The following is a 71,643-nucleotide window of genomic DNA, read 5'->3' as shown; positions in this document are numbered from 1 at the left end:
GCCCGCCGCCTTCGGGGCGCCCCGGGGCAGCTCCACCTCGGGTGTTCAAGGGGAGCTCCTCAGGAGCACGGACCACCCCGTGAGGTGTCCTGCCTTTGCGATGGCATTAATTCCTTCAGGAACACGAATAATGTGTTTTTAAAGAGCCTTCTCATGAGTGCCTCAGGGAAAAAAAAAAATGAAATTACGGGACTAACATCCTAATCTTCATTTCTTGTATCAGAGGTGAATTCTGAAGGCCCAGAGTCTACAATTCACCAAGTGTTTGGGAGGTCCTGGACAGAGAAGTCCATTTTGGGCTACCAAAAGCACTGGGTACTACATACCTTGTAGAGAGCGTCCACCTTGAGAGTAAATCCATCAACTCCGGGCATGCTGCTCACCGAGTGGAACTCGGACAGCTGGGAAGCAAAGTGGGCGTCAAAAGGCACATCGGGGAAATACTTATCCCTCACTTCTGGCTGGTTTTGGTCCTGGAAAGTCAGAGAAGTGGCGTGAGGGATGCTGTCTGCTTTCCCAAGGGAGGCTGGAAGCCAGAGCCCCACCAAACACCTGTGTCAGGGATCTAGTCCGAATGCCCCATCTCCACACCTACACGTGGGCACCGATTCAGGAACACACTCCAAGGGTGGGGAAAAACTGATCTGGTGTTCACAGCTTGCAGCAGCAGCAGCAGCAGCAGCACAAAACATCCCCCACGGGCTCCCTTATCCCTTTGCAGCCACCACCTGCGGGTTGCCAGAGCAAATCCCAAACGGGAAGAAGCAGGAGCAGAGCACTCACCAGGAGGAGGAATCGGTGTTTCAGGTACTTGTTGGGCTGGATGCAGCCGTACCGGGGCCCCTCGTTGTAGACGGTACCCGTGGGGTCGAGGAAGGGCACGTAGCCATCCCTGCCTGTGCACAGGTTGACCTTCTCCAGCTGCAGCTTGTAAGCAGCGTTGAGGTTTTGTTCCGGGTGCCAGAGCACGTGCCCGTACAGGATCTGCCCTGGGGAGGTCGGGACAAAGAGGGGCAGGTGAAATTTCCCAAGCAGGAAAACGCTGCTAGAGCCAAGTGTCCGTGTTCAGAAGGGTTTGGGTTGTTTGGGAAGGGCTCGGTGGGTGGGAGTGACAAAACGCGGTGCCAGAGCACGCTGCTCTTTCACAGGGCTGTAAGATGTCAATGATTGCTGTAGAAGAGGCAAAGCTACCTGTGGGTTTTGCCCTTTCCTCTCCAGGGAATGGAAGCTGTGAAAGCAGAAACGCTGGGCACAAGCAGAAGAGGAGAGGTAAATCCTACCCTTGGAAAAAGCCCCCCTTGTAATCCATTTCTGCCAGAGACCTTTCCGATTTGGTGGGGTCCATTAGAAAAACCTTCTCGTCGTTACAGATCTGAAACTCTTGCATTCTGGGAGTAAACAACTGGAACTGGGCGGCTTGTCTGCTGGAAGGTGATCAGGATCAAAAACCTGCAATTGGGACAAGGAAGGAAACAAAGGGGAGATGAGGTCTGGACAGGTGTGCACCCCAAAGGGGCCGAGCCTGCCCTCCTGCCCTCTTACCGCTCGGGAGCGTGAGCCGTGCAGGGCAGGGGCTTGGCTCCAGGCTCTGCCCACGGCTGCGTGGGCTGCACCGTGCAGGGGATCAGGAACATGGTGTATTCTCCAGAGTAATCCTTCCTGGGAACAGACAGGAGACCCTGCAGCCACCAAGCAGAGCTCAAAGCTCTTCACCCAGGGCAGCACCTCTCCCTTGCCCCAGCAATGTCATCCGGCAGTCCCCGAGGGCCAAGTGTGACTCTGGGATCAGTCTATCCACAGGCTTCACCGCTGGAAAAATTCCTTTCCAAGAGGCTGAGCTGATTTTTCTCTCAGTACAGCAGTGCTCCAGCTCTAACCAAGCTCCTGAGCATTCCGTGCTATTGCTGGCGTGGCTGCTGGAGGGGTGCCAGGGAGAACGTGGTGCTGTGGGGGAAGCTGCTGGAGGGGACTGCACCCCCAGCCCTCACCTGTTGTAGGAGCTGGTTGCTCTCCAGAGCTGGTAGGGAGAATCAAAAGTCTGAGCACTCCACAGCAGCTGCAGGTCAAATTCGATGCCTCCCAGGTGCTCTGGAGTTCTCAAAGAGGACCTGACATCTGGCAGGCTGTGGTGCTCCGTGACAAACAGCGCTGGGGGAGGACAAGGAGGTGACGGGAGGCAGAGTGCGGAGAGGCCCCACCTCGCAGGGCCAGAGGGGCTCCCGGCAGGGACAGGGACTCGTTCCGCTGCCTGTGCCGTCAGAGCAGAGCTCTGTGTGACCCTGCTCTGTGTCCCTGCCAGGATCACTGCCCTCACCTCTGAACTTGGCCTGCGTCCTGAACTCGCTGACCAGCCGTCCGTCCTCGCGGGTGTAGATGGGGATTATCTGCAGGCGGGCCGAGAGCACGCTGTCCGTCTGGATCCCTGCAAGGACAGCGCCACTGGGAGCCCACACAGCACCTTCGCTCTCCTCTGCTGGGCTCTGCCAGCCCCAGAAGCGTTTGGGACACCTCCACAAGGCAGGGTTCAGTTGGGATCACCCTCCAGTGAGCCAGCTGCACGCTCCCTCTGCCAGCCATCGGCTGCCTAAGCCCCCCGCAAGCACAGAGGAAGGCAATATTCCGAGTTCCCCGCTCCCTCAGGACTCTGGGGGCAGTGCAGGAACTAAGGGGAAAACATGAAGGAAGCACTTCTTCCATAGCCCTTGGAGTGCCTCAGGCTCACCTGTCCTCCAGAGAACGGTGTCGTAGAAGAAGGAGAACTCCATCTCGGTGCGGTGCTCCAGGGAAGCCCAGCCCCTCGGTGCCGTCACACAGATGTAGGACACGGAGAGAGGGACGTGGACTGTCAGGAAGGACTGGGCAGAGTCCCTTACCTGGCAATAAAACCCCAAAAAGGGGGTTATGCACCTTCCAGTGAAGTCAGAGGTGACTCTGGACGTTCTTTACGTGCAGGCACCTCAGACAAACCTGCATTGTAATCCAGGGGCAGCGCTAAGGCTCCCTGGGACCACCGGACAAAGGAACTCTGGGCACAATTTCACCTCAAAACCCCCCTGATTTCCAAGGCTGTGAATTAAAAATGAGCAATTCTGCTTGCTCAGGCCTCCCAGAGCTCTCCATTCATTATCTGCAGAGTGCAGCTGTACTTTGTACGCCCTGGAGAATTCGGGGAGATGTTCCAGCCTGGCTGGGGCCAGGCTCCACATGCTCCACTGGGCACTTTCTCCGGCCAAGCGGCTCCTCTGGGTTTGTGCAAACAATTGGAGCTATAAAAGGAAACTTCATGAACAAGTTCCAGGCTGGCAGGAATTAAGAGAGATGATGCTGGTCCAAGCAATGTGGGCTGGGAATTTAATGGAAGAGCCTGGGGGAGACGGAGTGGTCTGCAGATGGATAATGCAGCCAGGAGAGGACAGTGAGATACCCCAAACAGGGAAAGCCATTCGTTTCTAGAGGAACATTTTTGGCTTTTGGTCTCTTAATTACGGAATGAGCTAAAATATCCCATGTTGTGGAGCATGGACTGAGCTGCCTCTGCTCTGTCCTCTGCTCATTTCTATTGGCCGAGAACACAGCCAAAATTATAAAAGAGAGCCCAGCTGAGAACGTTTTGTATTTCCAGTATGGCCCTACATTAAAAAAACCCGGTATTTTCCTGGCACTCTGAAGATTTAGAGAATAAAATAAATGGAAAACGAATGAAATGGAAAATAAATGAAATAAATGCACACAGCGCTGTTTTCTTCCAGGTTAGAGGGGGGGAAAAGCCACGCTCCACCTGTGCAGGGCAGAGCAGCAGCTCCACGCAACGCAGAGCTGTGCCTGAGAACTGAGAGAGATCTGGGATACCTGGAGAGCTCTGGATGGGCCTCTCACCTGGAAGTCAGCGGTGACAGAGCCCCCACAGACATCAATTAACTCGGTCATGTCGTAATAAGCGTCGAAGGTCCAGATGCAGCTCTTGAGGCTGAGGTGCTGGTACAGCTGGATGCTCTTGGGCTCCCTCACCGCGGGCTCCAGCTGCTAGGGGCGGTCGTAGCCCGGGCCCAGCACGAAGCTGTCCTGGGTCACCTCGTCCAGGAACCCTGCCTCTGAGAGAGAGAAGTCAGGACACTGATCCCTCCCCATTTGAAACAGCCCCAGGCCAAGAATGGGGGCCTTGCTTCACTCTTGAATCAACGGGAGCTCCTCTCCCTTCATTATCCTGGAGGTCAAACTGGACATACTCAGGTCTTCACAGGGGAAAATCTAACAGGAATGGCATCCTAAAAAACCAAACCTAGGGACCTGCTGATTCAAGGCTGAAGTGAACCTTTAAGAAATGAGGAACAGGTTGAGTATGGAATTATCAGAGCGCAGCACAACTTGCTGCCTGTTGGGGAGGGTGAAACAGGGAAACCTTATGAATGTGATGGTTTGGCAGAAGATTCTGAAAAAAGAAGGCTAGAATCGAAGTAGAAACGAAAGCCTGCTTTGAGTCATAAGATACAGAGTACTGGTTACTATATGACCAAAGAACAATAGCCTAGCCAGCTAAAGGAGAATCCTGCTGATAAAACAATGTCCTTCTGCTGACAGAAAGCCCAAAGGTCAAGAAGCAAGGGAAGAACTCGTAAAGCTTGTAGAACCTCAAATGCAACACTGTATGTAAAATCTTTAGTGGGTGTATCTCGTGGTGATTGGTTACTGGGAATTAGAATATTCACTATAGAAAAAGATAGATTGGATTGTAACAAGAACTTCGCTCTCTTAGCTTTTCTATCTTAAACCTCTCTTAACCTCTCTCTTAGCTTTTCTCTCTTACCTCTTAACCTCTCTCGTACCTCTCGGCTCTTCTCTCGTACCCCTTTACTCCTCTCTCAGCTCCCCTCTCCCCCTCTCTTACCTCTTCCACTCTTTCCCTCTCTTACTCTTTCCTTCTTGGGTTTTCCCCTCTTACCCCTCTCTTGTCTCCCCCCTCTTATCCCTCCCTGGTTTCCCCCGCTCTCCCTCTGTTGCTCTTACTCCCTCCTTCCCCTTTTCCATCCTCTCCTCTCCTGCTCTCCCCGTTCTCTCCCTCCTCCCCCGGACCACGTGGACGCCGAGGCTGGTGGCGGACACAGCTCTCCCCTCTCTTTACCCATATAATAAACTGCACATACCTGAACAGCTTGACCCTGGAGAATTCTCCCACCGTGAGCGAGCGTTTTACACAGCAATATCTAAGCAATGATTTCTAAACATTTATCCAAGCTTGAACAGCTTATTCCTAATTATCACCACCTTTATAACCAGCACTCGACTGCCCCTGCAATACACAGGCACAGGGAGGACACTGCAGTTATTTACACAACAGAACAAGTAACACACCAAATGAAACACCCAGCGCTACACCTCACTTCTGGAAACAAAACCTGGGCGCACACTTTAGTGTGCAAAACCCCTGTAAGAATAAAACCTGCTTTAAATATCTTAGGCATCGAGCCACACACATGCCTATGAAATTCAGCGCAGCAGTGACAAAAAAGGGAATTATTTCCTTAACCTGCGAATAATCACCTCTAAGATTCTGTGATGCAGTTGCCACTGCACACAGCCACAAGCGGCCTTTTTATTAACAGGCAAAAGAACAAAGGCAATCCCAATTTCTCCCTTCTTGTCTGCAAAGAAACAGAGAAGGGAGAGATGCTTCTCAGAGGAGCATGGTAAAAAGACACGTGGTGTAGAATATGGAACAGCTGATGGTTCAGCATCTCTTCCACTGCAAGATCTAGGGGATATCTGATGATACCCTGGAGGCAGGAGTAGGAATATAAAGGAGCTCAAGGCTATCTGCTCTTAGGTTTTAGCACTGTGACCTTTACCTTAACTTACATTTAAGTGTTTCTTACAGTGTAAATCCCTTGTGTTTTGATTTTAACAGAGTACAAGAATTCAGTGAAGTAACAGTGGCATACAGCCTTTAATTTCCCCTGGTCTTCTCACCCAGCAATGAGGTCTCACAACATCAATACAACAATAAATAGTTATAGAAGGTAACTCACTGTGCTGAAGAGTTCTTCAGAAGGATGGGAGCCACAATTGAGGCAGATCCTTGGACAGACAAGCCAGAGGTGTTTAGGCCTTGTGTTTCCTTGTTACCCCAGAACCAGCCCCTAAAAGGGAACACAAAGTTCACACGCTTGTATTTGAAATGAACACCATATAAAGAACAAAACATCCTAAAAAAGCTACATATCATACAAATAATCCAGCTAGCTTCTTTATGCTGCTTTTCTGTGGAGCAACAACTTTACAGAAGTAGATCTTGCTCTATCAATACAATGTTTTATTATTGATGGGCTTGTTAAAATCAGAGTGAACTCCAAGCACCCAGATATTCACAGCAGGCAAACATCTCTCTGAATACAACTGAAAAGGCCAGAAGGGCTGCTCCATGTTACCTGTAATAGCCATGTTTGTCTCTGGAGTACATCAGGTGATCAATGCATGGCCTTTCATCTATTTTTTTTTCCCCCCCTGTGTTCCTCCTTTCCATCCTTCTGCGTAGCCTTGTAGCAGATAAATCTGTTCAATAAAGGGCCCACCTGACTCTGAGCAGAAGGCAAAGCAGAGGATTTGTCAGCATGAAAACCCACACTGCAAAGATGAACGGGCATCAGTGGCAGTTAAAAATCTGCTAGAAATGCTAATATACTAATATACACTACCCTCTTCCCTGATTTCCATATAAAAAAGGAAAGGAAGTTGTGTGTGAGCCAGAAAAGCTAAAAGGCTCGGGCAATGTGCTCACCTGCCATCCCACACAGCTGGGTGTGACTTAATGCACCAAACACCAGGGAATCGTTGCCAGCTGGGCGATGGACACCACGAAGCACACAGGTTTTCAGTGCTGGCAGCAGCTGCAACGGGAGGATTGCCTCTGAGAAACTTACCAAAACAATGAAAATAATAATAAAAAAAAAAATTAACATCTATTTCCACAACATGTGTTTAAATTTATATACTATATTCATTTATATATAACACACAATATATAAAGTATCAAAATATATTATTTTAACATGTATACATATATTATTATATATTAAATATATTATATACATTTTAATTATATATATATTTATTATATATATAATACATCTATTAAATAAATATAATGTAGATATATAGATTAAACATAAACCTGTTTGTATATATTTGCATTACTTCTATTTCTTTACTTTTCTGGTTGCACATATCTCTATATCTTGATATATTTAATATACATTTCTATGTTTTTATTTTTGTAGTATTTATTTAAAAGCCCCGAAGCAAACCTAATAAAAACCAAACAGTCCCTTTATCTTAAACGGTATTTAAAAATCTTTTAATATATATTTTTTATCATATTTATATACCTTGTTGATATACATAACACATAACATATCCTAAAATATATCATATTACCATCTATACGTACAGAAATCATATTATAGATTATAAATCAATATATATGCATATATTTCTATTACTTATTTTTACTTATTTTTATGCCTACATATATATATATATATTTCTCTATACCTTTACATATTCATTCTTGAAATATTTTATTTATTTTTTTCTTATTTATTTAAAAACCCTGCCTCTAACTAAATAAAAACCAAGCAGCCCGTTTATCTTCAATATTTTTTAATATCTATTTTGATCATCATTATACTTCCAGGTATATACTCGGTGGATAAAGTCCCCCCGACCCGCCCGCACCTCTCACCGTTCCGGCACACAGAGCATCCCCTCCTCGGGCCGCTCTGGACCCAGCGCCGGGGAGCGACCGTTGGGAGCCGAAGCCATCGGGGGGTTCCTCCATTTCCCCGGGCCGGGGGGAGAGCACGGAGCGAGAGGAGCGGCGGGAAGGTACGGGTCGCCGCGAGGGCCAAACCCAAAAACGCGGCCGCGGCAAGGACCCCGTCAGAGAGAGGCGTCCTCACCGCTGCCTGTCGGCGCCCGGCTGGCTCGCGTCCGGCCCCGGCGCCGCTGAGCGTACAGCCCGTGTCGGCACGGCCGGAAAAGCCGCGGAAAATTGCGCCGGAGCGGCGTCGGCGTCGGGGTGTTTGTCAGGCAGTCGAGTAAAACACCCACCGCCCGGGGTCCTTGCATTTTCCCGCCTTTTCGGCCGCCATGCTTGGAAGGTCAAAGCCAGCCGCGACTCGGCAGCCATCTTGTGAGGGGCGTGACGTCACTTCCGCCCTTCCTCGCCGCCATCTTTGTTGTGGCTGAAGCCACTTCCGGCCGAGCGGCCATCTTTGTTGTGGCACGATCGAGGCCCCCGCTGCTCTCAGCGCGTCTGTCTACCTTACTTGCCTGAACGAAAAACCCGACGAAGCCGGCCGACTCCGAGCACTCCGGCTGATTTTCCGCCGACTTTCCCGGGGCGAGGACGGTGGCGGCGGGGCTCAGCGGCTCCGGAGCTGGGCGGCGGCTGCGCCTGCGGCGGCAGGCATTGGAGTCGACGCCTCTGCCGGGGTCCTACCGGCCGGCCGCAAACTTCAGTGTGGCAATCAGCCCGACCCGGCTCCTGCGGGGGGGGGTCCCGGCTCGACACGGCACGCCTCGGTTCGGTTCGGCTCGGCTCGGCTCGGCTCGGCTCGGCTCGGCTCGGCTCGGCTCGGTTCGGCTCCGCTCGGCTCGGCTCGGTTCGGCTCCGCTCGGCTCGGCCCCGCCCGCGCCGGGGCACAGCTGCAGTACCGCTCTGTGGCCACAAGGTGGCAGCACTGCCGCAGAGCTCAGCCCGGGGCTGGGCGGGGATCGCCCCCCCACGTGCAAAGAAGCCCGGCAAGAAAGAACGTGTGCAACCCCCTTCCAAAAACCCTTCTCCAAGGAACGCCCCAAAAAACCCCCCATCGGAACTTAGCAAGCCCTGCCTCGAACCAAATAAAAAGCAAAAAGGCCCTTCATTTAAATATTTTTAATATCTATTTCTGTCATATTGAACTTCTTTATTTATACAAATAGATATAATACATAACAGATATTAAAATATATTCTATTAGCATAATAGATAATAGATATTAAAATTTATTATATAAACATCTATCCATATAGTTTTCATACTGAATATTAATCTACTTGTCTAGATTAAATTACTTGTATTTATTTCTTTTTTATGGCTATATATATTAATATATATATATGTACCACCCTATATTCATTTTTGGAGTATAGATGTGTATACTTTCCTTTCTATATTATTTATTCAAAAGCCCTGCTTGTAACAAAATAAAAAATAAAAAGTCCCTTGATTTAAATAGTTTTAATATCTATTTCTATCATATTGATCTTCTATATTTATACACGCAGATGTAATGCATAACAGATATAAAATATATTACCATTTATCCATATAGTTTTCATACTGAATATTAATCTACTTGTCTAGATATTGATTACATGTATTTATTTCTATTTTATGGCTATATATATTAATATATATATATATATATATATCTCCCTCTATTTATTTCTTTAGTATAGATGTGTATATTTTCATTTCTATATTATTCATTTAAATGCCATGCCTCTAACCAAATAATAAACAAGAAGTCCCTTCAGTTAAATATTTTTAATATCTATTTTTATCATACTGATTTCTTTATTTATACATATAGATACAATGCATAACATGTATTAAAATACATTACCATCTATCCGTATATTTTTCATATTGAATATTAACCTGCTTTTCTAGATTTAGATAACTTGTATTTATTTCTTTCTTATGGCTATGTATATATCTATATCTATCTATCTATCTATCTATCTATCTATCTATCTATCTATCTGTCTCCCTATATACATTTCTTTATTCTAGATGTGTATATTTTCATTTCTATATTATTCATTTAAATGCCATGCCTCTAACCAAATAATAAACAAAAAGTCCCTTCCTTAAAATATTTTTAATATTTACTTCTATCATACTGATCTTCTATATTTATAGACATAGATATGTTGCATAACAGATATTAAAATTTATTATATTAGCATCTATCCATATAGTTTTCATACTGAATATTAATCTACTTGTCTAGATATGGATTACATGTATTTATTTCTTTTTTATCTCTCTCTCTCTCTATATATATATCTACCTAGCTCCCCTATATTTATTTTTACAGGTATATATTTCTCTTTCTGATGTTCTGCTTTTTGAAATTTGCATTTCTTTCTCTTTGAAACTCTACCCATTCATTCAGCTGACAGGTCAGAATGACAAAAATATAAAGCCCTGGTGAACCCCGAGTGCAGAACGCGCTCGTCACTATGGAACTTAGGCACAGAAATTTGTCTCGGTGCATTTTAGTACCTCATGGATGCACAGATGTGTTTTATACACTCACTTTTTACAGGGAAGTAAGAGGTGGAAAAACAAAAGCCACTTTCTTAACCCTAAGCCGTTCCTGACATAACAAAACCCTAAAGACGGCGTGCACAGAGAGGGGGTTTCTTTCCAAGGGAATTTAGAGAGATCCATTCCTGTTCCTTGCCAATGCCTACCGTAAAAACCAGAACAGCTCCACAGGTTTTTGGATTCTGCATCCAGCCCTCGCAGGGAATTTCCTGGCAGCTCGGGGTCCCCTCTGGGCAAGGGTACCCGGCACGAGCCCTCCCCATTCCCCGCTCACCTTGCTCCTCCAGCGCAGCGCCTGCCTCCCTCTGCCGGGGACCTCGGCGTGCCCCAAGGGACAGGGGAGCCCCCCAGTGCCCACCCCGTCCCCCTCAGCCTTTGCTCCTCACCCCCAAAGAAGGCACAGAACAACTCCAACTGCCCTGGACAGCAGCACCCTGCTTTATTGGAAGCCCTTCTAGGACTAGACCCCCTCCCAAAAAGGAGCTGTGCTGCAACAAGAAAAGGGGGGCAGGTGCCAGAAATCCCTCCCCAAAAACCCCAGGCACAGGCCAGAGGCAGAAAGAGGGAGTGGTGGCAGAGAGGACACAGGAAGAAAAGAAAGAACAAAAGAATGGGCTGTAGGATGAAATAGAAAAACAAAACAAAACGGAAAAAAAACCAAACCAAACCAAATCACCAAAAAACCACCAAAAACAAAACCAAACCACCAAAAAACCAAAACTTCCACCCAAACCCAAAACCTGGCATGGGCAGCAAGACAGAGAGGGATTGAAAAAGAACAGAGCCAAGGAAGGGGACACAAGGAGCCACTGGGAAACAAGGGCACGGGGAAGAGCAGAGAGACAGACGGAATTAAAAAGGAACACGAGTGCGTTATGGAGAAAGACACAGAAGAAGACGGAGTGCAGAACACACAGCAAGGACAGAGGGGTACAAAGAGGGAAACAAGGAGCCAGATGGGAAAGGAGCATGGCCCGTGGACGGGCAGGAGAGGCGCAGCACAGCAATGGAGACGGAGAGGCACGGCCGGCAGGACACAGGCTGAGCAAGAGAAGGACACAGCGAGGAGCAGTGACAGCAGCTGGTGCACACAGGTACAGGCAAAAGGACAGCGAGAGGGACAAAGAAATACAGACACTGTGCAGGACAAAGGAAAAAAGGAGAGGAAGAAAGAAGGAAAGATAAAGACGCAGGCACACTGGAAGTCAGAGAGAGACAAAAAGTAGGACAGAAAGGGATTGAGTGATATTTATTAAATTGAGTATTTCATATTTCTTGAAAGAAAAACAAGAACAAGAGAGAGTGAAGTAGTGAAAGGGAATGGGAGGGGGAGTACACAGGAAAAAGGAACAAAAAAGATGGACTGAGAGAAGATAAGGGGATAGAAGTTGGATATGAGTGTGACAGAAATTCAGGAACAAACCCCAGGATTTATTAGAGAGTGCGGCTGATGAGCGTGTCAATAAACCACCAGCTCAAAGAGAACTGGCTACTGTCCCAGCTCGGCCATTAATTAACATCTGTCTCCTGGCAGGGCCATAAAACCCCTGATAAAACATGAGGTGAAAGCTGAATGGATGATGCGATCCAAGTTTTGTGCCGCCAGTGAACGCCCTGATCTCCTCAGGGCAATTTCACCTTTGCCTGTTCTCTTCCCCTCCCGGGATCCCCCTCTGTTTGGAATGAACGTGATGAGAGGCTGAGAAGTGCTTTGCACAGCACAATGAATAAAATGGTATCATTTTCAGAGGACAATTGAGAACATACAGCAAAACTGCCTTGAGGGTACAGAAGTTTCCTAAGAACTCTCCTGGAACAGGGAAAGAAGAGAAACCACACAGACTTTCAATGCAAGACTCTAAAACCAGCAAGAGATTTATTCTTGTGTATTAAATGTTAAAAATCACATGCATAATTATAGAATATTTTATAGTTAAAAAAATATTTCAAAAACCAACCCCGACAGTTTACCTGCAACTGCTATAAAATATCTATTTTTTTTATTTTTATATATATATATACATATACATACATATATATATATATATATATATATATATATAAACATGGTGATTTTCTGTAATCAAAAAAATTAGACAAGGATGCAACCATCCAGGTAATGCTGAGTGAAGTGATGCCCTGCATCGGACAGTCTTGTCAACCTCCTGCTGGCGGAACTGAGCTCATCCCGGCCAGTTCACAGACTCATCTTGCACATGGATTCAAATCCAAATGACAGCTGTGGAAACAACGAGTGGAAGAAAATTGTATTTTGCACACTACAGCCAAGACCTGTGAAGGCCCAGAGTAGAATATGCTGTAGAAGAGCCTGTGGTGTGAGAAATGCAGCCTCGTGGGCTGTCTCCCCAGACACGCTGGTGGAATATTCTGCTTAACTGGCCACACGCACCGTGTGCCTGCGTCCTGTAAGCAATGTCAGAAATGTCAGCACGTCTTTTACCAGGCACTTCAGGTTTAAGGCGTGTTTCAGCTCCTAAGGAAGGCAGCCAACAAAGATGTTTGTGACAATTACCAAGAAACAGACATAAAAATGACAAGTTGCTGATTTTAAGCAGCCGAGTCGTTGCTGTTCTGAAGGATGGCCCCATATGGGTCACTGTTGATGCGCTTGTAGACAAAGTGAAAGACCTGGGGCTGTGGACGGCTGTGCAACTCTGCCTTGATCTTCTGAGGATAGGTATCCTCTGTCAGTTGTTGCCAGGTGTCATCAACAAAAAGAAACAGCCTGTATTCTTCTGGGTTTGCCACTTTAAACTTCTCAGCACAAAGCTGACATACGTCTTCGGTAGTGATATACGGCCTCACTAGCAAAGTCTTTCCTGTACAGCCACTGGTAACTTCCTGGAATGCAACACGAAGGTAGTTCTGTGGAACAAGACAGCAGACATCAGGAACTCGAAAAACCCTCATCCTCTGAAAACCAACAGGTCAGCAACAAAAAGCAAGCCCCTCCCTGCTCCAGCTGTCAAACATACCCTGGTGATCCCTGGACATCACGGTCATTCCATGAGCTGCAGCCTGGTGCAGCCTAACCCAGCTTCACAGGACTGCATTTCATTTTTTTTACAGGGATTCAGAAAGAAAGTTTACTCTGCAGCACTTGAGTAAATGCACATGATCTTGAGGCAAAAGCTGAATCTTTTCTCCTGTAGAAACTGACACACACCCACAATTCTGCTAACAGGGATACATTCCAAATAGGCCCCACAGGGAAATGCAGTTACACCTGCTTCTTCTTTGTTTTTGTCTTGGAGTGATTTTATGAAAACACTGTATTCCCCTATTGTCTGCTTTATGCCCAGAAATGGGTCCTGAAGCTTTAAGCTGGCTCTAGGGCAGGGGTGGGAACCAGGGGAACTCTGGCACGGGTTGTGTTCAGTCAAGACGCTTTTGGCTACTTTGTTTTCTGTTAGCTGAGGCAAGAAGTTTTCCCAGGACTGCTGCAGCAATCCTCCACTGATTTCTGTGGCTTCCTGGGGAACTGCTCAGCTCAGCTTTGGTCTGAGAACCAGACCATTGGGACGCCGCATCCCAGCTCCAGAGCCCAGAGAAAGTCGGGCTGGCTAAAGAGAGAACTCTAAATCCAGCAGCTTTCTCTGCAGTGACAAGCTTCAATGCCTAACAGGTATTCATTTTTTCCTGTGCCCTGCTTGATAAATAAGCAGTTTTTGTCACCCTCACCCAAGAAATTCCTTTTGTATTGGTGGGAAGGGAGTGCTGAAACCCATTTTCTTCGGAGAGCTTTTTCTCCTAAAATTGTCTCTAAACTGGAGACAGTTTTAAAAGAAAAAATAGCTGGAATTGAAGACTAAAATGCAGTAAGATTGAAGGAAGTGTAAAAAATTACAGTGAAAAAGAGTTGCTTTTTGACTGAGCTGGCAGTCATGGTTCATATGCTGAATAAATTAAGCATGTGAAACCCCAATAGTAGAAGTTTACATTTCATAGAAACAAGCTGTTAAAAGCTAGGACTGAGAAGAGCCTTCCAATGACTCAAGTTCCAAAGAGCACTCTTGTCCAATCAATTATTTCTTGATACCATGTAGACTGAAACACTCAAGCTCTGCAGCAGCATTTTAAAAACTGGGACTGAACCTGACTGAATAGAACTAAGCCATTTTTGTTACCTGGTTTGGAGAACTTGTAGAAAAAACCCAGTCCTAGATATGGAAGAATACACAAGATTTAATTTTTAATGCAGCTGCCACACACAAGACCTGCTTTGAAACGAATGATGGACACGATTGCTGGAAGGAAAAGCTGACTTTTTTTTACAGATGCCTATAACTCATAGACTAAGTATCAAAATTATTTCCATAGAATCAGAAAGCTGTATTTTACTATCATCAAAGTACTGCAGTTTTTGCTCTTCCATCCATTTGGGGAAGGTGGAAAGACACCCTCCAAGGGCCCAAGAGCTGGCAAAGCTGTGAGACTGCAGCACAGAAATGCCATGACCACACGCTGCTTCCCTGGGAGAAAGATGACTGGAGCTGCAGGTGTGCTCCATGCTGGTTGTAGGGAAGGTGCTCCATTTCAGGACTGCAAGACTCAGATTGAGAAGAGAGAAAACTGCCATTCTGAGCAGAGAGCAAAATGCTTGCATTTGTGCCAAGCACGTGCTGGGAGTGGTGGGCTCCACTGATTCAAGGCTTTGTTTTGAAAGAGGAAACAGCCAGAGAAGCACTGGACGCCCTCGGTGACAGCTCTTCCCTGCCCCTGGCATCTTCCTGCATCCAAGTGAACACTGAGCCTGGACCGAGTTCATTTGCAGAGAAAGAGAAGATGAAACTTCCTACAAGATCCTGCAGAAAGAATCTTCTGTCCCCAGCAGAAATGCAACATGCTGGATGCTCCTATGGAAAGTGCAGAGTTTTGCCAGAAAGAACAAAGACTCCAGCTGCTGGAATCTGACACCTAAGCACAGGTCAGCAGAACAGAACGTGGATCCCAGGGAGATGGACGGGCTTTGGACACTGGAACTGCTTGTAATCGCTTCTCCTCTTCCTAACTGCAGACAGCTGAACTCCAAGGAGTAAATCCTCTCTTCCCAACTCCAACACCCTCTCTCTTTCACAAACTGCTGCACCTGAACAGTCAGTCCAAAGCAGATGGAAGAGATGCAGGCCTGGTTTCAGAAGATGAAGTAATAGCCACTACTTTGTTATTCTCCAGCTGAAGGTACTGGCCTACTCTGGAAGAGCAGTACAAAACACAGGACAAAAAAACCCACAAACAAACGTGAGGACATCCTGATTACAGAACTCTGCTGCCTGCTTAAACTTCAAAACTGTTGGGGAACATTTCTCCCGCCTCTCCCCTCTGCTACCTGTTTATGTCACCGCTGACTACTGGGCAGTTAGGCTGATTTATACCCCTGGAAATCTGGATTTGATCTTTTGAACAATAAAGTGTGCAAAAAAGCTGAATCTAAGATGCAACGGAATTTGTCCTCATTTTGCATGGCTTAAAGGGGAAAGTAAGAAAACTCTATTATTTGATGTTTTCTTCAGACCATCATAATGAAATTGCTTGATAAAAAGTGCAAAGACTTCAAAACCGAGGAAAATTTGCCAGCCGTAATCTCAGCACTCTTTCATTCTACTTGTGGTCCCAAGGGAATTTGCTACGAATTGTACCTCTTAAATGGGAATTTCCAACAACACAATCATCCCATTGTCTATATCTAAGCTCTACCTGAAAATCATCAACTGAAGGTACTGTCCTGTTTGTTGTCCTCCTCTTGTGCCACTGTCGGAGAGTATCTCTGGCCTCTGAACTGAGCAGCTGGGCAGCTTGTTCTTCCTGGAAGTTCTTGATCAGTGAAAGTGCTCCATAAGCACTTGTCAAGTAATAGCCTCCTGTGAAGGACAGAAAGGGAAGAACTCCTCAGAACAAGTACAGGCAGTTTTCTTTGAGATACATAAATTCGCACTGAGAGGCACCCAGCCACACATATAGATATGAAGGCTGCCAGAATATTTACACACAAAAGGAAAACCCTGCCTGGCCTGCACAGCACTGGAGGGTGTGGTCTCAGCTGCTTGGAGACAGGCAGGGGTTGCATGTGCTCCATATCGTACAGCGCTGTCCATGTCTGCGCCACTCCTGCTGAGGAAAGCTGATTCCTTAAATGATTCATGTTATTCCTTTATTCCTGAGCGTTCACTCCTCCAGCTGGAACAACAGCTTTATTCTAAACAATTTTCTATCAGTGTTTTGGTTTCCTCCCAAGCTTCAGAAATGGGTGAAATAAACATGGCTGTTGTTTGAAACAAAGTAAGAAACAATCTAACACTGTCCATCAACTTAAAAGCCACCAGCCTCAGTGGCAATAAAGCAGCAACAGCCTGTGAGACTCCTCCTCTGGAATCATCCCAAAGAGTTGCCTTTGTTTTTAAAGCACCAACTGATCTGTCAGCTTCTTAGCATTCCCCAGAATGTCCAACTAGCTCAGGAGATGGTGTGAAAAGTCCTCCATGCTCCACCTTTATTACATGAGTAGAGAACAAATTAAAGCCACAACAGAGTTGCCAATGTGCAAAAGAAGATGCAGGTCACAAAGTAAAAGAGTCTCAGCAGGAGGTTACAGTCCTCAGCAGTCAGGAGAAACAAACAGCATGCTGCATGTCTTTTCTTTTTAAAGTCAACTATTTGGGTGGGAGTGTCCAGCTAAGAGGCAGCACAGTCTATTCAGAGGCATTCAGAGATGCATTCTATGCCTATGGTACTAAGTTCTGTGTTACTGACAGAATCCCCTCTCAGCCCTTAGCTTTGCAACAAGATGAACACATAAAATTCATGCAAGACCCATTAGATAAATTAGACAATACACTGAACTTGAAATGCACAACCCCAAAGCACTACACATTTTTTTCTGCACAGCAGAGCTGAGCTAGTACCGATGACAGGCCCAGTCAATGGACTTCCTTCGCTGCATTCAAAGCACCACGACTTAATAGTCCTGTAAACCTTTCTGCTTAATAATCAGTTTCACATCTCAAGTATTTTCCATGCTAAGATTCCTCACAATGCACTCAAGGATGCCCTGTACACCAAGACAGGAATAGACCAGTGCCAAATTGGAGGACTCGTGGCATGAATTCTCCCAGGCATACTGAAATGCAAGAGGATACGGCAATTTCAGAAACTGGCAGGAACAGGAAACACATCTACCTAAACACACAGCTAAGCTTTGCTGCAGCAATCTACAAACTTCCTCATAAACCTTTTGGATTCTGGGGCCTAGAAGGGCTGTGCAGAAAACATCTTCATTAAAAATGCTACCATGGAAATAGCAAAGAGGCAGATTTCCTTGTCTCTAGTAGACTTTAGCCCTCATTCAAGAAATGCCTCAGGAAACATAGTGCTAGGGCTTGTAAAAACACTTTGTGAGAAGCAAAGATTGGGAAAAAAGCAAAGATCACTAAAAGGGGGCAATATTCTCGAAAGCACTTCTGCAAAGAAGTCCCCCAGAAGTCTTCAGAAAGCACCTAACTCAAGTCACAATTCGCTGAGTGCTGCTGCCCCATAAATCCTTTCAGGAAATTTTCAGGCACAACAGGCTAAGAACATCTGGCTCCTGCACAGTGCATGTGTTTGCCTGCCGAGTCAAAATGGGTTGGAGACAAGGTGTTTGCTCACAAAGCGATACACAGCAGCAGATTTTCAGGCCTTTGGGACTTGTGGTCTACAAGCTGCCCAGCAGTGGAAATGATGATGACATTCTCTTGTTACACTATCAACATCACTATCATTGGGTCTCCCCTTAAGAGGATTCCTTCTCAAACACAGGGAACAGCAACAGTGCTAAGAGGAAGAACACCCCATTGCTATTCCTTCAGGCAGCTCCAGTAAAAAGGAAGAGATTACCTTCTCCATGCAGCAGGGATGGATCCAGCAACTCCATCATGTATTCGATTTCAGTATCCAGCTCCAGCATATCACACTGGGCTAGCACATACGTCAGCACAGGCAAGAAGTCATCAGCTCCGTACAGCCTCCCTGGGTTGAAGGGAACACAGGCAGTGAGAGACAAACCACATTTTTTTACCAGTTTCCATCTTTGAAAGGAAAGCGCTCTTTTGTGCCTTGTCTACCCATCATGTCTGCATTACTCCAGACCCCCTTAAAGTTACCAATGTGCAGCAAAGAGAACATCACCTGACACTCACTGCACAGGAGACCAGTTCAAACCTGTTCTTCAAACAAGCACAAATCTTGTGATGCACATCTTGAGGCATGCAAGGGAAATTTAGAGACTGAGCTCACCCTGGCACCAGCTCAGCTGGTGAACTGGTAAAAAGCCTGCCATGCCAGTCTGGCCTGACCTTCACCTGCACTGCTACCATTGCCTAAGAGGTGAAGAATAGGCATTTTCTTTATACATCCGGAGATTGCCTCTACTTTCTGGAAGCATCTGGACACAAACACCAGCCTGAGTATGAATTCCACAGCAGAGAAGCCTGAATAGAAAAGCCTATTAGATTTTACAATAAAACTCATTTCCTTGACAGACAATTGACAAAAACACCAGTGAGCAAGGTCTCCTGTACCTGAAGAGAGCCTACAAGAAAGACAGGGAGAGACTGTAAGGGCCTGGTGTGACAGTGACCCATGAAGACTGCGCTATACCTAGGCCTGTCTGTGCTCCTGGCACTTCTCGTGCATTTTGACTTTCTGTTCAGAAATCCCCAGGTAGCCAAATCTTTGGGTCTGGCAAAATGGTGTTTAGTGCAGAACGGATGCGATGGTCACTCAGAATCGCCCAGAGCAGGAGCCACCTTGTAACTGGTGAAACTCAGTGACACCAGCTTAGGCACACGGTCCAGCTAACACACACACTTGCTGGGAGTACAGATGCTCAAACAGCTGCTGGCTCAATGCCACCTTTAACAAAATTTATATGACAAAACAAGACAGCAAAATGACCACTTGCCACATCTTAGCCCAAGCCTCCCAGTGTGGCACTTAATCAGCAGCAGCCTCTCAGAGTTTTCCTTCTGCATGTTGGAAATACCTTACTCAATGCAATAATGTCACAGTACGAAAGAGGAGTTTACAGAAATTCAGGCCAAGATCCCTATATCCATTTTTAAAATGCAGAATTTCCAAATGCAATAATAAGCTGGGCAGGAGCTCAAACCTAAATCTTATAAAAGTACCTGGGGAGCTTTAACAGCCATCAGCTTTCATTATTCATCTCAAATCTCCAAAGAAAGCAGGTGTCTTGATCTGCACCAGACCCAGCTGCACATGCAGTGCTTCCTTAGAAAGAAAACTGCCAAGACCCTGCAGCAGCTTATACTCCTTTAGGGGAAAAAAAAATCTCCCACTAGCACAGCTTTGCTACACTTCAGCTCATGACCTGTCATAGCAGTATGCAAGAGAGAATGTCATCATGTCATCCAGCACAGCATTCTGGACCACTGACTGCTCAGGAGGTAAAAACTACTGCTCTGCAGCGCCATTTCAGTATTTAGGTTCTAAGGTGCTTTTGGATTCTTTCTACAGGGCAGAAATAGATGTCATTTCTGTTCCAAAAGCATGACAGAAAATGTCCAAATGAGAATACTCAGTGTCACAGAAAGCAAAAAATACTGGATTAGAGGCTGCTTTTCTCCACCCATTAAGACAAAACTCTGGTAGTTGCCATACTGCATACATGCTATTGAATTACAGTAGCTGAATATATGGTGTTACCTCTATTAAAATTTGCAGAAAAATACTCATTTAGAACCAGTGTTAAATTCAAGGCTCACAGGACAGCCTTTCTGCTGGGAAACTTCGAAAGCCTCAAAAAAAAGTTAAGGAAAGCCGGTCTTTTCCAGCTGCTTCACATCTATAGGATGCTCTGCCTGGAATGATGTCAAACAATGTCCTGTTTTGCAAAGCTATCAGTGGTGAACTAGGAAGGGGAGTCATGCTGCTTTTGGTGTTGAATTATGCTAAATCCAGTCTGACTCATCAACCCTGAGGTTAAACATCCTGACAGAGATGTGCCAAATATAACTCATTTTTATACAACTATATCTGGTTTGCCATCCCTAATCCTGTAAGACCAAACTGTACAAAGGTTCAATCACACCTCTACAATTCCTTAGACTTATTAAACCACTGACAAAGTCTGGGCTAAAACTGAATCCAGCTGCACCCAGGCTCCTCTCTGAGAAAGAGTTTAAAAAGCAGGAGGGTCCTTCCTGCACCACGAAAGGGCTTCTCTAATTAACTTTGTCTGAAGCTCCCATTCCACCCGTGACAACAACTCTGCTTCAGACTGAGTTTTTAAGATGTGCGGCCAGATAGCTCAGAGACAGCAGGTCAGAAGCAGAGAGGAAGAATTCCCCTCAAAAGGGCAAGGAGAGGCTACAAGAGCTTCAGCAGGAGACCTGTCTACAGAATGAGATGGGCTGATTCCTCTAAAAGACAACATCAGCTATGAAGCATCAGTGAACCTGAGCTGCCAGAAGCGCCGTACCTGAGTTATTCTCCATAACAGTGTAAATCAGTTTGCAAACTCTCAGCAGCAGCATGACTTTCTTTTCAGGTGAATACATCTTCTGCATAGTCATGAACTTGACTTTAATCTTTTCAATGTCCACAAAGTCTGGTGTTGGAACAAACACGCCCAGTTCCTGAGGATTCCTCTGCCGCACCAGCTGCAGGTTTTCCTTCAGTTGTTTCCAGGAACCATCCGTGGTATGAAACTCTTTCAACATCGCTTCAATGTGACCCTTCAACGGCTTCAGAATGCACTTATGCATGGCCTTCTCCAGCACAACATCTGCAACAGGAAAACACAAATCCAGCTGACTTCCCCCTCTAAAGCAGAGCCAGCATTAACACAACCATTCCCTAAAGAGACTCTCTACAGCAAAACCTACTTTCTAAGGCCCATTTATTACACAAGCTGAGTTTCCAGATGTCTGTTAACACGAAAAGAGGCAGAGCAGAATCTGTATTCCATTGTCATTTTTGGCATTGTGGTAAATAAAACAACCTGCACCCACATAGACAATGACCCACACAGACAGACTATGGATAGCTAAAAAAAAAAAAAAAAAAGAGCTGTGGGTCTAGTAAAGTTTTTCTTTTGTTGGTCAGAAGTCTGCAAGTTTTATTTTACTTTAAGTTTAGACTTTAACTCCCAAACTTAATGTAAAACACAGTAAAAATCGTAATTTTTGTCTCTTTTGGCATTAAAACCTGTCCTTTTTGCATAGTTTCCATTGGAAACTATAACTCAACAAAGATTTCCTAAAACTTGGCTCGACTTTGTCAGGATCTTTATGAAGCTGGACAGATTACAGGCTTTAACCTATAAATGAAAACCAAGCTGTGTTTGTCCAGCTTCAGATTTCATCACACAAGCTTATATACAGCTTTGTCATCAAGTTTGAAGTTCTTTGGCAATAGTGTGCACATGGCACAGTAACCACTAACTTCAGGGCTTATTTTTAATTCTTGTTCTACTCCAGTTTTTCTTTAACCCTCATTCTCCATTTTCAAAGTATGGACTGCCTCAACAGAGAAAGCACTTTGCTAAGTATTTTCTCTGCAAACCCTTACTTTAAAACCTGATTGCATTTCCCAGCATCCTCATGGCAACACAGCTTACATCAGTTATTACATTACACTGATTATCTGTACCATGGTGGGGAATGTTCCTGTGCCATCCCTGCAGGAGAGTGGGGCAGGAGCAGAGCCTAGAGCAGGCAGATGGACCAGGGGAGCAAAAGGACTGAGAGCAGACAGAGGAGAGGCCGTGTCACTGCCAGGTCACATGTTTACACAAATTAGCAGTGGACATTCTTATTAGTAACGGTGACTCTTCGAAGTTTTATTAAATCTCATGCCCAGTTTCATTAAAACTTATGCCCGTCCCAGGTTCTTTGCCTGTACTTCTGCGTTCCTCTTACTCTACAGCCTCTTCCTTTTCTCCCTACTCTTTTTTTTTTTTTTTTTTTTTTAAATCACATATTATTTCTAAGGCTTGGGATTTACACCCATACCCACACACTCTCCAAACAAGCATTATTCCGTTTTCTTGCTTTTTTTCCTTCATTTATCTTATCCTTGTGTCCAGCCCTTTTTCCTCTTGAGTCTCCATCCCTCTTACCCTTCACACACTCCCCCTCCTCCTATGGTGCCTTGACTTCATACGTAGCATTTTTCCTGTGTTTTTCAGTAAAGGCACCAGAAAAGGTATGATCAGTCCGAGACAGGTTATTGGTGACCTCACACAGCAGCCAGGGCTGGATCCAGCTTCCCACCAGACCAGAGCCATCAATTAGCAACACTAGCAAGTGGCAACACTTCAAACGACTGATCCTTATCTACTGTACTTGGTAGAGCCACACAATCAGCACCAAACCAGCCACATAAATAGAAGCATCACCCTTCTGCACAGGGACAGAAACTGCCTCTCCCTGCCATCAAAGCAATCCTCAGGACTCATGGGGCAGAAACAATTGCAAAACTATTTTCCACCAAGAAAAACGCACGTGTCTCACCCATGGACGGGTACGTTGGCTAGCTAAATTTCTGGAGTGTACAAATTGCTCCTTGCTATCTTCACTGATGACTATTTTTTTGACAATTCAGCTCACTTTATTTCTACTACCTGATTTTTTTAAATAGGGAGAACACCAACTGCTTTGCTTGTAAGAGGAATACCTCTACAGTGTGCATTCCAACCACCTGGTCTTGTTATTAAAGTAGTTGGTGCTGCTAACCATCATGCAAAGTGAGAGAGCTCTATCCCTGTGAAAGCTGAACGCCCACAGGCTCCCACTGGACCTTCTGCACATGAACACCGAGCATGAGCCATCCTTCATCTCAATAAAGAGGGGTCAACAGCACATTTGCTCACAGGAGCCTTGGGAAATGCAGTATATTTCTGTATGTGACTGATCCTCCATAGGAAGAGGAGGCAGAAGCAGTGCCTCCCCAGATCCCACATGAACTGGATGCTGCTGGGAGAGAAAATTCCTCCTTAGAGCCCCAGTCCTTGGCTGGGGCCAGGCTCGTCGTCTGTAGGTGGGAAGTGGAAGGCTCAGGGCTTCTGCCCTCAACCCTTCAAAAGGTAGTGCCACTTCCACATATGAGCCATGCAGATTTTTACAGCTGTGCGAGAGAGCAAGGAGGTTCCTTTCACATTTGCAATTTGTCACAGGCTCCAAAAGCTGTGCCTGGAAATTGCTTTGAAATTTACTCGATCACATTCCACAATTTCCATGGAAACCTGAAATAATTTTGAAGCAGCACAGACGAAGGCTGTGCTCAAAGCTCCACAAAGGCACAACAAAACAAAGAAAAACCACAACAAACAAAAAGCCACCAAACCCCACACCAAAAAAAACCCAAAACAAAAACCCCACAAAAAAACCCCAAAACAACACATAACCTTTTTTTCTCCTCAATGAATGCTTGGCACACACATAAGAACCACTGAGCTCTGCCCTCAAATGAAAAAGTGGCAAAATCTAACAAGTTGGTGAGGCTAACAGCAGCAAGATTGATAAGGGCTGGACGGTTTTGTTCGTGGTCAACAGTAATACCCGTATGTATCTTAATAAATACATAGCTTACATAAAAAAATGTTATTATTATTAAAACCTGGTAGGACAGCACTTCTTGTGATCAGAGTCTTAGAACAATATTCAGTGTCATGGCACCTATGAGCATATTTGGGGCAAGACCATGCAGCCGGTGACCCTGTCTTCAGCACTGCTGCTTCTGGCTGCTTTCAGATAAAGGTGCTTGTGGGTAAGATCCCACAAACCAGCTCTCAGCCAGCAGCAGTTTTCACTCTTCCACTTCTAATGGCCACAAAAAAATATATGAGGGTTTCCCAGGCAAATCAGCATCTAAGTTGTGAGTCGAGGACTGATTCTTTACCTTAATATCTGTATATTTTTAAGATCCAAATCAGCAACAAAAATTCTGTTTACTTCAGATGCATGTTTTCAAATATCCTCTCAGGATGCTTACCACTCCAAAACCAAAACAGACACTCCTCAGATAGTTTTTTTTTAAACTGAATATAATGTGAGCTGAACACTGTGTATCGTTCCTGAAATGATGCTTATAATTAGCCTGTAGCCTCAAAATGGGAACTGGAAGTGCTTTGATAAATGAATTGTAAAGGCCAGCCAGCTAGTTTCGTTGTGACTTGTGAAAACACATCTGTATCCTGTGCTGACATGCTATTTTTGTTTTGCTGCCAAGCACACAAGTCTGCATCTAGACAGGACAACATATTAGTCATTGCCAGTGTCCTTACACAGCCTCTTTGTGACCTGCACTTCCTCAAATTGCAGGCACGCTCTCACCTTTTCCAGGATCTCAGTTTCCCTGCTCCCTACCAACTATTGTTGCTCCACTGAGATGACTGTCATATTCCAGCCCCTGGATTTACACTCGAGCCCTGTTTACCATGGCCAAACCATTCATCAGGTAAATCATGGGTCAGTAGGAGACTGAGTGAGCCCGAGAATCACCACAAAAAGGCACAGTCCTGCACAAGTCACTGCCTAAGAGCTGAAAGCAGAAAGCTGCTTTGCAATACCACAGCATGTCTATGCATGACACCTAACTACACTGCATTTGCTTTATTGTGTATTCTCCCAATACCTTGTAAGCTCATTGACTGGCGTGACCAACACAGATCTATTTTAAGGTAAGTCGTGTCAGGATGGCCAGGCATCCAGTTCTTGGTGGGTGCAGATATGGCAATCTCCTCCACGCGAGCAGGACTTGAAAGTAAGACCTCACACAACCCACGTTCCTTGCTAATCAGCACATCCCTGAAACCAGAGGTGGGACTGAGGTATTTGATGCACAGGCAATGGCAGCAGAGATTCAGCAAGTAGGAATGAAAGGTAAGCCTCCCCCATCTGACCTACACAAAAGCACACCAAAGAATCACAAAGCTATCTGTGCTAAGTGTGTTCTGCTTTAACCAGCTGTGGGTTACTTTAAACTCATGCTATAGCTGTGTGGTAAGCACTTGTGTTCTTTTGAAGGAGCGGGAAAGAAAAGAAGCGGGGAAAAAGTCACGAAGGAAATCCAAGGGATGGTCAGAAAAAGAACCTGGTCCTCTGCTTCTGCTCAGTGCTTTTACCACTGCTTCCTACTTGCCCTGTCCTGCCACTCCTGTGGTGAAAGGAGGTGCACTGAGGGACATGTTTGTGAGACTAAACTCAACATGAAAAGATGCTACAGTGAAGGACAGGACATCAGAACAAATGTAAAAGCACCTAAGAAGTAACACCGTGGAAAAACCAGCTGGCATGAGTTTTTCAAGCAGAAATAGTGACATATCATTCTAGTTCCTTTAGGAGAATAACTGGATTAGTAAAGAAGAGGGGATCTGGGGCAGGCTGCTGCTTTAACCTTTTTAAGGCACATAGGCCTAATTCTGTGCACCTTCAATACAAAACAGACAAGGGAAATACTGTCTTGCCATAGTAACCAAAAGCACAGTGCATCAACAGGTGCATAGAATACTGCACTGAGAACCCAAATATCCATGACTGCCAAACAAGACAGACCTTGGAAGAGAGGCACCATGGGGGTCAGTCCTGGGCTTCAGTTAATTAGTATGTCCAGCTCTGTCTGCCTGCAACTCCTCTGTACAGACCTAAGGCCCTGCAACAAGGCATGGACTGCCAGGAAGGGGCCAACACATCCTCTCCAAGCTTCTTCAACATTCAGCATTTAAATATCCCTATCATATTAGAAATACCAAAACAAGTAATTGATGGTATTGTTTTGGCACGTTCTCACATGATCAGTTAGCCCCTTACTTACAAATGGTTTAAACCAGTCATTTCTTGGCTCAGGGCCAGATTCAGGCACTGAGACTGAAGTTGTTCAGATGTCAGATCCCACTTGGCAAAGTGACAACATTCAACTTGACTCTGTTTTGTTCAAAGCCAAGAAAAGACGAAAAGACAAACAAAAACTCCCAAACATTTGCTGATCAAACAGCTCTGGACTATCAGGGTCTCCTTGGACCAGTCCAGGTCTTTGTTCTGTGGATACAAATTGAGGTGTGAATGTCTTTTAAAAAAAATAAATTGCATTCATCCTTAAACAATAAAGAGCCACGTGCCTTACTCTTGATTCTGTCCCAACACTGGAAGTCTCATTGCTTCAGGGAGGCTTAACAACCTAAAGTGCTACGGTTAGGAGGCATCTGTCAGGACTAATGGACTAATTAGAAACCCTGAAGCATATTTTCCCAAAGGTTTTGCATTTGATGGGACCCTTATCTGGGAAGCTTAAAAGATCTGCTGCAGAAGCCTTTTGCTTGTGGGAGTCCACGACACAGTACTAGAAGAAAAGCTACATGATCAAAAATATCATTACGGAGACATGGGAAGACGTTCCAAACACCGAGGGCTTCACTAAGCCTGGGGGTGCTGTTCCAGCACCTACTGAAGTTCAGGAAACAAAAGAAGGTTAAAGCAAAGCCTGAATGACTCAGAAAGGAGGAGCATTGTCCCAGAAGCACACATCCAGCACCAGGCTGACACGTTGGAGGAAAAATCTGCACCACGGAAGTGTGAACTGACGAGAGAGGATAAATCACTACTCACAAGGTTAAAATTTGGGCTGCAATTCCATATTGAAATAGTCAAGGAAAACTGTGGACAACAGGCAGGGCTCTACTTCATAAAAAGCTCTGCATAGGGATGACTAAATTTTGCTGTCACATTGTTATCTGCTTAGATCAGCAACATCTGATGCTCCTGATCCACTGCAGTTGTTTGCTGGCTCAAGCCAAAGGCAGCAGATGATTCAAAAGCAAGTTCTTTCTTTGTTTTACCCAGAGCCCTTTATAAATTAATTGTGTTTAGTCACGTGATCAAAACCAGACTTTCTGCCGCTGAAGAAAACCAGGGCAGTTTTAGTTGTTTTATTTCATACCTTGTGCTGCTCCAAAGTCTGGAACATTTCATAACAGACAACATTTTTTCCAGTCTTGGAATGGTCCTGGGAGACCCACAGACCGATTAAACCACACCCTTGTGAAACAAAAAGTACATAACAAACCAGGCTTTCAGAATATTACAACCAAACTCGATCTGTATTGCTTCGTCAAATATCCAGCACTCTACAGAAAGCAGGCAAAAATGTGCCACATCCTCTGCTTAATTTGGTGCCTTTTCTTCCATGTAACTCCCACCTAACAGTCTTCATTATTCTAGTGAGAATATTACATGTCTCCGAGTCTCAATACTGGGGACACTCTTCACATTTTTGTAATTGCTTTAGCAGTCCTCGTGACTTTTGCTTGACTTTGTGTAAATGAAGTTGAGGTTACGTGAGAATTCCTCCTCTTGGTCAAGGACAGAGAGAATATCAATACAAAATTACCCTCTAGTCTCAGAGAAGGAAGTATCTGCCAGTTTTGCGCTGAGCCAACTGTTGAGACACTGGGGTATGGAGAAAAACAAGCAAATTAGGACTGAAGTGAGCTCACAAGGAAAATATTCTGCCCTGAGGCGTGTTTACCTCTTAAATGTGGCTTACAGGCTCTTTCACAAATACTGCTCAGACTCTGCAAGAGAGGCATCGAGATTTACGTAGCAACAATGATTTCACTTTTTTGGATACGCAAATCTCTCTCTCCTGTTAAAATATATGTTCTAACATATAGCTCATCTATAACCACTTACAAACACATCTAACAGAGAAGTACAGAAAACTAGAGATCAGCAGTCCCTTCTCTTACACACGTTTGTTTTCTAAAACACATATATTTTTATTTCGTTTCAAATGCAGGGATAGTACAGCTTTGCTAGAAGTGACTAAGAATGTCTGTAGGAATCAGATTCATTTCAAAACTAAGTTGTCATAAAATGTCTCTCTGCTCTTAAATGTCACTGGTTTTGAATAAATGCTAGTTCTACAGCTACAATCCATACAGTTAGGTTTGGACCAAACATTGAGATGTGTCCACCCAATTCAGAGAAAAATACATGTGTGCCAGCAAATAAAGGATTCTCTACTGTTAACAGTACAGCAGGTAAAAAAGTAATAATTACAGGTAAAAAGTCCACATTGCACCTATTTCAAGGGTGACTTCTTATGAACAACTTCAAGTAGTGTAATCATTCCAAGCTGACAGGGTGATTTGGGGTGGGAAGGGAAGGGGGAGGTTGTTTTTAAGACTCAAATACTCAGTGGCTCAAGCTCTACTAGCCAAGTTAGCCCCACCTTTGAACTGGACAAAGACTATCACTGCAAACACAGATTACACATTTTCACCTTCCCCCCAAAACACAGGACAGCGTTTCTTACCTATTTGGTCTTCTGGAATCAGTGATTCAATTGGGGGATCAAGTTCGGAACTTTGGGACAAATAGTTCTTGACTTGGGTCATGAACTGACGAATTGTTTGCAGCATATCAGTACTTGAAACATGGCACTCCTTGTTTTCTTGGAGAAAGCTGACATAGTCCTGTACTAAGCACCCAAAATAGGTGCGTTTGTCCCGGGACATCTCTGCAATTTTCTTAATCATCCTCTTCTCGGGGGTCATAAAGGAACTGAAAACTCCGCTGACTTTCCGTAGCTGAGATTTCACAATCTTGGGGAGAACGAACGAACTGCTTCTTTTCTTCTTGGGCTTCAAAGGGGGTGCCATGCTCTCCTGGTCACTTTCCCCCTCAAAGTCCTCCAGGCTGCTGTTGGTGTCCCCCTCATAGCCGAAGAGCGGCATGCTCCGGTCGAAGTCCAGCGAGTCCGACGAGGAGGTGGAAATGCTCATGTCGCTCAGTCTCTGCCGGCCTCCATTCCACGGGATGTGTGACTCAGAGATGGCAGCCGGCGTCTTCCTGGGCGCTGCTGGAGCCGGCTCAGGCAGGGTTTCACCTGGAACGGCAGCAGCCTCGGGCACACGCACGGAGCCGGGCCGGAGCGGCACCGCGCTCCTGGAGGCACCGTCTGCCTCGGAGCACACAGCCTGCTTCTTCAGCCGAGGAGGCGGTATTGGGGTGGGCTTGTTCTGCAGCAAATCCAAGCCTCTCTCCTTCTTATGGTTGACTGTTTCTGGCATGCTCGCCTGCTTTATAGTCCTGGAAATCTGTGGGCTCGTGAGGCTGCTATTAATAGCAGGAGGCGGCGGCCGGGGCGGGGGGGAGCGAGGCCTCGCTGCGCCATTCACGTCTGGAGCTCTCGGGCTCTGCCTTTTCAGACTTCCACTGACATCCTGGCTGTGCACTTTTAAGAAGAGGGGATTAATGAAACACAGCGCTCCGTTGGTCTGGCTGCACTCCAGCTCTGAAGGCGTTCTGGTTCGTATAGAATGCACTCCATTTATAAGGCAGAGCTGGCGTGAGTCTTTGTGAGCACTGTCCAAAGGCACAGGCCTACAGGGAGGTGAAGGATCCGGGGGTTTGCTGTTAGCCAGGGAGCTCCAAAAGTCTGGAAATCATCATTGCATTAATGTAAGAATGCAAAACAGCATGCAGATGGCTTTCAGAACATTCAGCTCAACATCAGTTTAAATAAAGTATCAAGAAATTTAGGCAAGATTTTATTAATTCAAAGGGGGGAAAAAAAATCCACGTGAACCTCTTAAAGCACCACCAAACATAACTGCATGCTACATTCCTGGGGCTGCTGTTACTCATTTATAAATACTATGGCCAATGCATAGCTTCCAATCACCCCACTAAACTTAAAATTAAACTGAGAATCAAAGAAATGAATGGAGACTGTAACAGAATACTTATGCAGACATGCAGCGACACATGAAGAGACCCAGTGTGAAGTCCCACATCAGCAGCATGGAAAACCGATGCTACACCAGCAAGTTGCAGCTGCAGCCTCTGCACTTATCCCAGCAAAGCATCAGCATGTTTGTGCAGCCGAGTCACTGCTGAAGAGCATCGGTTTCTGAAGGTATAAAGATTGAAACCAGATGCCCTTGAAGGCAGCAATCATGCTGAAATAAGGGAAGAATACCAGAGGAGCGAGATTTAGCTAAAATTTGCCAATCTTGACTTGGTCCTTTTCCCATAATGTGTCAAGACGGCTCACTGGAGGCCACTGAGCAATGACACCTGGGCCCAAGTGCACAAATGCCAAGCATCCACAACAGGTCCATGGCCAACAGCTGTGTCCTGCCCGTGGGGCAGAAGACAGGAAACAGCCCATGGTGACAGGCCATGGCCAGAGAATGTCTATAGCCATAGGCATGTTTCTTTACATAGTCATGCCCTGTCGCTGGTGCTCCCAGCTTCATGACTTCACATCCTGCCTGCAGATCTCCCAGTGCCTGTGCCTGGCACGTGGCTTCTGCAAACACATGTGATGTAAGCACTGCTGCAGGTGCTGCTGCAAGGGAGGCTGAGAGAGAATCATATGTTCAGCACATGAAACCTTACAGGTTGGCAACAGCCTTGAAGTCTTTAGTGGAAGTTCCTCCTGATGTGGTTTGCTGGGCTACATGCTGTTGATTTGTGTTGTGCAGCTCTCCCTCTGAGACTACTGCACAAGAGAGCTCTGACAGGGGATACAGCCCTGTGTCCACACACCATGGGGTTTTGTGCCTCCATGTTCCTCAAAGAAAGCTCACACTTAACAGAAAGGGTTGTTGGGAGTTTTTAGGCCTCTCTTGAGTGCACAGCATTGAAAGGCTGACTTTCTGGTGTGCTCCTCTGCACACGGACACTTAAAACTCCATCAAAATCTCAACTTTGTTGCCTCCTTTAGCTCATGGAAACTGTGATTTTAATCTGGTGTATATCAGGTAATTGATCCCAAATACAGCAACCACACAGACACTGATCCATCCATCTCCTCATCAGCTCTCGAATGTAGTAGCTAAGGAAAAAAACATACACAATGCAGAGACTGTTCAAGAGCAAGCCTAATTCTGCAGCAAGTAGGCCACAGTGCTCTGGGGTACTGGTGACAAAGCGTGGTTAGCCTGGAGAAATTGATCAATATTACCATTATCATCCTCTCTGGAGAGACTCGCCTCATGTTACTTTAAGGCTTCCACATGTCACTGGCACACTGTCTTCATTACACTCTATGCCAGTCAGACCTTTTACTTTCTTTTTGCCATCTAAACATTGACCTCAATAGTACATTTGACTCTATTCCCATGGTGATCCATAGTTTCACCTGATTACCTAAACTTGCAGACAAGCAGTGCAGAAGTAACTTCTCTCCTCTCTAAAACAAACCCTTTCCTTAATTACATGGCTCCTGCAGCAAACAAAAATGCAAAGCACTGTGACACATCCCGAGGTATGACTTCACTGCAAAGTCCCACCTGACAGTTCAAGAGATCCTCATGCTAACATTGATTTAGAGAGGATCCTTTTCAAAATCAAAGATGATTAAAAAACCTACTGCAACAAAGACTGCTGACAGTCAACCTTCCCTTCCTGGAGAAGGAAATGAGGCCACTCAGCACTTTGCTCAATGTGGAGTTGCTCAATGATTCATATGGGTGTTGCCCAAGCTTCAAATCCCACCAGTCTTTGCATCCATCTCCTCTGAGCTCAAGGAATGCTTTACAATGAGCCTGTGCTCGGCTGCATCAGCCAAGCCATGCAAGGACATGTCCTTGCATTGTGTTTTGGAATTTTAAAAATTTTGCCTAACCCCTGCCCATGGATACATTCTACACATCCTATATACACACTCCTCATTTTCTAAATATGCCACTTCATTGAGGCACTGATCTCAAAATTCACTATTTTAAGTTTGCATGTCAATCTGAACAGAAGTTTCATTAACAGGGGTCCTCAGTTCCTGCACTCTCCTCACAATAAATTATAAAGCCGGTGCCTGCTATGTGAGCATGCAGACAATGTTAGGTCTTGGAGCAGAAGCCACATCAACCTCTGTGTGGGGACACTGAGTTTTGCTTTGCCCAAGGGCTGCTCAGAGAGGGGAGAGAAGAAGGAAAAAAGAAGGAGCACTAACAAAAATATCACAGAAGGCACAGAAGAAAGGAAGAGCACCAATCCTTGTCCAGAAGAAGGTCTGGCCTTCCCAAATAAGAGAAACTGCTTTTCTAAACTAAATTTGTATCATCACTAACCAAGACAAACTATTTACTGATACAGCCTATTTTTCCAATGTTACAGGAGTGCTACAGGGAAGGACATCTATGCTGAGAACCACTTACTCAGTCCAAGCTGAGCAATCTCTTCAAGTTCAGCTTCTGTCTTTGCTGCAGCAATTGCATGAGGCAACTTCAGTGTGAATGGAAGGACATCCCTGTTTTGAAAGAGAAAAACCATTATGTTTTTCAGCAACATTCATAGTTTTAAAAGTTGAGGTTTTTTTCAGCACTGGCAGTGGCTGCTCTCTGTCATATTCTATGTATCTGACATTTTTCCATTATGCTCCAAAAATTCTTTTCACCAGCAATCCCAAGAAATGGACTTTGCAAGCTAGCTTATGATTGCTTTTAAATGGGCTACCGAGCACTTAAGAAAGCATCACAGAATATTAGCTAAAGTAAAGTTCAGTTTGGCACCACTGCACAGTTGGGTGGGTAAAATCATAGCAGCCTCTCAATAACCAGAATGAAGTAAGACAGAGACACTCGCTTCCAAGACTCCCCTCTGATTTCTACCATTACCTTCTAAGGCTACCCAGGAATATTTGCAGATTGGCAACATAAATATCATGCTGAACCACGTCCTCAACACTCATTTTCTGGAGACAGTCTAGCAGATGTGACTTGGAGCACAGCACCATCTTACCTGCTAATACAGTAGAAAGCAATGAGTCTGAACAAATCAGCAAAACTTATTCCAGACCCCTCCAAGGAAAACGCTGCAAAGAAAGTTACAAGAAAGAATCACACATAAATCCACTGTTTCTTAAAACAGTTTGATAAAACGCATCTTAGGTTTTAGCATGAAGTTAATAAGTTTTCACCATCAAGCTAGCTACTATTTGGTTAAGAGAAAATAACTCTGTAGAGGAGTACATATCCCTGCTGAAGGCATTTTCAAGGATATACTGGCAATCTTGGTGGCTGGTTTGCTTTTGTGTTCCAAGCATGTGGTCTAATTCCTTGTAAAACAGATGAAGTGTGATGAGGCCTGCACAATGTTTTGCCAATAGACAACAAATCAATAACTGAGGCTTCGTTTGTCCAGTGTACTAATATGCCTAATTTGAAATCTCTTATTTCCTCTTCTTGAATTCTATTCTACTCACTTGTCCTCACCCTAGGCGTGTAGAGCCAAAAGGGAGATAAATTTTCATTCACTCCAAGAAAACATTTTAACCTGAAAACCATTGAAAAACTCAGACAGTTCTGTTGCATGCCAGTGACTTGCACAAAGGGAGAGGAAGGAAGACACGGGCACTGCCTTTCATTTTTCCCCACTTGACATCATTGTTTCTTATTGATACAAATGCTTGTTCTCAGTAGTAATGACAATTATTACTCAGGCTCTCTCTGATGCCAGTAGCAAATCTCACCCCATGACTACACAGGATAAGCAGAAGCAGCTCCTAGAGGGAAATGATCCAGATCTTTTGCCTCTGGTCTAAAACCTCAGCTATGACACATGGCTAAAACCATCAGTAAACACTTCCCCCTTGTGGAAGAACGTTGTTCATAAAAGACAGTATATAATTATTTTCTAGATGGGAATTTATTAGTATAACAAGCCTATAAACACAGCCTTAGGCCACACTTAGATCAACTATTAATGACAATTTTCTCTTCTCTTTGCCTTGCCTTGCTTGTAAATGGAACTAAAACCAGACACATAGAATTAACTTTTTGTTCCTGGGTGCAGGGGAGGGAGAGATAAAAAAAGGAAAAACTCAATATCAGTTTACAAACAGAAATAGAAATTAACTATAGACTCTGTTTCAGGGATGTTTAACTGAAATTGTTGCTAATTTTCTCCCATTTTAAAATTAAAATTAAATAATAATAATAAAAAAATTAAATATTTGCTCCACTTGCAGTTTCAGCACCACATACACTCACCAGCTGCAGCTTCCTTTTTTCATTCCTAAATCTCAAACTTATTTTTCACACCCTCCCTTCTAAAGATATGAGGGCATTATTGGTTCAAAACAATTTGGAGCGCTAACTTTTCTACTAAAAAAAGAAAGAACAAATATAGTTTGAATTAAAAAGAGAAAAAAATTGATCTTGCAACAGAAACAGTTCTAAAGGGCTAAAATCCATTTAGTTATTACACAAAAAAAAAAACCAAAACCAAAAAACCAAACAAACCACCAACAAAAACCACCACCAACAAAACCAAACCAAACAATCCATCCCACACCTAAATTGCAGACAGAGAGAGCTCATGACAGAGTTGCTTCCAAGAACAAGGATGAGCACAAGGAAATGCAAAGACATTTCACTGAAAGCAGACAGGATTGCAGACTCTGTTTCTACAAAAGACATGTAAGTTTCTAAGAGGATAACTACCCATAAAAAGAAATTAATCCTGGATTCAGTAAGGTACACAATGGAAATATTCCACTTGCAGCAACCTTAAGTGTTTCTACATGTGTGCTCTCCTCGTGGCAGAATATGCCTGACCCACTCCCAGAGCCCACCTCAGAGAGCAGGACAGGCAGCCCATGACATTATTTGCAGGACTTTGGGTACCCTCTGCTGTGGGTTTCAGCAGTGTGAATGCTCCTGCATCCCACAGGGAAAAGGTATCTCAGGAACAGCTGAAAAGTATGTAACTCACAACTTACTGTATGTACTTTCTTTTATGGCAAATTCTTTCAGGCAGGCCCCACAGTCACTAGACAGACGCAGAGAGATGACTTTCTTCTGCAGCCTTGCAGATTTCCTAACCAGAAATATCTGTGGTGGAGAAGGCAGAAGGACATGATTTTAGCTTCATCACAGATGCCAGAATAAATACAGATCACATACAAAAAGGAACCAGAACAGCCTCATGACGTCTGCTCTAAAACATACCATAATTTTACTTGGTCATTACTGTATTGGGTCCAACACCATTGGGTGTAAAATGGCAGCACAACATTTGGGAAAAGCATGTCCTCAAAGAAACTGAGATTCTTCTTACCCCAGGAGGCTGTGTCTGCAAAATTTCCATGGCTTCAGTGTCACTCAGACCAAGCTGCAGCCACACAGGGTGAGTATGGAGGAGCTTGTCCAATATGCTTAGTTTGTTGGATAGGCTGTCATATCCAGAGTCCCGGGGGCAGCTTTTTACATCATTTTTCTCAGGAGAGACATTACCCATGTCCTTTATAAGACTGTGGAAAATATAGGAAAAAAAAAAAAAATTAGACACGCTAACCTCCTAGGAACAATCACTCAGATCAGTGAATAGAATTATCACAAAGCTCATGGTACTGCTGACACTCTGGGCTGGTACTTCTCCTACTGAGAATTCTTATATTTAGCACACACAAAGATTCTCTTTAAAGGTTCTCAATTCAAAGCCAGCTTGAAGATAAGCCTTAGCATTCTTCTGTGAGGTGGGAGAAATTCAGCCATCACTTCAGGTACTGTTGTATGCGCTGATGTGATTAACGGAACATTTTGCTTGCCTTCTTTGCTGTGCTAATATACAGAAAAACTTCTCTTCAAGGATATTTATGCAATTCAGACATTTCTACTCCCAGATCGATTGCAAATGCTGCAACCCACAGAAATCTTGCTCTCTCCTGCCTGCCAGAAAAATCTGTTCAATACTCTGACAATGGAGCAATCCACAACCTATTGGTGATCGCTGCACCAGGCACAAGAACTTTGTCTGTCTGGAGAGATTATTTTCACAACACAACTCCACAAACCAGCATCACTTCACCTTATGCCCAGACTACTGTCTCTGCTCCAGCAGCTCTGTTGCCTTCACAGCTGCATATCCATCTTTGCTCCCCTCAGCTAAGAGGTCAGAGTGAGAAGTGAGATGAAGTGAGAAAGAGATGAGAAACCCAAAAAAGAAACAAGAAAAAAATTGTTAAACCCCCAAATAACCCTCCCTAAGGCGCAGCTTCCTTAAAAAAATCTAAGTGGCAGTCACTTCTTATCGTACTCCTGCTAAGTTCTGTAAATATTTATATTTTTTCCATTTTGTCATGAAAGGTCCTTACCTTACATTTTAATACAACACTTCCCAGGATCAGAAACAAGTAAGGAATTGTATATTTACGCTCCAAATTCCTTTGGCTGTGGATTGACTGCTATGTGAGAAATAAAGGCTAAGCTAAGTGTGAATGCTGCAAAGTAATGTAAGGTTAAAATTTATTTGGGGCAGGGCATCTAAAGTTACTTCTACATTCAGTAATGAAGTACAGTTCTTGGAGGCTACAGATTCTTGTTATTAAAAATCCAAATAAACAGAATACTTTGAGAACTCCTTTTGTTATGCAAAGCTTCACCTCCATCCATATAACACAGAACACCCAGTACAAGTGCACGTGTTGCTGACTCAAATTTCTCATTTTTGAGCTAGAAGTACATCCTGTGATTCTCCCCATGCCAGAAATCACCATGGAGCAGCTACTCTGGTAACAGCCTCCTGATGACAAAACTTAGGAACGGACAAAAAGCTCCCTGCAAGTTCTGTCAACTCCCTGAGATGTCAGGCAGAGGATGTGTTCCACTTACAGACTTTGCTGTGGCAGGAGAGGCCCTGGGCGGCAGAGGGCAACACAGCTCCACCTCCCCACTGCACACTGTGCAGCTCTTCTGAATTCTCAGCTTTTGGACAGGTCCTAAGCATCACTAACAGCATCTACCATCTTCATTAAGCCAGTTACTGTACCCTCAGCAAGTGGGTACAGAGTTCACAAGCACAGGAGCACCGAATACTCAAAAAACAAACAAAAAGCCTCTTTGCCCCCCGCAAAAAAACACCCACACCAAAGAAAACAAGCCAAACCAAATTAAAACCCATCAACCAAACAACAGAAAAAAACCAAATGACCAAACTGCTTTCTTCTAGCTTGGCTCAGCAACATCTCTGGAGAGGGCAAGCAAGGAAAGTAAATGGGGAAGAGAACTTTCACTGTATGATCAGATAAGAACAGGCAAAATCATTTGACTTGTCATTACCTGGATCAATTACCACTACCAGCATTTGCCTCTTTCTTTTTCCCTCGTTCTGTTTACTTATTTATGATGTGATGCTTTTCAGATTTCCAAGGCATCTCAAATGCAGATGATTTCCACCACCCCACCACTCCCACCCCCCCACCCCCTCAAGCATCAGAAGCTTTTATTAACTGCCAGTACATCTTCAAGGGGCACAAAATACACAGAAACACATTGAGTGCAGGTGGGAAGTACCTTTTACATCAGTCACAACTGGGTCTGAAACTGTCTCAGTAGGAATACTAGGTTCCCTCCTCAACCAGTTCCAGCAGAGACTAGTGTTGCAATGGATGAATCTCCAAAAGTCAGATCATGAACCACAAAAGTGTTTTTCTGAGCTGCACCTCCAGTAAATATTGCTCAGAAATTTCCTACTCATCCTCAGTGCCAGTTAGCTGCACTACAAACCGAAGGGAGCTGTGGCAAAGAGCAAGTTACACAGCAATGCTGGCTACAAGCTTAGACAGATATAAATAATTCCCACTCCCCTTGGCCAGGAGGTGAAAATGAAATATGCTGCAGGGGGAATATGTCCAAAAGGAAAAAGTTCTTTGCCTACTAAAGACAGGTACCTCACATTCAAAAGAAGGTGTGTGACTGGTACTACATTCTAGCAGTACCTAGAGCTAGAATGCCTAGCATTGCTTGCTACCACAAAACCACCTAAAGCAGGCAAGAGTTTGCACAGGCACGTAGGGTCACGGTGTTCCTCTTTGGTATGAGTGGTTTCATGTTGTCCCACATCCCCTAGACCACCATAAATCAGCAGACTAATTTGAAAGGGGAGTGATCAGGGTTTTGGAACCTCCAGGTACTTACGTGCGCAATCCCTCCCACATGCTGAGATCCAAGGAGGAAGCTCTCTGACCTACATCCACGGGCACCTCCTTGCTGCAGCTACTTCTGCTCCCTCAAGAAATAAGCCAAAGATTATGAATATCTGATCACGACCACAATTTCTGCCACTCCTAAACACTAATGGTTCCAACAACACCAATGCAATTCAGCTAAATCAGCACCAGAATTAGCTATTGCAATCCGTGGGGAGGCACACAGGAATAAGAAACTTTAAAAAAGTTAATTCCTATTCCCAAATAATAAAGAAGGAGGCAGAGAGAAAGATCTAACCTGGCAAACTCTGGAAAAAGCATACCTTGGAAAAACCACACCTGGCAAACCACATACAACCTATGAGAGGCCACTTCCCAAGGCCTGGGAGTAAATGCAGTAAAAAGCCCCACTGGTGTGTTTTGACAGCCTATTTGCAGTGGTCTAGCACTACAGAGCATCATATTCCCAGTTTTCTTTTTTATTCTTAAAATAATTTTAATTAATGGTCTTGGCATTAGACATAAAGTCAAACCCCTGACACATGGGAGTTCTCAAAACTTGTTATGTACTAAGAGTTAGACTAAAATTACTTGGGACTGGGATGAGTGTAACGACTTTGGAAACAATTGCATGGAAAGAATAACCATTTGAATACATGAGCAACAGACTAACTCAAGTGCACTGAACAAGAACAAGAAGTTGCTGTAACCTAAATGCTAGCAAATTATGTTGTATATTATGCAACAACTAAATTCCTCTCCTGGTTTTACTTTCGTTTGGAGGATGTTTGGTCGCTTGGTTTGCGCTACTTGTTCGGGATTTTGAAAAAAAAAAAAAAATATTCCTGATAAAAGACAATCTGACCAGGTCACATTAAACTTAAAATCAAACCACAAATCAGCCTTCATGGATGGTCTGCTTCAATTGAGGGCTGCTACACGGTTCCTCTTCTGTGGGAAAGGTAGGTTTCAACACTACTCATGATGAAACTAAAGAAAACACATGATTCATGCAAGTTTCCTTAGAACTGGGAAAACTCATAAACACGTGGGAAGTACAGAGAGCTAATTGCCAAGATAAACAATATCGTGCTGCATTCCTGATTAGACTTGGCTCACAGTAAAAAAGACAAGGAACAGGCTGAAGCTTGTAACCAGGATGATCCTTGGTCATGGTGTGAACCTTGCTCCAGTCCCACCAAAGCTAACCACCTCACAGTTAACTCAGTTTGACTACCCACTGCAAAATGTCTGGATTTCTGTACATCACAAGCTCATAATCACCCCAGCCCAGTCTATACAGTCATACTGAGCATCAGCTGGGAGGGGCAGAGAGCCACTGGTAACTTGCTGCTGCATCCCATTACAGCTACAAGAACAAGACAAGGTAGCTGGGAAGAAGTTTTCTGGATACTTGCCTACCAGCCAGCAACAACAGAAGTGGTTCTCTGTGCAGGACAGAAGATGGCTCTGCTGAAGTGAGTAACTGCTGTGGAAAAGACAGTAGCACGAGGGCTGTGCAGTGCAGGACACAAGGCAGGGAGCAAAGCTCTGCCCCTGCTCCTTCCATGGGAAGAGAGCAGGAAGGGAATAAGCTGCTGCAGCTGCCACCACCAGCAAAACATTCCTGAACCATTCCACAGGCACCAAGCACCCCGGGAAGCCTGGAGCTTTACAGCCTTCGCTCCAGAAGGACAGCAGGAAGCATCATCCCCTCATGGACACTCACACAGATGTGCAGGGGGGCTGGGGACTCCTAAAAGATCATCCAGGTAAATCCAGGTGGCACCAGTCCCGTCCCACATGCTCCTGCCATTGCATGCAGAAGCTCTCTCGTTACTCTTCCAAAGGTCATTGGAACGGCAGGACAGAAATCTGTCCTACTAATTCCATTTTCTGACAACTCTGCTCAATTGCATTATTGAGATAAATGTCTGCACTGGGAAAAAGGTCAGGCATCAAAAAAATGGGATACTGAAACACTCCCCCTTAAAACACATTTTTTCAAGCCTTTTTGTTTTTTTTTTGCCTGGGTTTTACATATTTACAAGCCAAAGTGGTAAGCCCTTGAATCATTCTTGATATTACTTGGGCCATATGTTAAAAGGAAAGATGAGCCCAAAGTGAAGGAGTATATAAGGTGAGGAGTATAAATCTGAAAGTCACCACATAACCACAAAAAAACCCACACTACAGTACTAAGGTTGCCACAATTTCATGTCCTTATTTTTCTGAATTCAGCCGAGAGCTCTGCAACTGCTGCCTTTGGAGAACTGCTCAGGGTGTCTGTGGATACCTGCTAAGGTGGAAAAAGAGTGAGGAGAAAGGACATTCCATTGAGCTCAAATTTCCCTAGATGCAAATCCAAAGGTCATATCAAGACACCAACTTCTGAACAGCAGAGCATGCAATAAGAACAGCAAGCTACATTAATTGCTGAGTTTTAAATTAACTACAAAGAAATAAAGTTATGACAGTAAACACAGCCTTGTGGGGTGTCTAGTTTAAACCAGAACTCTGGAAAACCTTTGTTGAAATTACTATAATCTTGCTCTGTAGCTCTATATAAAAAGAAAAAGGTGTCAGTGCAAAACTAAATTACATAATTTACACCAACTTTGATACAACTTCTTCCTTATATAGAAGCATCCAGTTCAGAATTGTGTAGTCACAGCAGGTTTGACTTTAGCTCATTAATTCAGACTTCATATTTCACATTATCATCTTGAAGTGAGAGAAAATAATACTTTTTGATAACTATTATTACTTTTCATGGAAACTGCATTATTCACTTTTTAATGGTAGGTTTACTTACATATCTAAAACCAAAATATATTTTGCAGTCAAGATTAACAAATGAAGATTAAAAACCATTCAATAATCAATAAAAAGAAAACTAATGATCTGTAAAATGGGGAGGTTTAGTTTACTGTTTCCAGCTAAGTGCTTCCACCAAGATTTTAGAATCGGTAGATCTTATCCTTTCATGCATATGATGTATTCAAAGATACAAGAAGCCTTTTCTTAACTGAAAAGTAGCTGATGAGCTCTGAAGTTAATTAGCTGAATTCACAAAATGAAGAAAGTATCCTTTCTGCCCCTCTAAAAGAACTGTGCTCTCAAAAGGTTTAAAACTTGAATAAAGTTCAACCAGGGCCATAGCCAAGGACTTTAATTAGTTCAGCTGTCTTACATTCTTTTTTAATACTTGGGCAACAAAGCTGCTGCTTAATGTTTTTGAAAATAATCTACATATGTTTTGCAGTAAATTCTAGCAGATTTCAAGAGAATTCATAGGAAGAAAAAGAAGTAAAAATCTTGGATGTAATTCTAAAAGCAATTTTCCACTTCATTAACTCACTGCTAGAAGAACAAAGCCCAGCAGCTCCAGGGCTAGCCAAGGCTACGCAGACAGATAAAACACATCTACATTGGTTGCTTTCCTCTTGCAACAAATATTTCAGGTAAGTACAAAAATGTGTTCTCTTGTTGACAAAATGACTAAAATATTGATTATCCTCCAGATGTCAATTTAGCAGATGTTACTGTTCAAGAAAAGCCAAAATGCTGGGGTCTCATTCTGTCCACTTAAAGGTACAATTTCACTTTTTTTATGTGCAAGTTACTCATATATAAATTAACTTAAACACATAACCCACATATGCATCAGCTCATAGCAGTCCATATTTTACTTCCCAACCTGAGAGCATAAATAAATCATGTTATTGTGCCTTGAATCTTCAAAGAGCCACTTGAAGCAATGGACATTTTATCTTTCCAGCGTGAAAGCAGAGCTGTGCCACAGACAATGGTAATAATATTAGTAGTTTCCTGCTTTAGACAGTCATCATTATCCAAGGTTTTTAACAAGGAAGTAGAAGTGAAGCTCAGTTGCAATTAGAAGATATTAAGGCAAATACACCAAACAACTGAATCTCCTGCACAAAGGCAAATTCCTTGGCTCAAGAGCAAGATTATCTACACCTCCCATGCTGCAAGGGAGCGACCATAAGTGACCCAAGAAGAAAGCAGGGTGAAAACATTCCTGTCATGGCAGACCCTCCAGAATCATGAAAAGAAACATTTTAATCACCTTTGCCAATCAGCAGGTTCATCTTCCACAGTGAGATCTGTCTGCACCATCTCCTGTTTCAGTTCTCCGATTTCTGAGGCAATTGTGTCAATGAGCTGGAAAGGGACAAAAAATAGTATGACATCAAGTGAGTGGAAGAGGCGTGGCAAAGAAGCCGGGGCAAGCTTAGTCACCAGAGATTACAAACTTTTTCTTTTTTTTGTAAAATTGCATCCTATTTGGACTTCCCCTTGCAAAGGAAGATGTAAAGGTTAGGGTCATGTATAAAGGTTCTCAGAGGAAGAGTAATTCCTGTTTTGTGCCAGTACAAAACCTTACAGTTTGGCTAGCCTTCTAATTTAATGGATAAAATTTGCAGCCTCTGTGCATTATAAATCATCTTACAAGAACTAAATTATTTAACTGTTCATAGCATTTACCTTCTCATAAAAAAAAAAAAAAAAAAAATTAGAAGAATTCCACGTGCAAGAGTTTTATTTCAGAAGGGACAGAAGAGACACTAAGCCAGCATTGCAATACTGTGGAGGACGAAAAGCAATGAAGAAAGAAGGGAGTGGGTGGCTGCTTTTCACATTAGGTTTTGGACTCCATTTGAACGCAACAATTCAATTAAAAAAGAATTGCCCTGCAACCCTTCAGCTCAGGTAGAACACCAACCTAATTCTGGGTACGAGGGCAAAAACTCATTTTAAGGTGGGCAAGATTAGCACTAAGGTTGTACCCTGAGAAATGCAGAATTTGCTACAGCAAGACTTCAGCAAAACACTTTGTTGAGCAGAAGCCAACCATGAAATTTGCAAAGCCTGCTTTCTTGAACGCTCTGTAGCTAAAGTTTGTTTGTCACACCACACCAAGACAGCCTATAAACCCTAGCAGGGTTCCCTCTCTCCGGCCGGGAGGGAACCTAATGAAAGGTGTGCAGTGATGTAGTGATCTCTACCACCACCCCTGCACACCACAGCAAACAAAAACCCTGGCACAAGAAGCAAAAACAGCTTTGGGGTCCAAGTCAGAACAGTCTTCACAGCTGCCCTGAAGGAATGAGCCCAAGTCCCACTCAGGGCAGGCAACTCAGTACAGCAGCACTTTCAAAGAATTGTAGGCATCATTTTCCCTGTAAATTGTTACATTGGAAGTTTTCCTCCACCTCCAAGATTTTCAGCACTCTCCCCTTTGCTGAGCAGCATTATTCCAATCAATTCAAAAGTAGTTTTAGTCTCTACTTACAACTGACCAACTCCAATAAATACACCTTATGTAAGAATGAATTACTATTACCCATGTCCTAAGGGGTTTTTTCTGTCCAAGTCATAGCTCCCAGTGTTGGAAATTATACAAAGTTCAACATTTTTTAATATAACTTTAGTCAGGGGTTTTGTTTGCCTTTGCCCAGAGGAAAAGGAACTGAAGTTTCTTTTCAAAGAACTATTCCACGCCTGAGGTCTGATGAGCTTAACATCTCAGCAGACTGGGATCAGCATGGAAGACACACAAAAGATAACAACCATTAAGGAAAGCCAGCTCCAAACATCGGCCCTGGCATGGTCCGAGACTCCTGGTCTGGGAAGAGATACATAAGAGAATGAAGACTGGTAACCTAATTAACATTAGAGGTGAACGGATCAATAACCAATAGGAAACCAAATACTAAGACCTTGGGACCGGTGAACATTGAACCAATTCATTTCTCTGGGTTTTGACTGAATGCGAAAAATCTAATAAAGACTTGTGTGATGGAATGATTTCCTCTGCACAAACAGGGCAATCAGTGTGTGGATGACCTGGTTTCTGTTGCACATCCTGGCCAGAATAAACTCATGCCTTAAGTCTCTAGCACTAAAGATTGCTGTTGGAGAGTTTTTGTTTTGCCCGTAGTTTCGGTGACACCAGCCACATGTGCCACTGACCCCACGAAGACGTTCCACCTGCTGATTCCCAAACACCCCTGAGTCACGGCAGCCAGATGCGAGCACTGCCTCCCTGGCTCTTCAGGGGGCATCTGGAGGAGCCCAGGCCAGCCTCAGGGAGCAGCCAGAGTGGGGTGAATTTAAGGATTGCCAGCAAAGCTGCTTGGGCTGGTGACTGCATGAAAGCTGAGCTGCTACTCCCCATCAGTCAGCTCTGTTCAAGGAGCTCCTCTTCGTGGGCAGCGTCACCTCAAGTCTGTGGCCATAAAGAGCCATCACAGTGGTGTGTCCTGTTCTCTGGCACGTCTACAGAGGCTGTGTCTCCCAGGCCAATGGTCTCCACAACAAAGGAGCTTCTCAGCACCTCTCCCTGCAAAGTACAATGTATGAGCTCTCTACAGAAGCGTCCATGTGTTTTCAGCCACCTCCTCCACACCTGCCTTGCTGGCAACTGAGTTAACTGTGCTAGTAGGCTTTGACCAGGGCTGTGACAAAACCCACCTCCCTCCCAGAAAACAGAATCTTGGGGCTAAAACTACAGCAAAGAACTCTCATCCAAAATGTAATAACAGTGAAGTAATTCTAATGCTTTTGAAATTGTATGCCTGCCCTGATAAGAACTCTGCAGAAATTATCATTCCCGAGAGGAATTCTTCCATGTTTAGCAATTTTGCTTCTTTTTCTAAAGAGGACTTAAACAAAATGGCAAATCTCAAGCAACCTTATGCTCACATTCTATTCTACAGGCTAAATTTCTTGGGTGTACTACATAGCCTCCATGACAAGTCAGCCTTAGTCTCTGAGCAGTCAATACACTCTGGACAAGGAAACCAGGCAAGTGTGGCATCAAACCCCAAACTGATCTGTGAAGTTCCCCAGGACAGAACACACACCGCAACCCAACCAAGACTAATCACCTACCACCGTGTACTCCACCTGAACTAAAACACTGACCTCTAGGAAGAAGCCTCTCATTTTTTTCTAGAATAAACCACTGATATTTTCTGCAATTTCAAACTAATTTTCCTTAAAGTCTCTTTAATGACAAAAAAAAGTTGCTCTTCTCTTGATTTAAGAAAAGAAAGTCTTATGGAGTTGTATCATTTGTGCATCCCTGCAATTAACTGACACAAACTGTTACAATAGAATTTTTCTATCAAATAATATAAGGTGTACTCATGATTTTATGGCAGCATTTCCCAGTATTTAGCATCAATTACACTTGTGATGATTACACAGCGCACGCGATGCACACATGACAAGATGAGCTGTTAATAACATGTTCCTACAAAACACAGGAAGGATCCTGGCTATGTACTATCACTGCCTCCAGCCCTGGGGAAACACACAGCAGCAGAAGGCTCTGCCTTTTTGGTGCAAGGCTAAGAATATTGGAATTCTTCAAAGAGACTTCTCTATTCGCAAGAAGTGTGGTAGCTCTTTGGCTGGAAATAATGGGAAAACTCACCCTTTTGTTTCAGTAGACTTAAAACCAACATGGTAATTAGCAACTTCCAAAGGAAAATGCAACTGAAGTGGATGTATACATTTGTCAGAGGCCACTGTTGGTGTAAAACAGCATACATAAGCCCAAAGACTTAAAAAGTAATCAGAAAGAATCTGTTGTGGGCTGTCTAGGTCTGTGAAATAGATATTACCCTGCTATGCCATAGAAAGAGGAGGTTTACCTGAAAAATGCATTGGGAAGCATGACATCTTCTCAGGTGGTTAATTAATCAGTATCTCTTAAAAATCAAAATTAAAATGAGATCTTATATAACATGATAAAATAGCTATTTTTTTTGTAATTATTTTCCTTTGGAATTTATTTCTGTTTACAATAAATATAAATTAATTGGGAATTTATTTCTCTACTTATATATAAAGCTCCGTCTGTTAATTCAAAAGACACTACAGTATAACCACTGTAAACCCAAATAATAATTATGACTCAGGCAACATGAATTCACATAGCAGCCCCATACAGTATTGCCCAACCAAATCAATCCTAAACATTAGATTGCCAAATACTCATGTACTAACTGTTTACATTCCTAACATTTATGAATGAAATAATGAAATGCAAACATCTTAAACTACAGTATTTCCTTTCATAAGGCACCACAGTCTGCTTATTGTCAATTGATTCTGAGCTCAACAAGACTGAGCTCAGCTTTTGGGGACTGGCAAGGGTGACAGTGAAACTCCTACATACAGGCCACAAACATGGCACCTCAGCACCCCATCACTCTCTCACCACAACATCTATTTTTGCTTTGCATAATTCAGGATGTTGTACAAGCAGCAAAAATCAGAGCCAGTGTGTTCACCAGAAGCAACTCACTCCTCAGGGGCTCCAGTTGCACTTGTGAAGCTGTTCTGTCGACACTCACATTACTGTCATGCATCAGGAAAAGCGCGTGCCCAGTACCAGATATAGACAGTGCCTCTCCCAGAAGCCCAGCATAACTACAGCTCTTATTACTCACTTGACTTGAAGAGTTTCCTGTTCCCAAGAAGAAGACAGGTGGCTTTGATTTGATGTCTGTTCCCAGACATTTTCAGAAAAAGCCGTGTGACAACTGAATTCCTGCTTTTTGTGTTGAAATGTAAATAAGAGAATTAACGAAACTGCCATCATTCTGAGAGCGCACTGAAAGAGTCAGCCAAGATGACCACTGCAGAATGTTTCCAAGCCCTGAGATTTACAAGAGCTCAAGAGGAAACAGTAAGATGGGTGCTTCTAATCTGGCAAGGGGACATAGGCTGAAGACAGCGAGATCAGTATCAGGCTGGACAAATGAGCCTCAGCGCTTACCACTCCCCCTTCCTGCCAGCATCCCATTTTTCATTCTTTCTGGAGACCTGCATCCTCTTTGGCATCACATCTTTTCCTTCCTGTTTTGATAAGCAGAATGTAGCAACCCTCACAGAGGGCCCTGTGTGACGAGGTGGCCAAATGCCAGAGACAAGCCCGACTAGAACGCTGCTTCTGGACTCGTGCAAGCCTCTGAACACAGTCCAATATTTTGAGATACGGCTGCAGATTCTGGTTATTTTGCACAGTGAGCTATGAATTTGCAGCGCCACTGACATTGTTCAGCATCTTAGTCATTAGAAACAAAGTTACACCTGATGCTTGGTTTTGGAACAGAAAAGCTTTACTGGTGTAAAATCTCTGATGCCAGTTCAGCAAACACTGGAACATTTTGATGAGAAGGAGAATAATTCAGTAAAGAGGACATTTGTCAGAGACACATATTCAGCCCCTTGCCTTACCACAGATTCTCTCTGTAACCACTGGCAAGCTATTCAGTCCCAGAATTATCCAAGACTAGCCCCATCTTTCTTCATTCTTACTACTTGCTGGCTCTGAGCATTCAGCAATGACACAATGTAGAGTCCACAGAATTTAGACTCTAAAACTAGACTTCTGCTCTGTCTAAAATGGGGACAATACTGTTTTCCTTGTGTACTAACAGTCAAAAGAATGCCTGTGAAAAAAACTAAGAGATGGTCAGAAGCTGTAGCAATGAGAACTGCTGCAAGAGCCAGGAAAAAAATATCAAGTTGGAATTTCCCACTGGTATTTTTGTCAGTGATTCTTCTGGCAAATGTTGCTGAGGATGGTAAGATACTCCCTTAAGAAGATTTAAGCACCCTGAGAATGTGCATGTGTGGTAAAGGTTTCTTAGGCAACTTAACAAGCACAACATGAGAGCCATATGCAAGTACAGAGCACAGTCTGTGCACGGGGGAGAGCACTCTGAAGAACAGATCAGCAGGGATAAAAAGCCATAGCTTGCTTACTAGGTCTCATAAACACAGACAGACAGGCAAATTAAAATAATTCAAACCAAAAAATCTGGGGTGCCAAGTATTTTGCTTGCTCACCAGCTCAGCTGTAGCAAACAAATGTAACTGCTGTCACAATTCTACTGACATGGAGGAGGGAAGGAAAAAAAAGATAATTTCACTGTACACACACAAGCTATCAGGTGCACTGCACACAGGCTGGGCACACTGATGGCCTGCAGCTTCCAATCCCAATCCCACACTCTGTGCTCAGAACAATGGTCCAGCAGTGCAACTTCCCAGAGATGGTGAGAGGTCTGGAAAAGTAGCTCAGAGGAATCTTTTTCCCTGCCAGCATATCCTTAAGAAAATTTAGGACCTTAGTTTTCTAATTGACAATTGTGGAGGAAGGCCAGTCCTCTGAAAGGCTCCGTCCTCGGAGATCTGCTCCCTAAGATAAAACAGAACTACTTATTCATGGTGACTTCTGCCCCAGAGGAAGAGAAGGAATGGGAACAGCAACCCCAAGATGGCAGCATTAGCATCTTTCACTGGAAGAGGCTTCAGCAAGTGATGAATATTCTAAGGGATGTGATCACGGTAAATTAATTTAGTGCTCAGAAACACTTGCAAATTTTGATGGCTCCCTAGAGCAAAACCCTGCCCAGCAAGGCAGCCACTGTGACACTGGCACATAGTTAACAGGATTCAGTCATCTTTTGAAAACTGCACTGCAGCCTGGCTTTTTAGGATGCCTATTGTTCTCAAATTAGGCAAGGAAGTGAAACCAATTTTCAGTCCAGTAATGGAAATCATAAACCTGTATGACAACTTTAAGTGACACAAATCCAGTTTATGAAGGCTTCAATAATTTTATGCCTGTGCATAATAAAGCTTATGTTCTCAGCACTAGTGGCAAAGAAAGCCATCACCTACTTTACACCAAATATTCTATTCCATGTACAGAAAAAAATATACAAGTGAAATACCTGGGGGGTAAATTAGCCACAAATCTGCCTCTAAAAAGAAATGCTCAAGAAGTACTTTCTGTTTTACAGAAAAGGCTTACTATGTATCACAGAGTACTGCACATTCTGCAGCACTCATTTCACATAAACCCACATACTTTATGTTCTGCATAAATATCCTCTTTACCTTAAAGAAACTTCCTCTTTTGTCCACACAACGGGTTTTCATTGTCAAAGACGACATCTTCCCTGAGAAGACTCCACTGTATGCCTTGATCTCCTAAAAGGAGACACACATTTGTAATGGTTAGTCCAGTCTGTAGGAAATTCCTCTGCAATTCCAAGCCACAGAAACAGTCACAACAAGCCTTCTGCCAAACCCTTTCTGTCAACAGCATTGTGCCATTTATTTCCTACCAGAGTCCTTACATATCCCTTCAGTTCATTATTTTTCCATAAATTGCTTCAAAAATACAGTGCTGCTCAGAGTTCTCTATCTCTCCCTTCTTTTCACAGCTGATCCTGTAGCTGTGACTAGATTTTAATGTGCTCATTAAAAAGGAATTCTAAAACATAATGATTGCTTTCTTTGTTTACTTGACCTCAGTCTGCAGAACAAACAGAACAAAATGTTAGATGTCATTACAATGCACTTTCAAATGTTACAGAATTAGCAGGACTTATCTGGAGGGGAAAAACTGGTTTAAAATCACCCACAAGGGAGGAAACACTCTACCAATAAAGTAAAAACCAACAAACAACAGCAACAAAAAGACCAAACACCCCCCAAAAAATGCTGCTTCAGGTTTCTAAAATGCAATTGAGTCATATTCAAGTCAGGAACTGAAGATGAAGTTAGGAAGAAGTTGCATTTTCTGCTTTCAGAAAAAGTGAAGCCCAGGACAATACACTAATGCATCCATCATATGAGGAATATCAATTACCATCTGAAAGTAGAGAGGCAGAGTTCCTCTAAAGTCACAACCAAATCACACCAGCAATTTGTGAGTCAGCTTCTGAACTAAGGAGGAGTCAGTTCCATGGCTAAAAAGTCCTCCTAGGTTTTTTACCGGTGAGCTGTAATCACATTTAAAAAGCCTAATTTATCTCCTTGCCTACACATTTTCCAAACACATAGCAGGGAGTTATGTTGAAAGTTTCAGCTACCAAAGGGAAAATAATGCAACTGCAAAACATTACAGAGCAGAGATAGAGACACAGCTTTTGATTTTATACAAGCAGAAATTTAAAAAAAAAAAAAAAAAAAAAAGCTGTCAGCAGCAGTGAAAAACCCAAGTTTAGTGGTGTGGCTGCAGAGGGAGATGGAGCAGAACAAAGCAGCTGGGACAGAGAATGCTGACAGGTAAAAACCCAAATTTGACACATACCCCACATCAAACACACACAGGCTTCTGCTTCCCTCTAATGCCTTGTGAGAAAGATTTGACACGGGTAAGGAAGACCAAGGCAGAAGGAGCTTAAATGAAAAAAAGGGTTAAATGAAAAACCCTGGCGAACAAAAGTACATGAGAAAACTGAGAGATACAAGCAGGAGAAAAGAAACATTTTAGTTTTAACATGTAGCAAGAAGCTTTAAATAGTTCGCCTTGTTTCCAGAGGTCCTACCACAACAGCACTAGAAAAGGTTACATTTTTCCACTTGGATTCGGGCTAAAAAGCAGCCATACCAGAAAGCTCAGGAACCTGTCTGTTTTCCAGGCAGGATTTGCAGACTTTGAGGGCTGAAAGAAAAATCTTGAATTCTGCATTACTGTGCAAAACCAAACACTAGAGGATGCGCAAGAGAAGAAAAAAAAACAAACCAAAACATTGCTGGGGAAAAAAAAATTAAAAATAAAAAATTTCAACTTTCTTTCTAAATCAGTATATTTAAAGGATACACTCCTGGTGAAGCTCTAAAGAATTGTGAACTGTGTTTCTTTGCCTAGAAGTGCACCTAAAAAACTTGACTACATTAATCCCGTAAGAGATGATGTTCAGGCAAGTAGGTGGTTTGCAGGTTAAATGAGTTAAGCTCCATCTCCACATTTACCACATACACAAGGGTACAGAGCAGTTGTTGCCCTCTGGGGAGCATAAGAAATTTTTTTTTTTTTTTTAAAAAGAGATCTTTACATAAATTCTGGAAAGAAATTTTGCACCTGAGAGTGTTACAGTGGAGGGAGACCCAAAAAACCCAAAAAAGAATTAGAAAAAACCCTCAAATTTCCAAGTTGATCCTATTCCCTTAATGAGAACACCAAATTAAATGACACAGAAAGAAACCCAGAGATTTTAAAGGAGTTACATTTTAGAGGGTTATGATCTGCAGTTGTCTGTACATCTCTAGTCTCAGTCATTAATCACTCCATTTGCAAACAACAACCCCTTCGCAGGAAATCTCACGGGTTTAAATTTTTTTTTTTCAATTTAACCACAAGGATGTCTGCATGCAATCCGATTACCAAAATAAGACCATGCTGGGACTTTAACATTCTCCACTCAAATGTCCAGAGGAAGGAAAACACACAAATAAAGAGTTTTTGCCATTCAAAGAGCGGTATGACTCCAGTCAGAAGAAAGCCTCAAACAAAACCACTGCTTATTTCACTTGTAAGAGGTTCTGGAACTCTTAAACCTCTTCATAACTTCTATTACTGTCACTATTTATGCAGCATTACTGCTATCTGTAGGACCTTAACTCTGAGCCTCAGCTGGGCTCTTCTCAGCTCCACACAGCCAGTGAATCAATCCCCACCACCTTTTGTGGTCAACAATGTAATTTCACCCTAATTTAGGGTAACCTAAATAATGTTTCATGTTTGAGTGGGTTTTAGTATTTCTGACTAAAATCAGCACAATGGGAAACTCTGCTGGGCTTTTATGTATTTGTTGGGAAGGGTTCTTTTGATGCAGATACCTCTTTTTCACCATCCAATACACAAGAAAACACTAGAGCTTGCTGGTAAAATTGATGGCCAGGCTGAGTGAAAACCTGGGGATGGGCTCCTACTTTGGAGCTGATAGGTACCTCCACAACATGCAGAAAAAACTGCAGAAAAACAAACCTTCTGTCAGAATGTTCCATTTCTCTAAACAGCTGTGCACATCTGATTCTTACTCAGATCCAACAGGCTGGAAAACCACTGCTCTGAGGTCGTCCTTGTTGAGTTTGGACCGTATGAGGCTGTCAGAAACAAAAAATCTCCCTCCTCTGATTAGGAAGCTAGGTGGAGAAAGTCTGCAAAACATGTAATCTCCTGTACCTACTGGAGAGAAGTCTTTTCTTCTCCTCCTGTGTTCCAGGCACTGAGGCAGAGAGCCCAGACAGATTCACCCAGACCCTGCCCAGGTGCTGCCTGCTCAGAAAGCCACCTGGAAATGTCACCAGGCTGCAGGAGCCAGCTCACTGTGTAATTCACATGGCCTTTTGCCCGGCCATCTGGAGAGAAGCCTTCTCTGCATCCCAGTGCTTTGTCCCAGCTCTCTGCAGGCAGCAGATGCCAGACAGTTCCTACCCACAGCACTGCCTTCCTGCAGCTCCCCACACCCAGGACAGAGATCCTGTGTGTGACTGACAAGACAGGGCAGGGCAGGGAGAAGGGCAAGATCTGACTGCTTGGAAAATTTCCCTCATGTTCAGTGCCATTGGCATGGATGCTCACGCCCATGCAAGCTGTATGTTGCAAAAAGAAAGGAGTCTTTCTTCCATTCCCTTCTCTGCTGTTTTCCTTCACACAGGAATGCCAGAGCACCTTTCACACGCCTGTATGCAACCTGACTTCTGACTCCTCATCAAAACAGCTCCTACTTTACTCCCTCTACTGCAATTTTATTTGGTTTTTTTTGCATGTTCTTATACTTAACTATACTAAAGCTAATGACCACCTCACTGGACTTTTCAGGATCCTTCCCTTTAATCTTCTCATTCCACTCCTACCTCTATGAAGCAAAACATCCCATTTTTTTTAGCTGGAAGTCCTAGCAAAGACAGACAGTCTGTCTGTATGCCCCTCCTGAGCTCAGCCACAGCAATCTGAGGAACGTATGAAGTCCCTGCCCCTCCTTAACCCGTCTCTGCTCAACTTCCTAAGCAATCAAGGCTATCCAACTGCACCAGCTTCCTCTTCCTTAGGTCCTAACTAGGCTTTTTGATCTTTTGGACAACCTAACAAGACCTGACTGACAAAACACAGACAAAAAGATAGCAGGAAGAGAGTCCATGTATGCCACCAGTGAAGGAAGAGACCTGCAGCCTTCCTTTTGCTGGCTGACCCACAGAATTATAACCCTTTTCCCCCTGTATTTTAAATATAAGTTACTGCACTGAAGAAACTCAGTCTGCCCTCTTTCATTCTCCATCTGTAAAGGCTGTGCAATCACTGAGCGCAGACTGTCACAGACACTACCTCAGGTAAATTAAGAAAGGGTTTTACCGTTCTGCAGCCAAGAAAACACAGGAGAAAATATCAGTCCAGACCTTATGTATAAGCTGGCAAAGGTCAGCTGATGTCAGAAGCTAATGCTGATTGCTACGTGTCAGTGCATCCCCTTGGCCAACAGTGGGGTACAGCTGGAATACAATCCCTACTGCCCCATAACAGAAGAGCATGGAAGCTAGGCAGAAGCCACTGCAGATCTATTTGTAAAACCTATGGTGAATTAGTGTCATATTACAATCAATTTTTACAGCAATTTATAAATACATACTATTGAAACAACTAAAATTCATTTGGTGAACCCATTTTCTGTTGGGTTAAAGTGGAAACCAGAAACAGGAAGGATAAATACATTTTACGTAATTTTAAAAAGTAAAAATACCCCACCCTGCTCAATTGCAACTTTACACTTGACAATATGCCAAGAAATATAAACAGTACTTCAGATTTTCAGCAAATGCAATCATCCTCATGCAGTTCATTTCCCTGTTCTCCTAGTGCATTTGTCAGTCCCAGGGAGCAGGCTGTGCTCATCTCTAACCTACAAAGCTCTGGTTTGTCCAATTACTCTGACCTTATCTGAATCTTGGCAAAATTAAACTTTTCCTTTTTGAAAGTATTTCCTCTGAGAAGCTGACTGCAAGCCTCCTTCCAAGAACATAGATACAACTGAGCACAGTATCACTTTGAAAATCTATCAAATAAGACCTTCAGTCTGCAAACTATCACTGGTGCCAGGATCTGGAAGACCTCTCAACTCAAATGTCGCATTGTGTTAACACAGCTGTATCCACAAGCAAAATGCGAGAGGATTATGTAAAAAGAAATTCTAATTTCCATCATTCTTCTGGCTGCAGAAAGGGTTTACAGTCTTTTTTTTTTTTCTTTTTTTTAAAATTCAAGTAATGCAAGGGCACATTACTTGTAGAAAACCAAGTAAGAAATACAGCAAAAATGGAAAGTCAACCTTTACACTGGTGGATTTTTCTATTTTGCCATTTTATTGAAAGAGTTTAAAAAACCTTGGAAGTAACAAAAATTCCCTCACCCTCCTTTTCCTTCAAGCACTCTTTATACTTTTATCTTTGCTGCCTGAACAGAATGTGTTTGTGTGAGATGCTCCCCTGAGGAAAGCCACCAGTATGATGTCACTGAGTACTTAAGTCAGTATTTCTGTCCTAGATGTAAAAAAGATCTTACAAAGATAGACATTCCCTACACACGACTGTTTGCAATCCTTTCCAGGAAACAATACTGTCTTCATAAACTGCAAAGGAAACATAAATATGCAACACTCCCAACTTTTCAAAGGCAAAGAGGGGGTCACAGGTAAACTGTATCAATGCTGCTCATCTCGCTTAACATAACAATGCTGTTAAATTACAACCATCTCTCCAAGGAAACTCCACCTCACCATGCCTTAAGCCACCAAGTACTAGCTAGTGCTTAAGAAAGACACGTGGACAGAATGATCTTCAGGGACTGTGACAAGAAACTCACCCAGACAGATCGATTTTCAGGAGCTGTGATCCAGCCTATGTGTCGGTCATGACATATTTATCATCATCATCATCATCGGAGTCAGCCTGAAGTGGGAACATCACTACCAGACTTATCCACTGATCTTTCTACATCTGGTTTCAGCCAGTCATCACTCCTGCCTCAACCCATCTTTTGCCTGCAGGCTTATTTTTTCCCCCTTGATTCCAGATCCTACTTGCTGGCAGCCTTTTATGAGACTAAAGGATAAAGAGGAGTTATTACTTTGATCTCGTTTTACCACAGCACTTTCAGGAGAGGCTTTAAGTCCCATCAGATTTTGGGCAGATCCACTGTCTCACTCTCAGCTGTCTACCCACTTCCTTTATCTATGAAGCCATAAATTCAAAAATGAAAGCATCTGAAAATCCTGTCTGAAAAGGGCACAAGAAGTGGCCTGGCTCTGCTCCCACCAACATGAGCAGACATGGCATCACTCTTTCCAGCAGGAGCATATGCAAACACTGAATGCCTCAGAACAGCCAATCCTCAAGCTTTGCAGAGCACGGAGAGTTCTGTTTGCTGCTAGTGCTGTCTCTCTGTGCCCCTTCCCAAGTTTCTTCTTCCTCTCTTCCACTAAACAACCTCTTCCTGCTAGCTGCCATGGCATACTTTCCACATTACTGAAAAGGAATAAAACCCCAAGTCATTTCCTCTGGCACAGCATTTAGTCATGGAGGATACTACTAAATCTCTTATAAGAGAATAATTGTTTGTTGATACATCCATGTCTTGTTTTGCCTCTGGAAATGTCAGAGAAATACATTTAGGAAGAGACTGATTTTGATTTGGATAACCTTTCAGAAGGTTTCTATTCTTCCCAAATTCCCTGGCCTAGATACTTCACAAAAACTAGCATTTCTTGTGGTATTTCTGTAATTTCCACTTACTATCCCTACCAAAACCACTGAATAATACAAATAAAAACATTCACAAGTGTTTCCAAACATCTTAAAAAAGTTTATCGTAGAGCTGCACTTCCTGGAAGAAGCAAGGAAAAGTAATTGCTTGAATTACAATATTAGCTTCACTGTCTAGAGAAACTCCAGAATTCATAGCAACACTTCCATGCAAAAGGACATGGGGTACAGCACCTGCATTAGATGGACACTCAGAAGACAACTATCTGCTGGGCTTGACCCCGGCTTATTTTAGGCACCTGGGAAAAGCATCTCTCCCCTGTACCATGAAAGCCAGAGCAGGATGGGGGTTTCAGTGCTCAGTTCCTAACTCTTATCTCCTGGCCCAAAAGAGGCATCAAAACACAGCTCTGTCCACTCCACTGCCAGAGTGAAAATCCTCCATGCAGCAAGGGGGAAGAAGAGACCTGACTTCTGATGGTTCTGAGAGCCTGAACACTTCCATCTACTCGCATATTTCCATGATCCTGGAATTGCAGCATGGCTTGGGTTGGAGATCTAAGAGGGTCTTGTTCCACTCCCCTGCTGTGGGCAGGGACACCTTCCACTATCCCAGCTTGCATCAAGCCTTGTCCAACCTGGCCTAGGGCATTTCCAGGGATGGGGCAGTCACAGGCTCTCTGGGCACCCTCACAGGGAAGAATTCCTTCCTAATATCCAATCCAACCTAGCCTCTCTCGGTTTGAAGCCACTCCCCCTTTTCCCAGCTTAAAACATTTCTCCTGTGTGACAGAGCATTATGTACATCAAAGTTTGTGCTCATTTTGCTCAGTGCTTACAGAAAAATTTCAGCTGATGTCCAGTAAGAGCAATTCTCTTTTCAGAGCTAGGGGAACACAAATTCTTTTGATAAATTCTTCTTCTCATAACTCATTGAAAAGGATTGTATTTGTTCACCCAAAGCAACACACAAATGGGAAAATAAGGCAGACAGATTTAAAAGTTGTTTGACCTTAAAAGCAAATATGATACATGGATTGTGAGACAGAAAAGTGATCTTAGAAGAACTGCAAAAGCTGCGATTTTGTTTTAAACCCTAAATATCTTTTAGGCTCTTTACTACTTAAAAAAAAAAAGAAAAAAGAAAAAAAAAGAAGCAAAGGTTAAATAGTTTGTACACCATGAACAACGACAAAATATAGCTTCTTTTAATCCTAATGCAATAGCATTTTCTAGTTGTGTTTGTTGCATCACCAATATACTTAATAGGTATCTCCTTGTAAGAAAATAACTCCTTATAGTAGCAAGCAATGGTTTCATTTATTTCAATTATTCCCTATGAAATGTTTTGCAAAGTAAACTGCTGTTCAGGAAGCAGCCAATGTTTCATAGAACTAACAGAAAGATTTCCATTGATGGCCGTAATTACTGGAATGAGCTTAGCACAGCACACTAAAAGGTGTGCAAGAAGAATCTGTAACATCAGGAGCCCCTCAGGATGTTATTCCAAGCTCCATTTAAAAGCTTGTGCTGTGCACCTCAGCTTCAGCACAGCCAGAGGCATCAGGGCAATGATTAACCAGGGAACAAACACCCCTCTCTTTATTCTGGTGTTGACCTTATGCTCATCTTCCTCATGACACATTCGAAAGATAATGTTTATTTCAGCCAAGTCCATGGTAAAGGCTAATATTTGAATTCCTTAATCAAAACTGTTAAGACACAATCACCTGGGACACTTCTCAGTTTAGCCCTTAGCATTAGCTAGGAACAATTTCACCCTTTCTCCTTTATCCACACTTTTAGCATATTACATGCAAGAGTAATTTTGTGGGCCCCAAAAACTCAGGCTTTCTACCAAATGCTATGTTCACAAGTATCATTTATCAAATCTAAATAGTGTGGCATCATCTTTAAAAGAGAAAGATGTTTTAGGATTTCAAGGAAGCACATGTGCCATCTTTGGCCTATGCACGGTGCAGAAGTACCAGCAGTTAATGCACCCTCCTGATTTAAGAAATGGGCCTCACATTTGGTGAGAAGCTTGATGTGTAATTAGTTTTTGCTCCCCATGAAATTTGGGAACAGTACTGCCCTAGGTCAGAGGGTTTTCTCCAGGAGTGAAGCACTCAGCAGTGACAATTCCAGACACTGCACTGATGGGGGTGATCCACAGGAACCCCTCACTGTCACTAGGACATGTGAAGAGGAAAGAAAGGTGTGATCAGAGGAAGGGGACAAGGTCCCAAGCTCCTGATAAGCCTGGAGGGAGGGCTGGACTAGCCAAACTCTGCAAGCCCCTCTGGTTTTTACAAAGATGTCACAAAGTGGGAAGGAACAGGGAAGTGTGTGTTGGGGAGGTTGAGTATTATTTTTGGTAGGGTTTTGGCTTCTTTTTTTTTTTTTTTTTTTGCTTCTTTTGCAACGCCAAGATATCAGAGGGAAAGCATGAATTTTTTTTTACTCAGTTTCACACAGGGGTGGAAGCCCTCCACCACACCAAAATCCTTTTTTATATTTCATCACACACGAATTGCTAAATTCCCATAACCCAAAAGGAAGCACTAAGTCAAAAAGCATAATATCAGCTTAAAAAATTAATAAATCAGACTTTTAACTTTGTACTTATTAGCAAATGACACACACCTGAGCACACACACAAGCACAAACCGGGTGAAAAAACACCTAAACTTGGAGCAAACAAATTAATGTACTGTTGGAGTTACATATCAACAGGAGGAATAAAAATTTTGATGTATGTTTTTTACAGGGATAACCTGACTAAACAAACGACAGCTATTATTTATCCACTGGAAAATGTTTCAAAATACCCTGGGCAGTGCACCTAGTAAATGATATGCAAACATTTATCCAAGTTTAAACAAATGGGGAAAAATTGCAGTGATTGAATCTGACTTTTTGCCTCCAAAAGCAAGTACACTGAGTGTTGTGGGTCAGGTAGTGTGAAGGCACTGAAATTCTTGGCCCTTGAAAGGATCCATTTTCAAGCTGCCTATTTAAGAATGCAGAGCATCCCACATCCTGAACCACACCAGGTCAGCAGCAAGTGACTAACCTGAGGGCATTCCAGCTGCAGGCGTGGATTTGCTTTCTGTTCAAGAATGATTTTGTTTGCATCTCATTAGTTATATTTGCACTAGTGCTTTCTGACCAAGAGGTTAATGTAATCCAACAGACTGTATGAGGAAGATCACAAGTGAGCTTTTGTGGTTGCACTGTTTATTTTAAACAGCTGGACATCAGATATGACGGACAGTTTGCTTCTTTATTCACTCAGCACTCACTACTAATTTTTGAAGAATGCTGTTGATTGCTTTAAGAAGCACTTCTTGTAGCACACTTCTAGTGTGGTTCCCCACCCTCGAGGGTGCACAAACACAGCAAACCATGAGGCTGAGTACCAAGTAGAAGATTTATTTCTCAATGAACAAAAGAAACTATTTTCACTAGAAAAACTTAAGAACAGTGCTGATGTCTTGACGCGTTTATTTTGGTTTATGCACAGAAGAGACTCCAAGAAAATCTTGCATTAAGTAAACCAAGGTCACTGCTCTCTACACAAGGATGATCCATGTAACACTTCTGATTGTAGCAGAGTTTTCACTGCCCTAACCTAGCTCGGATCCACTGGCAATGAACACATAAGCTGCTTGCATCATTGCTTGTCTGGGCTGTGGAGACAAGCTTGGGAACTGGGTTAGCCCCATGAGGGACTTGACACCTTCTGCAGCAGCACAGCACAGCACAGCTAACCTGTATTATGTAGAGGGAAAGGCACCAGCAGGCTCAGAATGTGTCATTTGTTCCTGAACCACACTCGGACTACACAGACAGGAAAAAGCAGACTGAGCCACGAATGTGTGCCAGCTCACTGCTGCACGAGTGTGCCAACACAGCAAGCAGGATACACCCAAAGAACACATTCTCACTGTTCTATCAGCTGTGCCATATACACATCATAGGAGATGGAATGCCTAGACAAAATGCCTATGCTTATTTTGTGTTACTAGGAAGTTAAAAACCAAAACAAAACCACAAATCAAATCCTGGAGAAAAAAACTCTATTTGCACAGTGTTTATTTGTTGCCTGCTAGAGGATCTGGTTGGGGACAGAGGGGAGGCATGAATAGGGCAATATAACAATTCTTCAGAACAAAGTCTGCAGATCGCATCATGCATGGTATTGGCCATACATGACCTATCTGTAAAAATCTGGAGGTCATTTTAAATTCTCAAAATAATTTCAGACACTTGTCTATTCCTCATAATGATCTGGTCTATAAAACTGGTTATAAAGAATGACTGTTCTATAAAATCCATGCACAACTTTGACCAACTATGCTCTGAAATATTTTCTTTTTTTCCACACAACTACTGAACTACTGCTTATCTGAGGGACTGAGGAGGTGGAGAGATTCACCTTGGAGATGTTTTCTTTTTGAGGGACAAGGGAGTTCCAAATATTCAAATATTTAGAATCTGCAATTTAATTTCTAAATATATATTTACCAAACAAAAGAGAAAAGTCAATCATAGTACATGGCTCTGATAAATAGTCTTAAATGTTTCTTGTTCTATTTCTTAATGGAAAAGAAATATTAAATAGTGAAAACAAGGTTATGACACAGAGCAATGAAACCCAGGAAACTCAAAACTGACGGCTGTTGAAATATCTGTCTCAAGTTAATTCCACTCCTCTTCCTGTTTTCTATATGTGCACTATGGGACTGTCCATGTCAGCCTCAACCAAACTTCCTGCCTCCGGTCCCAACCTGTGTAACTTCGAAGTCACGTAAGCACAGGTCACCCTTCCTGTCCTCATGGTGCTCTTCTTGATCCTCCTTCCCAGGGCAATTGTTCCCTCAGACTGCTCCCTGCAGCTCTTCCCTCTGATAACCCCATCACCTTCTGTCACGTCTGACTCGCAAATTCATCAGCAGTGCAAAGGTTTCTGCTGCTTTGCCAACCCTCTTCCCTTTTCCCATCAGGCTGTTCATCACTTGGACCGTCCTCTTTCTCTGCTGATCCTGAGCAGCCCCAGACTCCCCTAGCACAGCCCCTACACCCAGCTTGCTTTCACTCTTGCAGCTGAGCCCCTGAGGATGAAGTCTCAGGACTTTGCCAGCTTCCTTCCCTGAATCTGTAAGGTTTCCATCCACCAACCCAATCCTCCTGCTTTTCAGTTTTCACTGTTTTCTACTTCCTACTAAAGCCCCTCTCCTTCTCTACCCCTTTTTCCCAAGCCACCTGCATACGGATCCCAGACAGGTGGGATTTCATAATCATAGAATCATAGAACAGTCTAGGTTGGAAGGGGCCCTAAAGATCATCTAGTTCCAACACCCCTGCCATGGGCAGGGACACCTTCCACTACAAGGTGGACACATTCCACAACACCTTCACTTCATGCAGGTTTGAGCAGCCCTCTCTCATCCCTTCCCCTTCTTCCATCACATCTGTATTTAAGAAGGTGGACCAAGATCAACATACCCTAGTCACTCCCCATCTGCTTCTTTTCTCCAGTCCCTCAAAAGGCCAGGATACATACAGCCCACAGATCAAGAGGGAGGAACTGATGCCACAGCTGGCTCTAACAGCAAGGAGAACAGCTTAAAGCCTCTCCTAGGCTGTCTTCTTCCAGACTAGGAGGAATGAAGGTCCTCCCCAGCTTTTGGGATGAGCATTTTTCCCTCCTCTAACTTCTTTTTGATCCCCCAGTTGAATAGGGGATAGCATCAAAACCAAACTTTCCTTCCTCAGCAGCAATCAGCGGTCACATCAAGACCCATTTGATTAGAACTAAAAAGTTTCTCCTTACTCACTGGATTAATGAGTTCATAGAAACTCCTAGCAGGGGAACTCCTGAAGAAAGAAGCGTGGGTGTTTAGTTTTTCTCTGTTACTTTGCTTATGTAAACAATTTGTTTTCTCTCTCCTGGGACAGTGTGTTTGGAAACAGACTTTTTAGAAGGCACTAAACCTCGTTTGTTGAAATGGTGAAACTGGGTCCAAGCACTGCCAAAAGCAGAGCGTCCCAAACACATTTGTGGCTCCACATATTTACTGTACTGGGGGGTTACGTTATGCACACAGGTCAGACAGAGTCTGTTGGTGTCGCTTTTCTTCTTTGGGATCGGAACCAAATGCAGTCAAACCCAGAAAGTAAGGCAGCAGTCAGGTGACAGGCTGTTTCCTAGGTTTAATTCTTGCTGACACACTGGTACCAAAAGATTCCCGTGACTGCCAGAAACAAACATCGGCAATCATTGTGTATGGGGAAATCAGACTAAGTGTAGTGAGATAGAGGTTTACTTAGTCCTCTTAAAAATGAAAAACTAAATTGTTTAACAGCTAGTAAATTCCATCACTCTTGTTCTGCAGATAATAAAGAGGAAGCTGTCAATAGGTGAAAATACTTCTTAGGTTACATAGCACAGTTTCAAGTCTTAACATGGAATTAGTTTATTGCTTCTACATCCGGTGACAGTTATTTTTATACAGCTTCTTTGTATAAATTCAACAACATGGAAAAAAAACTTTCCAGGTCTTTCAACTGCTCTTAAAATAAACACCAACAAGTCCATCTCTGTCTTCTGTACCTCTGCTATGACGTATCCCCTGCACAAACATGAAGCCATGTCCCTGGGGAGTCACAAATCTCTCGAGTAACTTGACCTGCTGTGACTGAGCTAGGGGAACTCAATCCAGCCTTAAAATTAATCTTTTTGTTCCCAGTCAGTCATCCTTTGTTCCAAAACCACAGCACCAAAGGGCAAATCAAGGAGAAAACAAACATCTTCCACAGTTTGTGGACCATGACCTCAAGTGGCCAGGACTGCTGTCCTGCTTCTCTTCCTACTTTGCAAAGTTCCATTCCTGCCTACTGGAGAAGGTGAACATGAACAATGCCCAGCAAGGAGCTGGGAAAGCTAGGAAAAGCATGAACAGAGAAAAAATGATGGCCCATTCAAGGCTAAAATTACATATATGGCATATAAACACTTTGTTGGATCGAAAGCTTACTGACAAATGACCTGAACCTACAGTTTACCTTTCTTAAATTTCTTGTCCTTCTAATGCACCAGATTTCAGTGAAATGCTCCAAAGGAAGGTTTCCACTAGCAAAATCAAGGCTGTCCTGCCATTCTGCTGCATACCTTGCCTCAATACAAGGCAAATGCCTGTAGCCATCATTACAATCCAATCCTGTACAGCAAAGGATATATCCCCACGGACAGAACTGTGCAGGGAACACAGCATCCACCTGCACGTGGGAGCTGGAAGGCCCAAAAACTACAACCCCAAGAGTCTTCTCATCCTGACTCACACATTGCCTCCTAGCAACAGTTTTAACCAAACTTAGGAACATAGGCCTTTGTGAAGGAAAAGGTGGTATGAAACAATGTTTTGATATTACAACTACTTTCTTAAATTCACTGGTCCAAGTTAGGGTCTCAGTCCAGCAATCCTCAGTTAAACATATTACCCAGCTAACCCCAAGGCCTCCTTAGTTTTACATTCTGTACTCTGGTGATGCAACCAAAAGCCATTATTGAGATTATGTGAGCTAACATTCCTCTAGTCACGATTAGAATATTGACAGTAACTACTGAAAAACAACTCTCACCCACTGTGTGTTCTTAGAACACATAAAACAATTAAAAGAAACACACAGAACATCAGTGGAACTGCCACAGTACTATGCACTCCTTGCCCTGAAATAAACCTTAATTAAAAGGTTGAATTTAGACACAGCTCTCAGGGTGCCATACCGAAGAGGAGAAAAAAAGCAGCTGCCTCCTCCAGCTCACTGTGGAGTAGTAAAAGCCATGGTTCTCTGGGACATGGCAAACAGAAGGCCACCAGCAGCATGGGAAGGTGCCTGGTGTGTCTGCCAAGAGAGTGCACCGCTCCAGCAAGGATCAAACCACACAGGATCCGGCTAAAACATTTATCTGGCTTCCAGAGCTGTTGTAAACCACGTGGAAATACACCATAGCTACCACGATGTATCACTGTAAGTGATAGCTAACATATGCCCAGGCATTCATGAAAAAGGATGAAAAAATATTTTTCATATAAACATAAAAAAAATGAACCTGCACTGTAAGAAACCAAATATTTACTTTGGCAGATCATATCTTCTAGCAAAAAAAAAAATTGCAATAAAGTTAAACATTTAAAGAGACATACTGCAAAACAGATGCTGAAAATATCTTTGAAGGGCGTCCTGCCAAAGCATAGGAGCTGTGCATCTATCAGTGTAACAAACATGAACCAAAAATTTTTATGGAACCACTAAATAGAAACTTTGAACTTCGAAAGGAAAGAGGGCTGCTCAATTAATGGTGAACTCATTTTTTCTTCTGCTAAAAATTCCAAGCAATACAGTTTGCAGAGGATATGCTACATAAATGAAGAACATCAACGTAAGTTAGAACTGAGCCTTTCTACCTAACCCCTCAAAGATCATTTCCTAAAGTTTCATGTCTGGGTGCAACACTGGTGGCTTGGTTCTTTTTCCCAGGACCAAGACCGACAAGAGAGAGAGAGAGAGATTTGTTTTCCTGTTCAGGCTCAGTTGTTTATTTTTCCTTATCTATATTAGATATTTACAGTGTACAAGGAGCTATATAGACTAGGCTAACAAAGTGCAAAATGGCTGAAGAAGTACCTCTTCAAGGTGTTTTAAGTGTCAACCCATCCAGTAGTGAAATGCCAAGTAACTTATTTTCATTACTAACCCAACATCCACATCTCACAATGCAGATTCTTTCATCCAATCCCCTAATATTACCCAAAAAAACTAGAAGAAGAAGGAGAAAAAGGAGAAAAGGACAATGCCCCAAACCCTCCATGTTGTCTCTTATTCACTGATTCACTAATATAACTCAACTCCAAATTTCTCACCCAGTGACTTAATATAATTCTAACTTACACACTCACATTCTCAGTTTCTCTACTTAGATCTAGAAGTCTTTTTCTCCATGGTTTTAAGTTAAACTCAGTGTTCTCTCAAGAGTCAGAGCTTGTCAGCACAGATCAGGGAATATTCTCTGTGCCTCTGGCTCCAACAGTTCCAGTTACTTAAAAGCATTTTACAAAGACTTCAGCATCAATTCCCAGCTCTAGCACACATTCAGAGAAATACTTCAGGATGAGTTTTACTGCACCTACTACTTAAGTCAATCAAGTTCAAGTTACCAGCACATTTTCTACTTCCTTCTGAAACGGAATTATCATAAACTTCCAAAACAACCATCATTTTAACAGCTGTATCAAGATAGATCTAGTAAAACCAAAGTAAAAATTTAGGGATATGTTGTGGCACAGGTGTATACACAACTCAAATAACTTAGCACACCCTAAAGGTTCCCAATCATGCATCCACACACCATGAGAACCCTGCTTCCTTCTCCCAAGCTATTCAGCATGTCCAAACTCTGATTTTTATTCTTGCACTAACTACCAAGAACGCTGTGAGTAAATAATTGCCTTTTAAATCCCCAGCTGTAGCTAAAACAACTTATTACAACATTTACTGAGGGCTGACATTTCATAGTTGCCAATATCTAACTGCTTTCCTAAGAAATTACAGTCTCAGCAAGTTATACAGCATAAAGCATGCCAAGGCCCCAGCTGGCACAAGGATGCATGTTTATTTCTGTGAAGGTTATGGTTTTGGTTTGTGGCTACATTTAAAAAAAACCAAAAAAACAGTTTAAAAACCTAACTTCTTTGCAAAAGACAGTGAGCAGTTTCCCACACAAGCAGACCCAAAACAGGCAGCAGGTATCCCCAGGCCTCAATACAGGTCTTTTTTAATTCCCAAGTTAAAATTATCACAAGGCTCACTTACAGAGCCAGCACAAAGCTGGAGTACATGGCAACACCTTGCCACAGTAGCTCAGGCACGCAGGTTGGGCTGGAACACAACAGCTGGGAATTCCGTCGACCGCTCCACACAGGAGCTGCACAGCATCTGGCTTTTGCACTGAGCACCTGAGCAGGCACCTGCAGGGCAGCGAGATAAAAGAGGGGGCTTGTAAACAGCAGATCTCTGGGCACTGGCTCCCTGTGCTGCTCTGACCACTCACTCAGGTCTGCCTTCTGCCATCCCCACATGCTCCACGGCTCCAGGTCCTCACCTGAACCAGGGGGCCAAATCAGTGCTCCCCTTGTTTTCCACACATTCACTCTCAAGTGCATTTAGAGACACGTCTTGGCATGGCACAAATCATCATCCATTAGGAGAAAATATTAAGCAAAGGATTTAGAGGAAGACAAGGCTACAGATCCACAGTCAAGTTAAGAAGGGCATGTCAGCATATACAATACACACCATTCATGAAAGCAAAATCGGTAATGTTTTGGGTTATACTCATGTTGCAAGTATGTATGTTTCAACAAAGTCAGCACTGAGAAGCCCTGGAGTTATTGCCTGGAAAGCACAGATTTGTAGTTAGCAAATATAAAGTAGAAGCCAAAAGCATCATTTTTGATACAAAAAAAAGCGCAAAAGAGCCATTTAAAAGTCAAAAAAGTATCTGGCTATTGTGGTTCTTTTCTTTTCCCATACAAGTCACTTGTGAGACCTTGTTTAGAGCACTGTATTTAGTCCTGGGCATCTGGCCAGATGACATTCACATTCTGGAGCTGGTGGAGTGCGGAAAAAGAATAGTTTTGGGGCTTTTTTTTTTTTTGAGAAAAGCCCCTCAGGAAAGAATTGTGTCTGCCTCTAAGCATGTGTACATGAGGTTGGGGAGGTGACTTAACATCCCTCACCAGAGTCAATCTGCAGTGGTCTGCTGGTTGTAATGGAGCAACAGCAATTTGCAGCAAAAGATTTGTCCTTTAGTTTCTGAATGCCATACAAACGATCCAGTGCTTTCAGACTTTTCAGGACTCAGAAAGACAACTCCTGCTTATGTGCAAAGCAGGGCTTTTACTCTTCAAAGACAAGTTACAGATAAGACATCCTCCATGAACATTAATTTACAAGGCTGTCTTGAAAACCCTGTTCCAAGATCAGGAGGAAAATGCACTTCCCTTTTCTTATCCTACCCTCTCATTATACAGTGCTCACAGACCAGAATCCTCCCTGGTGCAGCATCGTTACCTGTTTTCTCACACAACACCCAACACAAATGGGTGCACTAATTCCAAACAGTATATGACGATTACATACCACAAAATACTCTTATTCCTGCCAGAGGACTCCAGGAACTTCCTTTTGCTACTTTCACTTTACCATGGTGAGATCTTCATACTCATCTCCCACGCTGACGGCAAAATCCTTACCAGCTCCAAAGGGAACAGTACAGCATTAACACACAACCATTTTCAACTGAACTAATTGTTTAGATCAAAATTTCCAAATGAAACCAGAATGAACCTAATAACAGAACACGACTGCAGCTCCACAATTTCTTTTCCTTTATGTGTAGTTTCGCTCTGCTGATCTTAAGGCAGAAATATGGCTTTAGCTATTCTGCAAAATTTTCAGTTTTATTTAAAAAACAATGGGTTCTATGTGTGCAGGCTGATAAAACCTACACAAGGCAACCAAAGTTACATGGATAAAGACAAGCTCTTGGGCCTGATTCAGCCTTCACAACAGCATAAATTCAGAAGCAACTCCCCTGAAGTCAATAAAGCATAAAACATGCTGTCAACAGAGAACTAGACCCACCCTCCTTTGACTAAAGAATGATCCTCATAAAGAATGGACTTCACAAGCATGGGAGAACCTGAGAATGCTATGCTACATTATTGTGCTTTTTATTTTGCCTGAAAACTTTAAGCAGCAGCCCTCAGCTGAAACAGGCAGCTACAAACACTTCCATGCAGAGACTCCTGCCCTGCCTGCTCGGGCACAGAGCAGCAGCATGCACTTCACCCACATTTTTCCCAGCAGCACAACGCCTGAATGAGAAAAGGACCTGTGCTTCCACACTGCACAAATCTCTGCCTCTTGTCTTGCCAGTCACATCATCAGATGAGACAGGCGATGCTTTTTGGGGCAGAATGTCCAGCGTGGAGGCAGCCATGGACTGCTGCAAGACACCTGGCAGGTCCTTCACCACCTTTCATTTCTGCAGCAGCCTTGTAGAAGAAGTCGGCAGAGAAAGGACTCTGTGTTTGCCTTGGTCTACCTACAAAAATGTCCTTAAAGCCAAATTAACACAGGTTGGGTTACAGCGCAGCATGTCCAGCCTGCCAGGTAAGGATCACACAGGGCCTGGACCAAAAGCAAGATCAGAGCACGTACACACTTCAGACTCTACAGACAAGAATGTGAAGCAGCAGCAGCTGACATTCCACAAACGAACCATGTCATGGCTCAGAGCAGCTGAGACAAAGAAAATTCCATGTCCCTGCCACCTCTTTTTCCTTGTCCTGTTCTAGCTGCAAATGCTCAGGACTCCTGAACACGTATGGCAAGGTGAACCAGAGCACCTCAGCACTGGATAACTGCAGGTGGTAGAATGCCAGGCACCAGTAATGTCCACAGTAGTCTTACTCATGAACGCTAAGAAGCATGCATGACCTCCTTTCTAGCTGCCAGTAATGTGCCCCATGAGAAGACATGGGATAACTGTATTGCATTAAATGTCTCAATGTAGCATTTCATGTGTCAGGAGAAAGTTATTTCCAGTGTTCTGAAGTAAGACATGTATTGGAAAACTAGAGCTTCATAGCCATTCAATTCATACCACAACATCTCCACTTTGCTACACGATGATTCAATGTAACACAGGGTACCGAATATTCAGCTACATTTCCAACCCCTCTCCTGACAGGCATTACCACCTGAATGGTATGTGACCCAAACAAAAAAAAAAAAGCGACCGGAACGCTTGACTCTACCTAGCAATTGTCTCCACAGCAACTCTTCACTGAGGAATTTTAGAGGGGTTTTTTGAGACACATCTTGAGAAATCTCCAATTGCATATTAGAAGTATGTAAAGCCTCTTACTCTCTTACTCCTAAACCTCTTGCTCTCGAGATCTGTATGGTATGCCAAGTATTTATTACAGCCACAGGCAAGAGCTACGCAACCACAGAGCCTGCAATACATTTGACCACAGAACCAGTTTTCTGCGTGTTGCTCCACCAATGTTTGAAGTCACCATGTCTGCAAGGTAAGAGCATGACTTTGCTGTTGATCCCCTTTCTCCTCCTGATACAGAGACTCTTGGTGATCCTACTGGAACAATAAACTGTGGCTATGGTTTAGTGAGATGTTAAGAAAACACCCAAGTCCATATCTACTTGATACTCTATCAATCTCCTGCTGCTGATGGGAGATTAATTACCTCACTTATCACTATGATGTGACAGCCACATTATCCTCATACACAACAGCAGCTCTTTAACTGCTGTAGTAACAGTGCTGTTCTTCTCTTTTTTAAGGCAGTAGGTCCCTTCTGAAAAATATTCAGTCACCCTTCTGTTCATTCATTCTCTCAGTAACCACTGCTTGAACTAGCTTTAAAAACAACTGAAAAATATCCCAATAGTTAAGTAGAAGAGCTAGTCTTCTTCTAGACCAAGAGAAACAGGAGCCACCCCTCTTGGTCCTGTCAGCTACATACCAGAACACCTTTCCAGCTGCCCACTCACCAAATGCTTCAGCAAGGATGGGAGGAGGGGACACTGGTGCAGACACCAGACACAGACACCATAACCATTTTCCTAGAGGCCAAGTGAGAGACACTGAGCCGGCTGGGAGTGCAACAAGGGTGACAGAGCCATCTACCGCAGACACTCACAAGAACCCCCCAAGATACTGTATCCAGCTGTGCCAGCAGCACCGGCTGCCAACAGACCCCTAGCCAGCCTCATCCCACTTCCTCCTACTGATCTAATTAAATTGTCAAGTCCTAAGAAATCAACTGGTTTTTTTGGAGCTAAATACAGCTGAAACTAATGCACCTTAATATAGATCTGTCCTGAGGAAAGTCAAGGGCTATACTGGCATGCTTTTACCACAACAAAACACAGAATTACTCATGGAACCAGTGCAGACACAGGTGAATTGAACACACAGCTGCTGTGGAGCAGCAGAGTCAGGGCTGTTGAGCCCTTGCCTTTCCAAGCACTGGTCCATCGGCCTTCCAGCCCCCACCTAGCAAACACACACCTCTGCAGGTACCACTACTCCACTCACCTGACCAGTTCCTCACCTGTCACCTCAAGCTATCCTCTGAGGGAGAAAGGGCTCCGGCCAGTACTGTCCTGTTCACCCCCAGGGCTTCTGCTGTCACGCAAATACCTGGCGGAAATTCTGTTCTGCGCACTCCTCATCCACTCAGCTGGGCTGGCAAAGGCACATAAAGACGTAATTATTATTTATTATTATTATTTAATAGAGCTTAAGAGTTACACTTTGGGAAATCGGCAAATAAAACAAATGAGAGGTGAGTAGCCTGGAAAGATGAGAAGACGACCTCACAGAGGAAAACACAGCGTCTGCTTTTCTACATCTACCACACCACACCTGCGTGAGCTAAAAGAAACTTTTGACATATTTACAAGGAAACATTGTAAACAACGCAGCCAGACGCACACCGCATCCCCGCGTTTTAGGCCCCAGGAGCCCCCGTTTCAGCCAGCAAAGGGGGGGTGGGGGGGCCGCCCGGACTGAGGATTCCTCGTGGAGCCGGGGCTGGACTCCTGCCCACGGCGGGGCCAGGGCCGGGGCCGCGCTCCGGGCTCGCACCGCGCTCCCCTCACGCGAGTCCGGGACACCCCAAGGGACAGGGAGCTGGCGGGACGGACACCAGTAAGGTCCCCGGCCCGGGGCCCGGCCCAACTCGGCCGCCCTTGGCTGGGAGAGGGGCAGAGTCTGGTAAGAGTAGGGCGAGGACAACGCTGCCCCGCGGCACCGGCGCCTGGGGCTCGGCTGGGCCCGGCCTTCCCGCACCCGCGGCGCTCTCGCGGGGGTGGTTTCCATGGGACCCCACGAGCCGCACCGACCGCCGCGACCCCACACGGCCCGGCGCCCCTCCCTCACCCCGCTTCGCCTCACCTCGCCTCGCCTCCCGCGCGTCGGCGGCAGCGCCGGGCACCGCAGTCGGAGCCGCCCCGGCCGGCCGGGCCGGGCGAGGCGCGGGGAGGGGCCGGCTCTGCGCCGCCGTCCGCAGCCCCCGGGCCCGGCCCCTGCGCATGCGCCGCTCCCGCCGCGCGCGCCGCCTCCCTCGGGGAACCGGGGACAGCCGGAGCACGGGGCGGGCCGGGCAGAGCCCCTCAGGGCACCGGGGACAGCTCGGGCCGGGCAGAGCCCCTCAGGGCACCGGGAACAGCTCGGGCCGGGCAGAGCCCCTCAGGGCACCGGGGACAGCTCGGGCCGGGCAGAGCCCCTCAGGGCACCGGGGACACCCACGGAGCCGGGCAGAGCCCCTCAGGGCACCGGGGACACCCACGGAGCCGGGCAGAGCCCCTCAGGGCACCGGGGACACCCACGGAGCCGGGCAGAGCCCCTCAGGGAACCGGGGACACCCACGGAGCCGGGCAGAGCCCCTCAGGGCACCGGGGACAGCTCGGGCCGGGCAGAGCCCCTCAGGGCCCCGGGGACAGCTCGGGCCGGGCAGAGCCCCTCAGGGCACCGGGGACAGCTCGGGCCGGGCAGAGCCCCTCAGGGCACCGGGGACAGCTCGGGCCGGGCAGAGCCCCTCACGGCACCGGGGACA

At 44.0% G+C, this 71,643-nt stretch overlaps 2 protein-coding genes across 7 annotated transcripts; both read right to left on the bottom strand.

The window, feature by feature from the left end:
* Positions 1-386: 386 nt before the first annotated feature.
* LOC131576880 (extracellular matrix organizing protein FRAS1-like) lies at positions 387-6,766 on the bottom strand. Its single transcript, XM_058833960.1, has 9 exons — positions 6,024-6,766; positions 3,877-4,091; positions 2,723-2,873; positions 2,315-2,422; positions 1,989-2,148; positions 1,543-1,659; positions 1,323-1,449; positions 784-989; positions 387-473 (listed from the first exon to the last, which is right to left on the bottom strand). The coding sequence occupies exons 2-7, from the start codon at positions 3,925-3,927 to the stop codon at positions 1,365-1,367; spliced, it is 672 nt and encodes a 223-aa protein (XP_058689943.1). The 5' UTR covers positions 3,928-4,091; positions 6,024-6,766; the 3' UTR covers positions 387-473; positions 784-989; positions 1,323-1,364.
* Positions 6,767-12,385: 5,619 nt separating this feature from the next.
* Positions 12,386-71,002, bottom strand: RIN2 (Ras and Rab interactor 2). 6 transcript variants are annotated; one of them, XM_058834906.1, is made up of 14 exons: positions 70,983-71,002; positions 70,138-70,271; positions 65,807-65,961; positions 49,277-49,369; positions 42,420-42,514; positions 35,458-35,650; positions 35,120-35,231; positions 33,139-33,211; positions 32,556-32,647; positions 28,706-29,830; positions 20,871-21,176; positions 18,266-18,397; positions 16,091-16,254; positions 12,386-13,258 (listed from the first exon to the last, which is right to left on the bottom strand). In XM_058834906.1, exons 4-14 carry the CDS (start codon positions 49,331-49,333, stop codon positions 12,941-12,943), a joined length of 2,667 nt encoding a protein of 888 aa, XP_058690889.1. In that variant the 5' UTR covers positions 49,334-49,369; positions 65,807-65,961; positions 70,138-70,271; positions 70,983-71,002; the 3' UTR covers positions 12,386-12,940. The 6 variants fall into 6 exon arrangements, with proteins under 6 accessions (XP_058690889.1, XP_058690893.1, XP_058690890.1 ...); XM_058834910.1 differs by lacking the exon at positions 65,807-65,961 and having other exon boundaries at positions 70,122-70,271; XM_058834907.1 differs by lacking the exon at positions 65,807-65,961.
* Positions 71,003-71,643: the final 641 nt, after the last annotated feature.

The sequence above is a fragment of the Poecile atricapillus genome, chromosome 3 (assembly GCF_030490865.1).
Source record: "Poecile atricapillus isolate bPoeAtr1 chromosome 3, bPoeAtr1.hap1, whole genome shotgun sequence".
NCBI lineage: Eukaryota > Metazoa > Chordata > Aves > Passeriformes > Paridae > Poecile > Poecile atricapillus.
Note: the sequence above shows the minus strand (reverse complement) of the source record. Positions and strands in the feature narration are given on the sequence as shown.

What these genes read in the sequence shown, in the direction of transcription:
- LOC131576880 (XM_058833960.1), bottom strand. Translation starts at nt 3,927, where the DNA reads ATGACCGAGTTAATTGATGTCTGTGGGGGCTCTGTCACCGCTGACTTC. An exon ending in CACCGTTCTCTGGAGGACAG is followed by an intron (nt 2,423 to 2,722) that starts GTGAGCCTGAGG and finishes CTGTCCTTGCAG; the next exon opens with GGATCCAGACGGACAGCGTG. An exon ending in GACGCAGGCCAAGTTCAGAG is followed by an intron (nt 2,149 to 2,314) that starts GTGAGGGCAGTG and finishes GTCCTCCCCCAG; the next exon opens with CGCTGTTTGTCACGGAGCAC.
- RIN2 (XM_058834910.1), bottom strand. Translation starts at nt 49,333, where the DNA reads ATGTCGTCTTTGACAATGAAAACCCGTTGTGTGGACAAAAGAGGAAGT. An exon ending in AAAGAGGAAGTTTCTTTAAG is followed by an intron (nt 42,515 to 49,276) that starts GTAAAGAGGATA and finishes GTCCCTTTCCAG; the next exon opens with CTCATTGACACAATTGCCTC. An exon ending in ATCCCTGCTGCATGGAGAAG is followed by an intron (nt 16,255 to 18,265) that starts GTAATCTCTTCC and finishes TGTCCTTCACAG; the next exon opens with GAGGCTATTACTTGACAAGT.